Below are 72,089 nucleotides of genomic sequence, written 5' to 3'. Positions count from 1 at the left end.
ATGTATTGTGGCAAGGTAGGTCATTACATAAATCAATGTCAACTAAAATCTGAGATGATTGGCAAAAATGTGACAATAAGTAAGAAAAAATGGGTTGTCAAATCAAGTCCTAGTCAAGAACAGGAACCCACGAAAGATGGGGTTCCTACAACTAACAACTAGTTGATTTTTGCAGGTTGGAGTGAGGGGAACAACACATGGTATCTCGATAGTGGTTGTTCCAAGCACATGACAGGAGACAAAACTAAGTTTCTCTCACTCACAAACTATGAAGGTGGAAGTGTAACATTTGGTGATAATAAGAAAGGTAACATAGTTGCCATGGGTAAGGTTGGTAAGTCACCATTACACTCCATTGAAAATTTATTTTTAGTTGAAGGTCTAAAACATAACTTATTAAGCATTTCTCAATTCTGTGACAAGGGAAATACTGTAAAATTTGATAAAGAAAAATGCTTAATCATCAACATTAAAACTAAGAAGGTTATCTTGGAAGGAACAAGGAAAGGGAACACATACATTGTGGATCTAGACCTTGTTCCTCAAATCAATTTAACTTGTCTTAGTATTATTGAAGATGATTCATTTCTTTGGCACAAGCGTCTAGGACATGATAGCTTTTCATTACTTGAGAAACTTAGATCAAAAGATCTTGTTTTAGGATTACCATCCATAAAATTTCATATTGATCAAGTTTGTGATGCATGTGCACGAGGTAAGCAAGTAAGATCCTCTTTCAAATCTAAAACGATTGTAAGTACCACTAAACCATTAGAATTAATTATATGGACTTATGTGAACCCATGAGAATTCAAAGCAGAAGTGGAAAGAGGTATGTACTTGTGATTGTAGATGACTACTCTAGGTATACTTGGGTTATTTTTCTCACTAGTAAAGATGAAACTTATGATGAGTTCCTTGTCTTTGCTAAAAGAGTTCAAAACTTAAGTGGTCATAAAATAATGCACATTAGATCAGATCATGGTAAAGAATTCGAGAATTATAAATTTGATGACTTAAGCAGAGATAATGGCCTAGATCATAATTTTTTGCCCCTAGAACACCACAACAAAATGGTGTTGTAGAAAGGAAAAATAGAACTTTGGAGGAAATGTCTAGAACCATGTTAATTGCTAGTGAGCTTCCAAGGAACTTTTGGGCTGGAGCTGTTAATACTGCTTGTCACATAATTAATCGTGCCATGATGAGACCTATCATTAATAAGACTCCTTATGAACTTTATTTTGGAAAGAAACCAAATATCACCTATTTTAGAACATTTGGCTGCAAATGTTATGTGCATAATAATGGAAAAGATAATCTTGGAAAATTTGATGCAAGGAGTGATGAATCAATATTTTTAGGATACTCTTCTCATAGTAAAGCTTATAGAGTATATAACAAAAGAACTATGTGTGTTGAAGAAAGCATTCATGTAATCTTTGATGAATCTGACAAATATAATCCAAGCATACAGGTTGATGACTATGAGATTGGGTTGGTACAACCAAGTGAAAAGAATGCAGATTCACAAGAAGAAGAAGAAGTGAAAGAGGAAAGGAACGAGGAATTAGAAAATAATAACATCAATGATGTTCCTGTTTCTCAAGGAGGAGAAAATGTTCCTGTTCCTCAAAATCAAGGAACTGAGTCCACCGAGGCTAATTGTAACACCCCGATAATTTTCTCTTTCTGAAAATACTTTTATAATAACCTTAGAGAATTACCCAGGCATTATCGCCCGTGTGATGACGTTTCGGCTTACTCAGAATTTTACAGCGGAAAACAACTTATTAAAAATCAACTTTATTAAAATTATGAAACCAAATGACAATGTCAAAACTAAACACACCAACTAAACTATTGTCTGAAAACATAAACTCCTAGAAAACAACTTAAATGTTCTAGTAATCAAGAGCCTCTCCATTCCAGATTCCCCAATGATATGCATCTTCGAACCTGTAATGTCAATGTCGTCTCAACTCTGCTCCCCGAAGGATCACCACAGGATCAATAGGCAAAGCCATGATCACAAACACAGACAAGCACACGTAATCAGCAAAGTGAGTACTACATATCAGACATACATAACCCTAAACATGATACTACAAAATATAACTTGCAGGAATAATAATAATAAAACATACAATAATCTGCAGACGACTCTTACTGAACTAGACTCTAAACTTTTATTTCTTCTTTAAATGGAATGTTATGGGCAGTTGTCTATACTGAAATAGGAAATACGGTCATGACTCCGTAATCCAAATGACCTGGATATGAGGAACCTTTAACTAATGAGGAAAGGTGATCAATCCAATCCTAGGAAAACCATGGCACGCTACTGTCCCAACCCTTAGTGTCCAACTCTAGACGTGCACCAGTCTAAAGTCTATAACCTATTCTCGTTTCACTTTACGTTGCATTCTTTTAATACTTGTGTTGACACCAACCAAGCACACAACACATAACCAATAATCATATAATCATCACGAAATCCTTTTTATCTTAGATTAACAAGTGTTCACAACTTATCATCAAGACTCCTTTAACTTCTTTTTTTTCTACTAACTTGCCTGTTGAACCTAGCCAACAGTAAACTGTACCTTTATATAGGTATAACTCATACTTACCAAATAAGATCCACGGTTCTTATAAGATAAATAAATAATACTCAAGAATCTATGTAACACATGATTCAATCTTACTTACATTAATTCACCTACGAATTAATACTAAACTGACTTATCTGCTTGCATCAAACTTCCATACAAACATACTACTCATAAATACTTCTAGTTTACATGTAGCACACAGGCAAATAACATGTAAAACAATTCCAGTAAATCATATATATGAACAACAGAGTCCTATACATGATACTAATAAATAAAACATCCCTAAAGCATGTTTCTAAATCATATAGCACGTAGACTATTACGTACCTTGTATAAACGAATCGTAGGCCACTTTTACGCTCTAAAAGTTCCTACTATGAATTCTCCGCCTAGAAAATAAAATAATAAATAAATACTTGAACTAAAAATTTACAGCAACTTTAAAAACGACCCAAACCCTTTAAATGTTTTTAAAATCGTTTTTAAATCAAACTTCGTTATTTTTAATCCCTAGTATAGTAACAATATTCTAGTGATTAAAAATCATTAAAACCTTAAAATACATATTTTGAATTACAGCATTATAAAATTTTAAACTTCTGAAAATATATTTAATACATATAAAATTATATCTAACAAATCTCATATTTATACTTTAATATATAGTTTCTAGTGATTAAAAACCCTAAAAACTATATCTTTCATAATAAAAAAAAATAATAAATCTGAAATTTATTATTTTTACATATATGACAGCCGAAATATATATTTCATATAAAAAATAATTTAAATCATAAACATGCTAATAATAATAAAATAATATAATAATACTTTAATGGAATCTTAGAGAAGAAGAAAAGAAAAACAACCACAACAAGGAGGAGAGGAAGGGCGCCGGCAGGCTGTGACAGCAGCAAGGGGCGGCGAGTGTCTTGGCTCAATCAAGATTTTGTGACGTTTCTTGTTCAACAAGAAACGTTACTTAGCGAAGAAGAAACATCTTTGAGAGAAAATATGAAATCACGCTACAAGGAAGAAGAGAGAGAAAAGCGGTGAGAGAGGAAGAAAAGAATCACGTGCAAGGGGAGAGAGAAATAAGTGTAGGGTAAAATTTGGGTTTTTAGGATATTTAAATAGGCTAATCCTTTTGGGCTTAGGAAAAGAGATTTCAATAATTAAAACTTTGATGACTAATAAGATGGGCTTATTAGGACTTTAGTCATCAAATAATCCTTTCCCTTTTTATTACTTTTGGGCTTTCGATTCCATTAAGCTTTCTTTTCAAATATGCTTTTAATAATTAAACTCTTATTAAAACATGCTTAATTAAAACATTACAAATTTTATTAAGCTATGAAAAATATTTTTAGTTGACTTTTAAAATAGTCAACCCTTTTTAAAAGTCAAATCATTTTCCAACTCATTTGGATTTAAATATAATTACATAAATACTTTAATATATTTATGAAAATCTTTAAAATTGTGGGGGATTACAGTCTACCCCCTTAAAAGAAGTTTCGTCCCGAAACTTAACACAAAACCCTCGTACTTTCAAAAGTTTGAACTAAATTTCGAAAACTTTTGGAGAAAAGGTAGTGCCTCTCGTGCACTTTCCCATTTTTAAAACACTTGTGTTACTTATGAACACTTTTCTTATGCGGAGACTCTACTTCTTTTGCACTAACATGTGCAAATTGCCCAACATAGGCATACATATGCATGAAAATCTCATAAAAATAGACAAAAGCGCGAAATTTATCGCATTCTACCCCCCTTAAAGAAAACGAGTTACGCCCTCGTAACTCACCTCAAGGAATAGGTCTGGATACTTTTTCTTCATATCCTCTTCGGCTTCCCACGTTGCCTCTTCTGACTCGTGGTTAGACCAAAGAACTTTGACAATATGAACATCCTTGTTCGCGTACTACGCACTTTCCTGTCGAGAATCTTGACAGGTCTTTCCTATATAGTGAGGCTACTATCTATCTGAACTCTTCAGGCTCTAACACATGGCGCTCATCAGGGATATAGCGCTTAAGTTGGGATATATGAAACACATCATGCATCTTTTCAAACTCCATTGGCAATGCCAATCTATAAGCTACTTTCCCAATGCGCTCCAAAATCTCATATGGGCCTACATATTTAGCACTAGCTTGCCCTTTTTCCCAAATCTCATAACGCCTTTAGTGGGTGATACTTTCAGGAATACTTTATCACCTACAGCAACTCATCTTCCGACGTTTTAAATCTGCATAACTCTTCTGCCTATCTTGCGCAGCTTGAATTCGAGCCTGAATAATCTAACATTCTTGACGGTCTCCTCAATGAATTCAGTCCCCAAAATAATTCTCACTAAGTCATTCCAGCAAATGGGACTTCTACACTTCCGTCCATATAAGCCTCAAAAGGTGCCATCTTTATACTCGCATGGTAACTATTGTTGTAAGAAAACTCAATCAAATCTAATTGGTCCTCCCAACTTCCTTGAAAATTAATGCACAAGCTCCAACATATCCTCCATAGTTTGTTAGTCCTCTCAGTCTGACCATCGGTCGCAGGGTGAAAGGCGGTACTCATTTTAATGTTGTCCCAAGGTTTGATTGGACCTTTTTCCAAAACTTGATAGAAATCTAGAGTCACGATCCGAGATAATGTCCTTTGGAACTCCATGCAATTTCACTACATGCTTGATATAGGTTGTAGCGAGTTGCTTCTTTTTCCATGTCTCCTTAATAGGTATGAAAACAGCGGACTTGGTCAGTCTATCCACAATAACCCAAATGGTGTCATTTCCACTCTCGACTTGGGTAAGGCAGTCACAAAGTCCATAGAAATAGAATCCCACTTCCATCCAGGAACCTCTAGATTGAACTTTCCCCATGGGTCTCTTATGGTCTATCTTCACTTTCTGACAGGTTAGACACTTAGACACATACTCAGCTACTCTCGCTTCATGTTCGGCCACCAATAGATCACCTTAAGTCTTTATACACTTGTCACCCCCAGGGTGCACAGAATATGCCCCTCGTCCATAAGACGTCTCTTAAGGTCATTGCACTTCTGTGGTACACACCACCTCCCTTTAAACCTTAGACTCCCATCATCATGAATCTTGAAGTCTACTTCCTTACCTTGCTTCATTTTCTCTTATCTTGTCTAGATGCTCATCCCCGACTTGACCCTCAATAATCTCTCGAAAACTGACACTCCCAAAGAAAGATTACTAAGTCTAGCCTCACTTTCCCCAGGATTTAAAATTTCTAGGTTCAACCTTTTCATATCCTTACACAACTGCTCAGGGACTATCAAAGCATTAAAGCTATGACTCGATTTTCGACTCAAGGCGTCAGCAACCACATTTGCTTTCCCCTCATGATACTGGATATCTAGATCTAATCCTTAATCAACTCTAGCCATCTTCTTTGCCTCATATTCAAGTCTTTTTGGGTAAATATGTACTTCAAACTCTTATGGTCTGTAAATATCTTGCAAGTTGCTCCATAAAGATAATGTCTCCAAATCTTCAATGCAAAAACTATGGCAGCTAACTCTAGATCATGGGTAGGGTAATTAGCCTCATAAGGTTTCAATTGACGCGACGCATAAGCTATTACCTTACCATTCTGTTGCAACACACAACCCAAACCATTTTTCGAAGCATCACTATAGACCTCAAATCCCTCATTCCCATCAGGTAGGGTTAAACAGGTGCAGTGGTTAAACGATCCTTCAAGATCTGAAAGCTTCCTCACACTTCTCATTCCACTCAAACTTGGACTCCTTTTTCATCAAATTAGTCATAGGTCTTGCTATCTTCGAGAAATCTCTCACAAATCTCCTATAATAGCCAGCTAAACCCAAGAAACTCCTAATGTCAGACACACTCTTTGGAGTTGGCCACTCACTCACAGCTTGAATCTTGCAGGATCTACGAGACTCCTTCCTTAGACACAAAATGACCCAAAATGCTACTTTCTCCAAACGAAACTCACACTTAGAGAACTTGGCATATAGTTGGTTCTTCTCAAGGTCTCCAAAATAATCCTCAAATGTTCATCATGCTCGGTTTCATTCCTCGAATTATCAAAATGTCATCAATGAAAACCACTACGAACTTATCAAAAACTCATGAAAGATCTATTCATCAAGTCCATAAATATAGCAGGAGCATTGGTTAACCCAAATGGCATTACAGTGAACTCGTAGTGACCATAACGCGTTCTAAAGGCAGTCTTAGGTACATCCTTATCGCTACCCTCAATTGATGATATCCTGAACGTAAGTCAATCTTCGAGAACACACTCGCTCCATTCAGTTGATCGAATAGGTCATCTATTCTAGGCAAAGGGTACTTGTTTTTGATGGTAACATTGTTCAACTCCCTATAGTCTATACATAACTCATACTCCCATCCTTTTTCTTCACGAACAAACAGGAGCTCCCCAAGGCGATGCACTAGGTCTGATATAACCCTTATCCAAAAGTTCTTGCAATTGCGTCTTTAACTCACTCATCTCAGGAGGTGCCATTCTATAAGGTGCCTTAGATATAGGTGCAGTTCCAGGAACTAAGTCTATGGTAAACTCAACAGCTCTTGCAGGCGGCATACCTGAAATTTCACTCGGAAATACGTCCATAAACTCATTCACTATGGAACATCCTCAAGTTTTAACTCAGCTTCTTCTACTCACATCTTGCACGCTACAGAAAAACAGCTCACACCCCTTTCTCATCAACTTCTGCACTTGCATAGCAGAGATCACTCCAAAGTTTTTAGGTTTCCCAAATCGTCTATATGAGGTCAATTTTCCCGAAGGGTTTCTCAACACTACTTTTTGAACTTCACAATCGATCCTGGCCTTGTAATGACTCAACCAGTTCATCCCAAGAATCACATCTAAATCTCCTAAGTTAAACTCGATTAAATCGGATGGAAAGACACTCCCTCCTATCTTCAAAGGAAGTTCTTGAACAACTTAGTACACTTAACGACTTCCCCGTAGGAATACTAACAGACAAGTCAATTACTCATACTTTACTAATCCCAGACTCTTTAGAACAGAAGGCGAAATAAAAGAATAGGTCGCCCCCGAATCAAATAACGTTTTAACTAGAGAAATTACCAGTTACCACATCCGCAGATCTTTCTGCTTCGCTATGACTCATCACGAACACTTTTCCTGCAGGTTGTTCTGGGTAGGATTTCATTAGCAGTAGGCCTACTATGTTTCCTTGGTTATTCTGACCTCCAGGCTTAGGACCCTGGTTCCCTATCTGATTGACCCGATCGCCTGATTACTATTTCCCTGAGTCTTCAACCCTTTTCCGTGCTTATCGAAGCACTCATACTCTCTGTGACCCTTTTCTGGCAATAATGACATGTCACCATATCTCCCTTACAGTCTCTCCCAGGATGGTTTTTGTCACACAACTTGCAATTGTGAACTCTCTCAGGTCTGCCCTGACTACGTTATCCTGGTTGTTCCTTCCTTGGTAATTCCCATTTTCATTCCGGTTTTTCTTAAAGTTACCTTGGTTTCCCCAGTACTAACCTCTTTTCTCTTTTCACCAACTATCCATTCTTCTTTCCTCCTTGATTGCAACCATAAATATGTGAAGCTCTCCCATACACCAATCTAAGATGTAAAGGTCTCACCCCCTAATCCCAGCTGGATTTCATCAGTCAACCCTGTTCGAACCTCTGAGCCTTAAGCTCCTCAGTAGCTACCACCTCAGGTGCAAACCTAGACAGGTTATGAACTTACTATAGTATTCAGAAATAGTCATACTACCCATTCTAAGGTTATGAACTCTTGACTTTCTGTTTCTCATGAAGGCAGGGTAAAACTTTCCTCTCAGCACAATCACAAAGGCTTCCCAATTGAATCCCTCAGCAGCACTCAATCTAGCCCCTTTTCTCTCCACCACAAATCAGCCTCATCCTTTAGGTATAAAACAGCCTGCCTACTCTCATGTTAGCAGGGCAATTCACTACCTCAAATAATTTTCAAATTCCCTAATCCAGTTTCTAGGAAGGTAGGGTCAGCTTGTCCCTTAAAAAGGTGGTTTCACTTTGGCAGTCTTTCGCATCTCTCCAGCAGTCTCTGGACGTTCGACCTTGTCCTGATTCAGTTTCTCCGCCAAGAGGCGAATAGCATCAGCTAGTTCAGTGTTGTTAGCCATTCTACTTCGGGACCTGAAAGTAATATAACTCTACTCAGGTTCCAGAAAACTTACATAGTCATCTAAGCAAGCAACTTGATTTGATCATTAAAGATCGCATCAACATACAATTTCACTAAGTTTCAAATGAATGTTCTCTAATATTCAATAATTGTTCACGTAATAAATTCATATCACATGAAATGATTGAGCAAGAAAATTAAATCACATAATGAAAATAAAAATAAATAAAAATATTTCCCTTACGTGCCCAAAATAAATTCTTACTCCTTCAATAAAACAAACTATATTTTTATTCTTCCATAGAAGGGAAAAAATGTGAAATAAAAAACACACAATATTATATTTTTCCTAAAATGATAATCTAAAAAACACCTTTGTCTTGTTGGTACATATCCAACATTATTCTTATAACTAAAACCTTATGTATATCTATATGTATATATATAATAAAATATATAAGTATATATACTATGGCACTACATTGCCATCCTTATCCTTGTCTTCCTTATATTGCTGAGGTCTGAAGTTTCATCACTAGCTTCATCCTCTTCTTCATCTCATAGTAATCGATAACATTTCCTCTGAATCTTAGACGCTTCTAATAGGTATGGTGTCTAGTCTTCTTCAGGTTCGATTCAATCCTCATACATGCATCATAAATATCCTCCCTAGTAGTACCTCTAGCACGATCCATCTCTATGATGACTTCATCATCCCTAGCATATTCTTTCCTCAAAATACAACGCATTATCCAATGCAGTTCTTCATACTCCCTATGGTCAATGGGTGGATGACGGTCGTCGCTTCATCGTCAGTCAGAACGATGGGTTTAAATAGTTTCCTAGATTGGCAGCCATATTCGTAGAGCTACAACACAATAAACCAGAAGGTTTAGCACTCTTCCTGACGTGTTCCCACAAATAAAAAGAGGTAAACAACAACAAAGCATGTAAACATACACTTTGCAAGCAAAATTATAAACAGTTAGCAGGGAAGAAAAATTTATGCATCAATACCAGGGAAGTATAATAATTATGCATCATTACAGAAAGAAATGATAATGTGCAGATTTGCAGGGAAGAAAAATAATAATGATGCTGAACTAACTTCCTGATGCAGACATATAATATTTCTATCTTATTGCCCTTCTTATACTACCATTCTCACAATGCAATACTATAAACCTTAAAGGCATGAAAAATAATGCAGACACTTTTATAAATAATATTACTCCAGTGCCTGGAAATAACTTTTCGAAATAAAAAAAAAATTCGGACCACCTAATCACTCGAAAAAAAATCTGCACTCGAAATTTTTTTAGTTTTTTTTATTTTTTTTTTCCGGACTCAGCACTTTTCGAATTTTTTTTTTTCGCCGAACTCGAAATTCGAAGCCCTATTCTTCCGAAATTTTTTTTTTCGGTTTTTATAAAAAGTTTCCGAAATCAAAACGTAGGAGCAATACTAAGGTTTCCTCCAAATAACCAATAAGCTAGGTAACTTAATAAGCTAAAGTCACTTAATAAGCTAGTTAGTTAGTTAGTTAGCGCCTATAAGTCATAAACTAACCTAAAGCTCTGATACCACTTTGTAACACCCCGATAATTCTCTCTTTCTGAAAATACTTTTATAATAACCTTAGAGAATTACCCAGGCATTATCGCCTGTGTGATAACGTTTCGGCTTACTCAGAATTTTGCAGCGGAAACCAACTTATTAAAAATTAACTTTATTAAAACTTATGAAACCAAATGACAATGTCAAAAACTAAACACACCAACTCAAACTATTGTCTGAAAACATAAACTCCTAGAAAAACAACTTAAATGGTTCTAGTAATACAAGAGCCTCTCCATTCCAGATTCCCCAATGATATGCATCTTCGAACCTGTAATGTCAATGCCGTCTCAACTCTGCTCCCCGAAGGATCACCACAGGATCAATAGGCAAAGCCATGATCACAAACACAGACAAGCACGTAATCAGCAAAGCTGAGTAATACATATCAGACATACATAACCCTAAACATGATACTACAAAAATATAACTTGTAGGAATAAATAATAATAAAACATACAATAATCTGCAGACGACTCTTACTGAACTAGACTCTAAACTTTTATTTCTTCTTTAAATGGAATAGTTATGGGACGAATTGTCTATACTGAAATAGGAAATACGGTCATGACTCCGTAATCCAAAATGACCTGCGATATTGAGGAACCTTTAACTAATGTGGAAAGGTGATCAATCCAATCCTAGGAAAACCCACGGCACGCTCACCATGAATCCCAACCCTTAGTGTCCAACTCTAGACGTGCACCAGTCTAAAGTCTCTAACCTATTCTCGTTTCACTTTACGTTGCATTCCTTTTAATACTTGTGTTGACACCAACCAAGCACACAACACATAACCAATAATCATATAATCATCACATAACTCCTTTTTATCTTAGAATTAACAAGTGTTCACAACTTATCATTCAAGACTCCTTTAACTTCTTTTTATTCTTTACTAACTTGCCTGTTGAACCTAGCCAACAGTAAACTGTACCTTTATATAGGTATAACTCATACTTACCAAATTCTAGCACGATCCATCTCTATGATGACTTCATCATCCCTAGCATATTCTTTCCTCAAAATACAACGCATTATCCAATGCAGTTCTTCATACTCCCTATGGTCAATGGGTGGATGACGGTCGTCAGCTTCATCGTCAGTCAGAACGATGGGGTTAAAATAGTTTCCTAGATTGGTAGCCATATTCGTAGAGCTACAACACAATAAACCAGAAGGTTTAGCACTCTTCCTGACGTGTTCCCACAAATAAAAAGAGGTAAACAACAACAAAGCATGTAAACATACACTTTGCAGGCAAGAATCATAAACAGTTAGCAGGGAAGAAAAATAATTATGCATCAATAGCAGGGAAGTATAATAATAATGCATCATTACAGAAAGAAATGATAATGTGCAGATTTGCAGGGAAGAAAAATAATAATGATGCTGAACTAACTTCCTTATGCAGACATATAATATTTCTATCTTATATGTCCTTCTTATACTATCCATTCTCACAATGCAATACTATAGACCTTAAAGGCATGAAATTTAATGCAGACACTTTTATAAATAATATTACTCCAGTGCCTGGAAATAACTTTTCGAAATAAAAAAAAATTTCGGACCACCTAGTTACTCGAAAAAAAATCTGCACTCGAAATTTTTTTATTTTTTTTTCCGGACTCAGCACTTTTCGAATTTTTTTTTTTCGCCGAACTCGAAATTCGAAGCCCTATTCTTCCGAAATTTTTTTTTTCGGTTTTAATAAAAAGTTTCCGAAATCAAAACGTAGGAGCAATACTAAGGTTTCCTCCAAATAACCAATAAGCTAGGTAACTTAATAAACTAAAGTCACTTAATAAGCTAGTTAGTTAGTTAGTTAGGCGCCTATAAGTCATAAACTAACCTAAAGCTCTGATACCACTTTGTAACACCCCGATAATTCTCTCTTTCTGAAAATACTTTTATAATAACCTTAGAGAATTACCCAGGCATTATCGCCTGTGTGATAACGTTTCGGCTTACTCAGAATTTTGTAGCGGAAAACAACTTATTAAAAATTAACTTTATTAAAACTTATGAAACCAAATGACAATGTCAAAAACTAAACACACCAACTCAAACTATTGTCTGAAAACATAAACTCCTAGAAAAACAACTTAAATGGTTCTAGTAATACAAGAGCCTCTCCATTCCAGATTCCCCAATGATATGCATCTTCGAACCTGTAATGTCAATGCCGTCTCAACTCTGCTCCCCCGAAGGATCACCACAGGATCAATAGGCAAAGCCATGATCACAAACACAACAAGCACGTAATCAGCAAAGCTGAGTAATACATATCAGACATACATAACCCTAAACATGATACTACAAAAATATAACTTGCAGGAATAAATAATAATAAAACATACAATAATCTGCAGACGACTCTTACTGAACTAGACTCTAAACTTTTATTTCTTCTTTAAATGGAATAGTTATGGGACGAATTGTCTATACTGAAATAGGAAATACGTCATGACTCCGTAATCCAAATGACCTGCGATATCGAGGAACCTTTAACTAATGAGGAAAGGTGATCAATCCAATCCTAGGAAAACCCACGGCACGCTCACCATGAATCCCAACCCTTAGTGTCCAACTCTAGACGTGCACCAGTCTAAAGTCTCTAACCTATTCTCGTTTCACTTTACTTTGCATTCCTTTTAATACTTGTGTTGACACCAACCAAGCACACAACACATAACCAATAATCATATAATCATCACAGAACTCCTTTTTATTAGAATTAACAAGTGTTCACAACTTATCATTCAAGACTCCTTTAACTTCTTTTTATTCTTTACTAACTTGCTAATTGAACTAGCCAACAGTAAACTGTACCTTTATATAGGTATAACTCATACTTACCAAATTCGAGCACGATCCATCTCTATGATGACTTCATCATCCCTAGCATATTCTTTCCTCAAAATACAACGCATTATCCAATGCAGTTCTTCATACTCCCTATGGTCAATGGGTGAATGACGGTCGTCGGCTTCATCGTCAGTCAGAACGATGGGGTTAAAATAGTTTCCTAGATTGGTAGCCATATTCGTAGAGCTACAACACAATAAACCAGAAGGTTTAACACTCTTCCTGACGTGTTCCCAAAATAAAAAGAGTAAACAACAACAAAGCATGTAAACATACACTTTGCAGGCAAGAATTAAAACAGTTAGCAGGGAAGAAAAATAATTAGCATCAAATAGCAGGGAAGTATAATAATAATGCATCATTACAGAAAGAAATGATAATGTGCAGATTTGCAGGGAAGAAAAATAATAATGATGCGGAACTAACTTCCTGATGCAGACATATAATATTTCTATCTTATATGTCCTTCTTATACTATCCATTCTCACAATGCAATACTATAGACCTTAAAGGCATGAAAAATAATGCAGACACTTTTATAAATAATATTACTCCAGTGCCTGGAAATAACTTTTCGAAATAAAAAAAAAATTCGGACCACCTAGTTACTCGAAAAAAAATCTGCACTCGAAATTTTTTTATTTTTTTTTCCGGACTCAGCACTTTTCGAATTTTTTTTTTTCGCCGAACTCGAAATTCGAAGCCCTATTCTTCCGAAATTTTTTGTTTTCGGTTTTTATAAAAAGTTTCCGAAATCAAAACGTATGAGCAATACTAAGGTTTCCTCCAAATAACCAATAAACTAGGTAACTTAATAAACTAAAGTCACTTAATAAGCTAGTTAGTTAGTTAGGCGCCTATAAGTCATAAACTAACCTAAAGCTCTGATACCACTTTGTAACACCCCGATAATTCTCTCTTTCTGAAAATACTTTTATAATAACCTTAGAGAATTACCCAGACATTATCGCCTGTGTGATAACGTTTCGGCTTTCTCAGAATTTTGCAGCGGAAAACAACTTATTAAAAATTAACTTTATTAAAACTTATGAAACCAAATGACAATGTCAAAAACTAAACACACCAACTCAAACTATTGTCTGAAAACATAAACTCCTAGAAAAACAACTTAAATGGTTCTAGTAATACAAGAGTGTTGTATAATTGGAGTAGCACTCGAATCATACAAGTGTAGAAGGATAGAAAATAACCATAAGTGATTGAATCCACAAAAACTCACGGTTATGGCAGCCTTAAATTTAACAAGGATACAGACACACCACCTTGAAATCTCTAGGAACCTAAGATCACCAACTAGCTTGCCAAAGCTAATCTAGCATAGGAACGAATTCACTTAACTTTCTAATCCAAGAAAGAAAACTGAAAACAACATAAACAAACACATCTTTTTTCAATCATAAAAGTCCTTCTTTTTCTCTTTCATTGCTTTGCTATTTATAGGACTATTACAACCTATTTTCTGATTTTCTAAAATAAATAAAATAAAATAATACAAAAGAAAATAACCTAAATTAACTAACAACTAATCAGTCCATGATCCCATGTAATGGAATGTGGGAAAACACACTAAACTAGCCGTTTGAATGTTGTTGTACTTCCCTCAATTTGCTGCACTTCTCCCTTGGTTTTAGGACGTGGGTGAGTGGCTCCAATCCACTACTTTAACCTTGATGAATCAGCAACAATGTGGAGAAGATATGCCACCAAAATAGGGGTTGCTGCATTGTTGTTTCACACGTACAACATGCTGTTGTAAATGCCACGAAAATAGGAACAACTTCCTATTCTCTTGGAACCATCTCCTTGCTTGATGCATATGCCTTTGAACGTGTAACAACATTACTTAGATTACATCCTAATGACTTGTAATATTCAGCACACACGCTGCCCATTACATGACTCAACTAACACACTTTGTCCTAAAGCCATTAACCGAAATAAAAGACTCTTTGTACAATCGCACAGTGGATGGCACAGTCCTAAAGACACTAAGACTCTTTGTACGTAACTTAAGTTCATCACAACTCAATGATACTTAGTAGTACAAGTTTAGGGAATTAAAATAACAACTTATAAGAAATAAAAGACTCCTAATTAACAAGGACTATAAAATTTTAAACTCTAAATTAACAACCATGAATTTAACTCATCGAATATATATCAAAGAGCCTCTCCATTCCAGATTCCCCAATGATATGCATCTTCGAACCTGTAATGTCAATGCCGTCTCAACTCTGCTCCCCCGAAGGATCACCACAGGATCAATAGGCAAAGCCATGATCACAAACACAGACAAGCACGTAATCAGCAAAGCTGAGTAATACATATCAGACATACATAACCCAAACATGATACTACAAAAATATAACTTGCAGGAATAAATAATGATAAAACATACAATAATCTGCAGACGACTCTTACTGAACTAGACTCTAAACTTTTATTTCTTCTTTAAATGGAATAGTTATGGGACGAATTGTCTATACTGAAATAGGAAATACGGTCATGACTCCGTAATCCAAAATGACCTGCGATATCGAGGAACCTTTAACTAATGAGGAAAGGTGATCAATCCAATCCTAGGAAAACCCACGGCACGCTCACCATGAATCCCAACCCTTAGTGTCCAACTCTAGACGTGCACCAGTCTAAAGTCTCTAACCTATTCTCGTTTCACTTTACGTTGCATTCCTTTTAATACTTGTGTTGACACCAACCAAGCACACAACACATAACCAATAATCATATAATCATCACAGAACTCCTTTTTATCTTAGAATTAACAAGTGTTCACAACTTATCATTCAAGACTCCTTTTAACTTCTTTTATTCTTTACTAACTTGCCTGTTGAACCTAGCCAACAGTAAACTGTACCTTTATATAGGTATAACTCATACTTACCAAATTCTAGCACGATCCATCTCTATGATGACTTCATCATCCCTAGCATATTCTTTCCTCAAAATACAACGCATTATCCAATGCAGTTCTTCATACTCCCTATGGTCAATGGGTGGATGACGGTCGTCGGCTTCATCGTCAGTCAGAACGATGGGGTTAAAATAGTTTCCTAGATTGGTAGCCATATTCGTAGAGCTACAACACAATAAACCAGAAGGTTTAGCACTCTTCCTGACGTGTTCCCACAAATAAAAAGAGGTAAACAACAACAAAGCATGTAAACATACACTTTGCAGGCAAGAATTATAAACAGTTAGCAGGGAAGAAAAATAATTATGCATCAATAGCAGGGAAGTATAATAATAATGCATCATTACAGAAAGAAATGATAATGTGCAGATTTGCAGGGAAGAAAAATAATAATGATGCTGAACTAACTTCCTGATGTAGACATATAATATTTCTATCTTATATGTCTTTCTTATACTATCCATTCTCACATTGCAATACTATAGACCTTAAAGGCATGAAAAATAATGCAGACACTTTTATAAATAATATTACTCCAGTGCCTGGAAATAACTTTTCGAAATAAAAAAAAATTTCGGACCACCTAGTCACTCGAAAAAAAATCTGCACTCGAAATTTTTTTATTTTTTTTATTTTTTTTTCCGGACTCAGCACTTTTCGAATTTTTTTTTTTTTTCGCCGAACTCGAAATTCGAAGCCCTATTCTTCCGAATTTTTTTTTTTCGGTTTTTATAAAAAGTTTCCGAAATTAAAACGTAGGAGCAATACTAAGGTTTCCTCCAAATAACCAATAAGCTAGGTAACTTAATAAGCTAAAGTCACTTAATAAGCTAGTTAGTTAGTTAGTTAGGCGCCTATAAGTCATAAACTAACCTAAAGCTCTGATACCACTTTGTAACACCCCGATAATTCTCTCTTTCTGAAAATACTTTTATAATAACCTTAGAGAATTACCCAGGCATTATCGCCTGTGTGAACGTTTCGGCTTACTCAGAATTTTGCAGCGGAAAACAACTTATTAAAAATTAACTTTATTAAAACTTATGAAACCAAATGACAATGTCAAAAACTAAACACACCAACTCAAACTATTGTCTGAAAACATAAACTCCTAGAAAAACAACTTAAATGGTTCTAGTAATACAAGAGCCTCTCCATTCCAGATTCCCAATGATATGCATCTTCGAACCTGTAATGTCAATGCCGTCTCAACTCTGCTCCCACGAAGGATCACCACAGGATCAATAGACAAAGCCATGATCACAAACACAGACAAGCACGTAATCAGCAAAGCTGAGTAATACATATCAGACATACATAACCCTAAACATGATACTACAAAAATATAACTTGCAGGAATAAATAATAATAAAACATACAATAATCTGCAGACGACTCTTACTGAACTAGACTCTAAACTTTTATTTCTTCTTTAAATGGAATAGTTATGGGACGAATTGTCTATACTGAAATAGGAAATACGGTCATGACTCCGTAATCCAAAATGACCAGCGATATCGAGGAACCTTTAACTAATGAGGAAAGGTGATCAATCCAATCCTAGGAAAACCCACGGCACGCTCACCATGAATCCCAACCCTTAGTGTCCAACTCCAGACGTGCACCAGCCTAAAGTCTCTAACCTATTCTCGTTTCACTTTACGTTGCATTCCTTTTAATACCTGTGTTGACACCAACCAAGCACACAACACATAACCAATAATCATAATCATCACAGAACTCCTTTTTATCTTAGAATTAACAAGTGTTCACAACTTATCATTCAAGACTCCTTTAACTTCTTTTTATTCTTTACTAACTTGCCTGTTGAACCTAGCCAACAGTAAACTGTACCTTTATATAGGTATAACTCATACTTACCAAATAAGATCCACGGTTCTTATAGGATAAATAAATAATACTCAAGAATCTATGTAACACATGATTCAATCTTACTTACATTAATTCACTCACGAATTAATACTTAAACTGGACTTATCTGCTTGCATCAAACTTCCATACAAACATACATACTCATAAATACTTCTAGTTTACATGTAGCACACAGGCAACTAACATGTAAAACAATTCCAGTAAATCATATATATGAACAACAGAGTCCTATACATGATACTAATAAATAAAACATCCCTAAAGCATGTTTCTAAATCATATAGCACGTAGACTATGTACGTACCTTGTATAAACGAATCTGTAAGCCACTTTTACGCTCTAAAAGTCTCCTGCTATGAATTCTCCGCCTAGAAAATAAAATAATGAAATGAATAGCTTGAACTAAAAATTTACAGCAACTTTAAAAACGACCCAAACCCCTTAAACGTGTTTTAAAATCGTTTTTACGCATCAAACTTTTGTTATTTATAATCCCTAGTATAGTACAACTATTCTAGTGATTAAAAATTATTTAAAATCCTTAAAATACATATTTTCTGAAATTACAGCACTTATAAAAATTTATAAATCTTCTGAAAATATTTTTAATACATATAAAATTATATGCTAACCAAATCTCATGATTTTATACTTTAAATATATAGTTTCTAGTGATTAAAAACCCTAAAAACTATATCTTTCATAATAAAAACTGAAAATAATAAATCTGAAATTTATTATTTTTACATATATGACAGCCGAAATATATATTTTGCATATAAAACAATAATTTAAATCATAAACATGCTATTAAATAATAAAATAATATAAAACTAATACTTTAATGGAATCTTAGAGAAGAAGAAAAGAAAAACAACCACAACAAGGAGGAGAGGAAGGGCGCCGGCAGGCTGTGACAGCAGCAAGGGGACGGCGGCAGTGGGTTCTTGGCTCAATCAAGATTTTGTGACGTTTCTTGTTCAACAAGAAACGTTACTTAGCGAAGAAGAAACAATCTTTGAGGGAAAAATATGAAAATCACGTACAAAGGGAAGAAGAGAGAGAAACGCCGGGTGAGAGAGGAAGAAAAAGAAATCACGTGCAAGGGAGGAGAGAGAAAGTAGAGTGTAGGGTAAAATTTTGGGTTTTTAGCATATTTAAATAGAGGCTAATCCTTTTGGGCTTAGGAAAAGAGATTTCAATAATTAAAACTTTGATGACTAATAAGATGGGCTTATTAGGACTTTAGTCATCAAATAATCCTTTCCCTTTTTATTACTTTTGGGCTTTCGATTCCATTAAGCTTTCTTTTCAAATATGCTTTTAATAATTAAAACTCTTATTAAAACATGCTTAATTAAAATATTACAAATTTTATTAAGCTATGAAAAATATTTTTAGTTGACTTTTAAAATAGTCAACCCTTTTTAAAAGTCAAATCATTTTTCAAACTCATTTGGATTTAAATATAACTACATAAATACTTTAATATATTTATGAAAATTCTTTAAAATTGTGGGGGTTTACACTAATAGAGGAACAATTGATCAGAGTTCCTCATCTACTCAAGGAACTCATGAGGAACAACATGTTCCTATAAGAGAGTTTCAACCAAAATCTTGGAGACAACAAAAGTCACATCCATGGAACTCATAATCAGCGACATATCCAAAGGTACGCAAACTAGATCTCAGTTAAGGAACTTTTGTGCATTTCATGCGTTCCTATCAATGATGGAACCAAGAAATCATGAAGAAGCCTTAACTGACTCTGATTGGATTACTGCAATGCAAGCTGAATTAAATGAGTTTGAAAGAAACAAGGTATGGCATCTAGTTCCTTCATCTAAACAACAAAAAGTAATTGGCTTAAAATGGGTGTTTAGAAACAAACTAGATGAATATGGAACCATTGTAAGAACAAAGCTAGACTTGTAGTAAAAGGTTATAATCAACAAGAAGGAATGATTATGAAGAAACCTTTGCTCCTGTAGCTAGATTAGAAGCCATTAGAATTTTAATTGCATTTGCTGCTTACATGGGATTTAAATTATATCAAATGGATGTTAAGTGTGCATTTTTAAATGGCTATCTAAACGAAGATGTATATGTTGAACAACCCCTGCTTTGAAAATAATAATCTCCCAAATCATGTCTACAAGCTTGATAAAGCTCTTTATGGGTTAAAACAAGCACCTAGATCATGGTATGAGAGATTATCAAAGTTCCTTTTAGAAAACAATATTAAAAAGAGGAAAGGTTGATAAAACCTTGTTCCTAAAATCTAAAGGAACTGATTTTGCTTGTTCAAATATATGTTGATGACATCATATTCGGAGCTACTAATGAAACATTGTGCAAAGAATTCTCAAGTCTCATGAGCAATGAATTTGAAATGAGTATGATGGGTGAGTTAAATTTCTTTCTTGGACTACAAATCAAACAAACTGAAAAGGATAAATTGTTCACCAACAAAAATACATAAAGGAACTATTAAAGAAATATGGCCTCGAAAATTCAAAGATAAATCACACTCCTATGGGAACTTCAACTAGATTAGATGAAGACTCCATAGGAACAAGTGTTGATCAAACAAAATATAGAGGAATCTAACTGCTAGTCGTCCAGACATAGCTTTCAGTGTTGGTTTGTGTGCTAGATTTCAAGCAAATCCAAAGGAGTCTCACCTACTGCTGTGAAGAGAATTCTTAGATATCTTAAAGGAACAGATGATCTTGGACTCTACTATCCAAGAAGTGATACATTCGAACTAAAAGGATATGCAGATGCAGATTATGCTGGAGATCTTGTAAATAGGAAAAGCACCTCAGGTATGGCACAATTCCTTGGTCATAGTTTAGTTTCTTGGAGTACCAAGAAACAAAACACAGTTGCTTTATCCACTGCTGAAGCAGAATATGTAGCACTGCTGCATGTTGCTCTCAAATGCTTTGGATAAAACAACAACTTAGTGACTATGGAATAAACTTTGAATGTGTTCCTATTTATTGTGACAATACAAGTGCTATAGTTACTAAAGATCCAGTGCATCATTCTAGAGTAAAGCATATACATATCAGACATCACTTTTTAAGAGAAAATGTTGAAAAAGGTTTGATTAAACTTGAGTTTTGTCAAACTGAGAATCAGATTGCTGATATTCTAACTAAGCCTTTGCAAAGGGTAGATATGAAAAATTAAGGCTTGATGGGTTAATAAAAATTAAGTGATTGTTCCTATGTCATTCCCCCATGTTTGAATCAATTTGAGTGACTTTGTGTGCTAAAAATAATTGTGTTTAATTGCCTAAGACCATTGCAAATTGGAATGTTCAAAACATAAACATGAATTCAAAGAAATTAAACAACTCACAAATGTCACATAATACTCCCCTTACTGTTCCTAAGGTAAGAAACATGCATGATATGAAGGACATTGATATGTAGCATTAGTTGTTCCTATAGCACAAGTTCCTTAGCATTTATTTTCTTTCAAAAATTAAAATTCATAAAAATCCGAAAAATCCGAAAAATCCCAAAATAAGGGAACAGTTTAATTAAATCTTGATTCTTATTTATCATCTTTTCGTTTTCTTTTTATTTTTATTTGCTTTATTTTTTTTCCCGCGTGTAATAATACTATTACATGCAAAACTCCTCTTCAATTCACCATTAAGAAACCGTGTTCCTCCAACCTTTCATCTTCACCATAGCCGAAAATCTATCACACCTCTTAACTCCATAAAAACCTCCAAACTCTCTCAAATCATGGCAAAAACTTCAAGAAACTCTCCTTTTCCAACATCCAAAAACAACACCTTCAAAAATGGAAAATTCTCTTCACCTACCAAAACCCTTGAAACCGACAAATTCAAGAAAACCCCATAAGAACAACAATTAGAATCTCCAGAAGGAGCATGCGTAGAAGAAAATTAATTGGGGAAGATGATGAAGAAGAAACCCCGGAACAACTCAGGGGGAAGAAGAAGAATACGCCTGTTCCTTCCAAAGGAACTGTTTCTTCATCTTCCAAGAAAAGGGTGAACGAAGTGAATCTAGGTATGTTGGGTTTTTGTCGTCGATTTAGAATGGGCAATAAAGTTGAATTTCATGAATTAACTCCATTCTAAAGGAACAGGCATGGAATTCTTGTTTGAATTCGCCTTTAATAATGCCTTGTTCCTCTAGCTATGGAGATTTTGTGCAAATTTTTAAATTAATGGATTGCACAACTGAGGTTAGAGGAAAGAAAATAAGGTTTAATCAAGCCACTTGGCAAAGTTGGGAAGTTCCTTGCAAAGGAACTGATTTGTATTATAAAAAGGAAACTGTTTCTTTTCCGAATTTTCCTCAAGACAAAATTTAGAATATTTTGGAGGAACGCTGCCAAAAAAATTAAACCATAACCTACTCTCTCCCCTTCACAAAGTCTTATTAACTTGGTATGGAGAGCACTCATTCCTCGAACTGAAAAGAGGAATGAAGTGGGTCTCTTGGATATGTGTTAATGTTTTGCTTGACCACCACATACAAATCAACTTCCCTTCCTCTTCATTCAACATCTTAACCCACTGTATTGAAATAATTGTGTATTGGGTAGGTGCCTTGATAACTTCTTACTTCATCACTTTGAAGTAAGACTTACTGGTTGGCCACATAGGAGTCAAACAAGGGAACATCTTGAATGAGAAGCCCTAATGGACTTGGCTTTCTGTCCAAGAAGGGTTCTCATTCAAGGAGAATAGCTCCAGTTCCTCAGAAAAGAAAATCCTAAGGTTACATAGAGGAAAAATAATGATGTTATCTTGGAGAACCTGTTCCTAAGCCGGAGGAACCAAACCTAAGAGGCGCAAACACATTGCACACAAGCCAAATTCTGTTCCTCGAGAGTGAGAAGAGCATCGTCTAAAATTGCTCCACTGTTTCCTGTTCCTTCCAACAAGGACTCCCTTTAGTCCTTTCGGATATGAGGAACAGGAACCCTCCACTCTCAAGGAACCACTCCACCACATCCCCAAACTCTCTGTTCCTTTCACAAAATACCTCCATTTCTCCCTTCATCCTTCTCTGTTCCTTCCAGTTTTGAGCATTGAAGGATGAAATAAAAGGACCAAATCCTTTTGCTTCCACCTCCACAACTCTTCCACCACCACCACCATTTCTTCCTCCATTTATCACCCTTCACCTTCTGTTTCCATTCCGGAACAGATGAGCCTTCCATCAACCCCTCCAGTTCCTTCACAAAATCCACCATCTGCCTCAGTTCCAAGGGTAAGGAACAGGAACTCCGGATGACATTACTGGGTTAATGATGTTGCTTCCTGCCAACATATGATAAAATTTTATAATCATCTTCATTGGACTTTGGATGCAAAACTGAAATGATGAGTCTTATGAAGATCTGAGTGATACGTGGTTGCGCAACAAAAGAAGATGGACTCTATGGCCGTAGCTTTGGAGGAGTGAAGGAACAGTTGGACACAATCATGGGTGGTGATGAAAAAGTTGAGGATGTGGTTGAAGAAGGTTGTAGAGGAACACCATTCCCCTTCCCTTTCTTAGTTTTTTTTTGTTGTTGTTGTTCCTGTTTCTTTTCAAGGAACACACTTTTGTTTATCCTTTTTTCTTTTCTTTCTTTGTTTTGTTATGGAACAAGTGCTATATATAATCAATGACTTTTGCTATATTGTCTGTGTTTCTAAATGATTTGCATAATTTCTTCCTTGGAATGGCTAGTATTATGTGATTGATGTTTGAGCAAGTTTACTCTTTGATTTCTAACTTAACAACCCAATGGTGCTTGTATATTGGTCTTAAGGTGTTAACTCAATTCATCAATCCATAGAGAGTCTATTCTTTTTGAGGATGACAAAGGGGGAAAGGATTTAAGGAACAAACTGTACATAAATAAATTTTTAAAAAATTAGGATAAGGTAAATGAAAAATCAAAATTCAGTTACTACTATAATTGTGTTTTATTTTTCATTTTCTTCTTTATTTTTTCATTTTCATTCACTTATATTATTTGTTATTTCCTTAGTTTGTACCTTTGTTGTCATCATCAAAAAGGGGGAAATTGTTGAACCCTAGTTTTGATATGACAAAGAAACAAAGGCAAACTAAGTAGTGAACTAATGAGTTATTTAAGTGTATGGTGTTTAAGGTATCAATGAAAGGAACTGGGAGAATACGAAGTCAAGAAGAAGTCAAGAGAGGATTTCAAAGGCTAAGTAAAGAAGTTTCTATGTTGATACTGGAGCAAGCATTGGATCAAGAAGAATAAAACCTAGGCGTTTTATTTTCTAGTTCCAATGTAAAGGAACAAAGGAAGAATGGTAAGGAACAGTGGCAGTTATTTGAGAATGAGAGTTTGTTCCTTTCGTAAGGAACAAACTAAGTGGCATACTAAGAATTGTTAAAGGAACTTAATTATAAAGGAACTAGACTTAGGCGTGAAAGTATAACGGTAAATATAATTGAGTAAGTCATGCCTAAATTATAGGAAATTAGTTTATCTAATTCTAAAGTTAATGATAAATCAGTTTTAAAAGAAAATCTGTTTTAGGAAAAGATTTTTTTTTCGGAAAATAAGAAAATAATATCCGGTTTTAAAAGATTGTTAAAAGATATTATTTTCTTAAAGATTAAAAATTCAGTTTTAAGATAAAAAGTTTTTAATAAACTGATTTTCGGATAAACTCAAGGAACTCCTATTCTTTAGGAGTTGTGGCTAAAATATTCCACGTTCAATTGAGATCATGGGATCATGGGACATGATGAGAAACGTGTTCCTTAGGGGAAGGAACATCATGGGTTAATGGACTTAACATGAAATCGAGTTTTACTCCCACGTTCTTTGTGATTATCACTATAAATATTGAAGTCTAAATGAGTTCCAAAATGTGTCTGACTAAGTAATTAAGTGAGTTTAACTAATTAAGTGTCAGTGCCTTCATTCTCTCATAATAGCCATTTGTTCTTTGCCTTCTTACTCTAATTCCACTAAGCTTATTTCGATCAATTGTATTTTGGTTTTTGGGGTAAGGGAACTTTGAGTGAAGTTCTGTAAGAGAGAAGGCTTTGAGTGAAGCTTGTAGTGTGAGAAAACTTCGAGTGAAGTTGAGAGGAACTGCTGTTAAGGGAACAGTGGCTCAGGAACTTGAGTTTAGGAACTCAAGTGTTGGCTCGAGTTAGAATTAGGTTGTAGCAAAGTTGTTTGGTCTAATTAGTGAAAGAGTTGAGTTTAAAATCCCTAATGGTCAGGTTGTTTTTTTCAGTGTTAAAATCCCTTGTGTTCCTCTAGCTTGTTTATTCGTTTAAGTTTTAATTTCCGCAAAAAGTTACGTTTATTTCTACATTTACAATTCACTCCCCCCCCCCCTCTTGTAGTGTTCCTAGGGAAATAACAAAACTCTTTCCTTTATTTATAAAAATTCCTTCCTAAAATCAATTTTGTTTGATTTTAAAGAGATTGTTAAATCTTCCCAAATCAATTAAAATCCCATACTTTCTAACTCAATATAAATCTCATAAAGATTTGATTTTATAAACTTAACAAAATATTGTAAATATTTAAAGTTTTCAGTTTTATTTAAAAGAAATCGATTTTTCTAAAAAACACTTATAAAAAAAATCCAAAAATTACATACTAAAATGTAAAATCCGATTTTATTACCCAAAAATGAATTTTGGATTTTATAAAATTATTTATCAAATATTTGTTTAAATAATTAATTTAATAAGATAATGACACACACACACACACACACACACACACACACACACCACACACAACACACAACACACACACACACCACACACACACACACACACACACACACACACACACACACACTCTAAACTATAATTTCAACCAATTAAATATTTTTGTCCTAAAATAAGGTTTTAGTTCAACACCATTTTTGAAACATCTTTTATACCAACTCAAGGTTAATCTAGTCCTCCTAACCACTATACACTTACCTATCCTTGTACATCCTCCTAATCTATTCATATTTGAAGATTTCAAGAATCTTTCACAAATTCAATCGATCAATTAAACAACACATACGAATAAAAGACATGAAAAGAAATCACAAATGAGATCATTCATATGATTTAATGCACGTAAAACTAATCTATATGCTCCTATCCATACTACCCATTTTAAAAATCCTTTTAAAACATCTTTGAAAATAGGAACTTCTGGCTCAGACAACTAGTTTTATAACACCCCAAAATCCATATACGTTTAAACTACGTCGCATCGACTTTAAGAGTGTTACCGTTGCTGTGAAACGCAAGCTTTATTGAAAAGAAACATTTAACTCAAATCGTTATTATGAAAACTAAACTGCAGCAGAAATAAAGATGTAACTACAACTCGAGAATCATCAACGACCCCTTTTTATTTAAACCATAACTTAGTAAATCATAAGGTTTAAAGACTAAAAAATATCCTCCGTATGCTCAATCTCATGCAGCAACACCAGCACACCTAGTCTGCTCCCCATTGTAGCATCAATGGTTCATCACAGGTCAACAAACAACACAATAACAAACAATCAGCTATGCTGAGTACATAGTAAAACATTGAGATAACATACTAAGCATAAACAAAACAATAAGAATCGTTCTTAGACATGATACTACAATAGTATTACATTCATTACTTTTTATTTAGTTGGCGGCGAACGGGCACCATCATCTTACTAGAATCATACGGGCTACTTAATCCTTAATAGAGAACTTGGTCCATTAGATGAAATGCAAATATGGTTTTATTCCATCCCACATCCATCACCTTAGTATGCATACCCCCAAGATCGTACGGAACCTTTCGCCTACTTGAGTTCCAAAATCATAAGGACATTACTGGCGTCGCAGTAGGCCTATGTAAGAGTGTAGAACAAGTCCCACACTCCCCCCATTGTTCATTACTTGTAGGGAATCCAACTACAAGTTTATTGCCAAAATCCTTTCTTAGTATTGTTCATTCACACCAAATTAAACATATAATCATTTATTGTTCTTTCGTAGATACAATACTCAATTCTTTAATTCTTGTAACATCCTTGTTACAACATAGACCAAAGGATACAAATCCAATGCTTTTCATGCTTATGCTACAATAAAATTACGCATTTAAATAACAACGCAATCCAATTCACAAGTCATATACTCAGGAAATACGTATCGATTTCCGATCCATTTCATGCTACCAAACACTCTCAACAATCACAATCATACAATCGTTCCATATCATGATTCTAGGTTCCAATGAAAGAATTCATAACTTAACATGATACTAGCATATGCAATTGAACTGGTACGTGTACGTACCGTGTGACGAAGAATGTTCGCTGACTATTTAAACGCTTCGCTTATGAAATTGGGACCTAATTGAATAAGGAAATATTTCAATGCTACGTCCTTGATATTATTAACATAGAACAACGTGACTAACTATATAAGACTTAGGGTGCATTTTATTCAACTTATTGACCCTGAACTTATTGGACCTTATCTGAACTGAACTTATTGAACCTGAACTGAACTTATTGGAACTTATTAAACCTGAATTGACCTAATTCAACTTATTGGACTTGATTGAACCTGATTGGAACTTATTGGACCTTATTGGAACTTATTGACCTTATTGAAACTTATTAGACCTTATTGGCCCTGATTGAAACTTATTAGACCTTATTGAATCTGATTGAAACTTATTAGACCTTATTGAACCTGATTGAAACTTATTTGACCTTATTAGACAAAAACATTGACCACGATTAACATAAATATTACCACTAACGTAAATACTACCCCTCAAAATTTTTATGGAGTAATAATTATTATAATTCGTCCTTTAAAAATAATGATTATTAATTATCTCTTATGATAATTAATTTAACAAAAAAATTTACTATTTATATATTTGCCTATACATAACTTTCACCACTAATATATCTAATAGTCTTGTTTTGATTTTATAAAATACTAGTACAAAATCAAAAGTTAATTAACATTTATTGCTAACAAGTTAAAATTGGCACATATAAAAAATTAGTAACGTATTGATTGAAGAGGATGATGTAGAAGATGAAGAAAGATACTCCAGTGATGATAATGAATCAATTGATAACATTTATATATTTCATTGTTATTAGTAACGAAAACATGTTATCTCTAGTTATTTAAAGACGAATTGCAAAATATTGTAATTATAATAATTATTATTATTGTTAACCTTAATTATTTGACCATGATTATAATATTATTGAATAGCAATATGAATAATCAAATAATAGACAATAATACAAGTATAATACTATACGTTGTGGTACTTTAATAAAAAATTCTAATAATAACATAATCAACTAATAGTAATATGAATAACAAAATAATAAACATAATACAAATAAATAATAAAATAATAGACATAATACAAATAAATAATAAGATAATAGACCCTAATACAAGTATAATACTATATAATCATTGTGGTACTTTAATTAAAATTCTAATAATAACATAATCAGCTAATAGTGATATGAAATTATGAATAACAAAATAATGGACAATAATACAAATGTTTATTAAACATTGACTATTTGGACCTTATTGGACCTTATTAGGGTGCGTTCTATTCAACTTATTGGACCTGAACTTATTGGAACTTATCTGAACTGAACTTATTGAACCTGAACTGAACTTATTGGAACTTATTAAACCTGATTGGACCTGATTGCACCTGATTCAACTTATTGGACCTGATTGAACCTGATTGGAACTTATTGGACCTGATTGAACCTGATTGACCTTATTGGACCTTATTGGAACTTATTGACCCTGATTGAAACTTATTAGACCTTATTGGACCTGATTGAAACTTATTAGACCTTATTGAACCTGATTGAAACTTATTTGACCTTATTAGACAAAAACATTGACCATGAATAACATAAATATTACCACTAACGTAAATACTACCCCTCAAAATTTTTTATGGAATAATAATTATTATAATTCGTCCTTTAAAAATAATGATTATTAATTATCTCTTATGATAATTAATTTAACAAAAAAATTACTATTTATATATTTGCCTATACATAACTTTCATCACTAATATATCTAATAGTGTTGTTTTAATTTTATAAAACACTAGTAGAAAATCAAAAAATTAATAATCATTATTATTATTGTTAACCTTAATTATTATTATGTAATTATTATTATTATTATTATTATTGTTAACCTTAATTATTTGACCATGATTATAATTATTGTTAACCTTAATTATTATTATGTAATTATTATTATTATTATTATTATTATTATTATTATTATATGTAATTATTATTATTATTATTGTTAACCTTAATTATTTGACCATGATTATAATATTATTCAATAGCAATATGAATAATCAAATAATAGACAATAATACAAGTATAATACTATACATTGTGGTACTTTAATAAAAAATTCTAATAATAACATAATCAGCTAATAGTAATATGAATAATAAAATAATAGACATAATACAAATAAATAATAAAATAATAGACATAATACAAATAAATAATAAAATAATAGACACTAATACAAGTATAATACTATATAATCATTGTGGTACTTTAATTATAATTCTAATAATAACATAATCCGCTAATAGTGATATGAAATTATGAATAACAAAATAGTGGACAATAATACAAATGTTTATTAAACATTGATTATTTGGACCTTATTGGACCTTATTAGACCTGATCGGAACTTATTGAACCTTATTAGACCTGATTGGAACTTATTGCACCTGATTGGAACTTATTGCACCTGATTGGAACTTATTGGACCTTATTAGACCTTATTGGAACTTATTGCACTTATTAGACCTTATTGCAACTTATCTGAACTTATCTGAACTTATCTGAACTTATCTGAACTTATCTGAACTTATTGGACCTGAAACTTAATTTTTTAAGTTGAACAGAACGCACCCTTAGACCTTATTTGAACTTATTGGACCTTCTTAGACCTGATTGGAACTTATTGCACCTGATTGAAACTTATTGGACCTTATTAGACCTTATTGGAACTTATTGTCCTTATTAGACCTTATTGCAACTTATCTGAACTTATCTGAAATTATTGGACCTGAAACTTAATTTTTTAAGTTGAACACAACGCACCCTTAGTATTTCGAAATATAAAAATAACTAATCTTGTTGTTTATTAATTTTCTTTTCTTTCCTAACTCTATCAAAACTAACACCTTTCAAGAACCAATAACAATGAGCAAAGCTGATTTTAGTTAGCTTAATAGCATATTACCTTTACAAACTGCACTTAAATCATTATATCCAAGTACTACCAAAATCAGATTTGAATAACAAGGTTATTATAACATTACAACTATAACTTATAATGTGATTTCTTTTACTAACTCCCTCCTCCCTCAAAAGAATTCTTTCTCTCCTCCCTTCTCCTCCTTCGCACCACTCCACAACTTCGTACGACTCGCCGACGATTCAGGGAAGAAGAGAGGGGAAGAGGGTCGAAGGAGGAGAAGGGAGGAGAGAAAGAATTCTTTTGAGGGAGGAGGGAGGAAAAGCGGCTGAGGCAATTAGGTTAGGATTTGCTGTTTTTTTTTTTCTCCTTTCCTATATATATGGTGGCCAACCTAAGTCTAATATGTTTTGTTTTATTTTATTTATTTCGAAAATAAAATAAACCAAATCATAATATAATTAGGTATACTAAATAGGTTGCTTAATTACGTTATAATTGTGAGCTTATCCAAATTGTATTATTTTTTGTAAATAATATTAAAATACTTTTCGATTATATGCTTTATATTTTCTTATTTTATAAAGAATAACTTCCAAAAATACAGAGTATTACAATGGGAGTGGTGGCAATATGGAGGAAGGAAGAAGAGGAAGAAGAGCGGATGAAGGAGAATCATGAAGTGTGAAGGACATTTTTTCAATTAATATTTTTTTAAAAAAAATAGTTAGAGATCCTTTCATCATTTTTAACAAATGCCCTTTATTTTTTACCTACTAAACAAGTTAAATCCCTTTTTACTAATTCAAAGAATTTTTTATCAAAGGTTGATAAATTATATAATAATTAAAAAATTGACTTATTTTGGATGAACCGCTAAGAAATTGTATTATTAGAATTATTTTTTTTCTAATCTTCTTTTTCAATAAATACACAATTTTTAGAACACAATATAATTGCAAAGGGAGATTGAACTAATGCCAGATGGTTCCTCTTACACCCCCCCCCCCCCCCCCCCCCCAAATGTCATCTTCTTGTGCTATAGTACGTACGTTGGTTTGCGGTGCTATATGATCAAAAAATCAAATACATCAGAAAACACTGATAAACAATCAAATGAGATTGATTTTTCAATTAATTTAAAAAACTAGTTAATGGTCCAGACGATCCCTCATACTTTGTTTGGGCTATGCTAATAAGGTAAAAGCATTTAGTAGCTGGATTTAGCCTTTTAACTACAAGAAAAAGTGATGTAGCTTAGTGGAAGAATGATGATATTTTGAACTGCAAACTTTTCAATCTTCAAGCACAAATCTATTCCTCCTGGCACCAAAGACGATTCTCTGCACAACATAACAAACCAGAAACGAAAGGATCATTTCTAGCCACTGTAGTACTTATGGCAGAAGCAAATTGTCTACTTACAAAACTACATATTCTTTTATGCGACGTGATAGTGTTGTGCACGTTTCCGATAATGTATAAATGAGGTTATAGGGAATACAGTGAAGGATTAGTAGGGTTATATACCAGTTTTAAGAGCAATTACTAATATTGTCTTAATAGGGTTATTAATAATGCCATGTCATAATGAGTGTAAGCTAATACAAGGGATGTGCTCTTTAAAAACAAAGCAAAAAATTCAATTTCAGGCTTACTGAGAAAATCTGGGAGTAGGCTTTCAACCCCGTTAGAAACCGGATGTACGTTGGTCTTGTTGATCCACTGCCAGCCATGGATCTGACATTGGGAACAAGGTACTCTGCGACCTGTAGACACAGATATGTCATCAGTACTATTTCATTTAGAACACAAGCACCTTCTCCGTCATGTCTATTTTAAGCTTTGTCTGCTAAACCTAGATGACCACATTAACAACCTTCAAAAAGAAAAAAGAGGACCACATTAACAACCTTCAAAAAGAAAAAGAGGACCACATTAACATAGTTCAACAAGGAACACTAGTCAAATCTCAATAGTCATGATACTGTTCATCATCCAGAGGACCCAAATGTGACGCATTCCCCATGTCCAACTCAAAGGGAGTGAAGTTCGATTGCAATCTTTTTGGTTGTGTTTCACTACTAATAGCATTATGATTAGAATAAGCATTTCAAACATCACCTAGAAATAAAAGCACATGTTTTGGAAGGAAATATTCAAGTATTTTCAAGAGGTATGTTAGAAAATAATTCATCAGTCCATGATGAGTGATGACAGTTGATATATATATATATATAAAGATAAAATCTTACTACTTCTGCGGGTTCTGCGAGAACATTTATGAAAAACTTTGCCTGCACAAATAGAATAACCTAATTATAATCCCTTTTCAAGATGGAATCCAAAAAACAGAAAAAAAATATACTGTAAGAACCTGCTTCGTTGTAGCACCCGACATCAGAAGATCAGTTGTGACCATTCCAGGCTGCACATTCAATATTAAGATGGCTGCAAACTATCAACATTGCAATGATCTAAACATAAAAAATCATATCAATCCAGAACTCCATATTATGATGGCTAGCAGACATCATTGACCTGGGGAGTGCAAAATTACCATTGCTTTCTTCATCTTGTTTGTATACATCAAGTTCATTAGAATACTTAGCACAAGGATGACAGTTAGAGCAATAGATAAGAGAGAACATACCGACAAATTATGCACCACCACATTTTTGACATCCTGCATCTGTAATTCAGCCTGGCAGACAAAGGAAGTTCTATTAAAAGAGCTGCATTGCACAAGGACAATCATCTGCAACTTTTAATCTACTTTAATTTGTCCTATATCCTTTTTTAAAAAAAATTATTTGAAGAATGATAATCGTGCACTCACAGTGACAGATAGCCTCTAGGGTGACCAAGGTTAAGAACTGCACTCTGTAATCAGCTCTTAACCCCCGCTCGTTGTAATAGATTGACCTAGGGGAAGGGGGGGGGCTTTAATAAGTTAGAGGGTTATAAGGGAAGAAACTCTACACAGAATAAATTCGGGAGAGAGAAATTATAAAGAAAATATTGGAGGAATTAGTAGTTTAGTTTTGGGACAGAAACAAGCCTCTTGAATGGTTGTTACTATCTCTGTTTTACTGTCAAATTCCATAGTATCAATCAAAGATCAGTTTTCCTTCTTGATCTTCTTCTTTATTCTGTTTTTTTGGAGATATCGGTTCCTTACAAATGTATCAGAGATTGGCCTAGGGGGAAAGAGTTACTTTCGGTAATGCACATTAGTTTGTTACGGATAAGCTTGAGGAATAAGTTATAGGGTTAGAAGCTTACCAGAGATGCATAACCGGCAAAGACCACCGGACACGGCTCACCAGCAATCTCTGCCACAATTGGCGAGCTTTTGCCAACAGAAATACAGTCATTTAGAAGATTCGAAAATTAGGAGTTTTTTTTTTTCCAGATTAGAGATTAGAGGTTTGATTTGGGAATGAAATTGAAGCAATTTCATGCAATTGATTGAGGGTTTTTGTTCGAATTTCGGTTTTAAATCTTCAAGTTTTAATTTTAAGAATTTTTTCTTTTTAAAAAGGTTTTTAGACCGATCTTCTTCCCTTCTCACGCATCTTGCCTGAAAGGGACCAAGGTGACTGCCTTGCGCCTCCCCAAAAAGCGGCCAGAGGCGCGCGCTTGCTTGCGCCCATCATAGGTCGCCTCACCTAGGACTTTCGAGGCGATTTTCTATGCGCCTGAGGTCGCCTAGCGCCTAGGCGCGCTTTTTAAAACCAAGGTTAGAAGGGAAGAAACTCTATAGATAGAATAGATTAGGGAGAGAGATATTACGATGAATTGGAGGATTTGGTAGATTACTTTTGGGAGAGAACCAAGCCTCTTGAATGTTTGTTACTATCTTTGTTTCACTCTGAAATTCCATATTATCAATCAAAGATCAGTTTTTCGTCTTAATCTTCTTCTTTAATGTGTTTTGGGGATAATAGTTCATTAAAAATGGTATAGAGCAGTTTGTTTTCATTTTTAGGGATTAAGTACTGATTTTTCAATCTGCAGGAGCTCTAGTTCTAGAAACAGAGGTGTTCAGGAAGGAATTCTGTAACAAACCCAGCTAGGGAGAGGCCTCCTATAGTGCTCACTTATTCTAGGCGTGGCAGAAGGAATCAAAGGAGTGGGAATGCATAACAAATTCTGTTAATTGTCTGCTGAGGTGTCACTCATGTGTCAGGTGAGTCTGGCTGCTGTAGCTATAAAAGGAGAAAGAGAAGAGAGAGAAAGGCATTCAGAAAATTGTAAGGGAAACATTAGTGGGAGAGATCTGGCCTCTCGAATGCCAAGAACAACTTGTAATTATTTTGCTTTCAATAATCAAAATATCTCTCTCTGGCTGCTGAGCTTGAGTTCTTAGTGAGTGTGAACAATTCTGAAAATTTCTTGAGTGCTTGTGTGAATTGCAGAGTTCCAATTCATTACAAATTGGTATCAGAGCAGGTGATTGATGGCCCCACCAACCGCAGCACAGAATGCCCTGAGGTTGGATCAGTTCGAGCAAGAACTGGTTTCTCAAAAAAATCCATGGCGACAGAAATTGGGGAAGCAGTTCAGAAGGCAGCCATGGAAATGCAAGCCGTACTTACCACCCAAATTTCAGCAAGCATTGATCAGGCATCTACTCGCCTAGAGGGAAGGATTGATTGCTCACGCGAAAATCAGGAGGGGTTGTTCGCACAAATCCACGCTGATCAGGTCAAGTTCCAAAAGGAGGTCAGAACGTCAATTTCTAACCTCAAACCCACTGTTCCAACTCAAATACCATCATCGGAGGAGTTGATTTCGCCGATATATGGTGCGGAAAATGCTAACGACTTCAGCCATATACAAGAGGAAAGGGATAAAGTCGCGTTTTCAGGAGGTGACGGAGGTGGGGGATCCGGGGGAGGACCTGGTGGTGGAGGTCATGGCGGTGGAAGAATGGGTGGTAATGGGGGAGGTAATTGGCGATACCGGAAACTGGATATGCCCTTGTTTGATGGACAAGATCCGGATGGATGGATAGTGAAGGTTGAACGATATTTTCGTTTCTACCACCTTAATGAGGAGGAGAAAATGGAGGCGGCGGTTGTTGGTCTGGAGGGTGAAGCCTTGTCATGGTTTCACTGGGAGCAAAGAAGGAAAAATATTCTGGTGTGGCAGGATCTCCGAGATCTCGTGCTACAGCAGTTCCGACCAGCGAACTCCGGTTCACTGTACGAACAATGGCTGGCCGTCGCGCAAACCGGTTCAGTACTGGAGTACCACCGGGACTTCATAAAAATCACCATTGGAGAGGGTGCCTGAAAGAATTTTGATGGGGCAATTTTTGAACGGTTTAGAGGAAGACGTAAAAGTGGAGGTTAGGATGATGGGCCCCACAAACTTGGATCAAGCTATGGATTGGGCTATACGGGCTGAAGAGAAATTAAGGGTGGTAAAGAAATCCCTGGCAGGCCGAATTACACTACTATGAAAGGGGCTTCTGGGTCCATTCACAAAAGCCCAGTCTCGTTGAGTGCAACTACTAAATATAACTCAACAGGGCCTTCTTATGCCAACAGATGGGCACGGGGACATGGGGGCCCAAATTCACCCACCAGCTCTCAAGGCTCAATTACTCAGTCCTCTAAACCCATTGGTGAAGTACGTAGACTCACCGACAAGGAATGGCAAGAAAAGAAAGAAAAGGGGATCTGCTTCAGATGCGACGACAAATGGTTGATCGGACATCGTTGCCGACGCCGCAAACTGAGCGTCCTTCTCACACAAGGGGATGATGAGGAAGAAGAGGAGTTCGGGGAGGAGCCGCCGGAAATCACCCCACAAGAGGTAAGTCCCATAAATGAAGTTTCCCTTAATTCCGTCATTGGGTTCACAAATCCGAAAACTATGAAGATGTTAGGAAAGATACATGGGGTGGACGTTGTGGTGATGATCAATCCCGGCGCAACACATAATTTTATTTCATTAGAAACAGTAGAGAAATTAGGGCTGAAGGTCTCAAATACAGGGAGTTTTGGGGTGTCTTTGGGTAACGGTGAATCAATACAGGAGGACTTCCTTCCTTTAAAATTGGGAAACTCAGATTTGATTCTCGGAGTACAGTGGCTTGAAAAGCTGGGAACGGTGGTGACAAATTGGAAATTGCAGACTATGCAATTCAAGATTCACAACGCAAATGTAGTTCTCAAGGGTGATCCGTCCCTCACCCGGTCTCGGATTTCATTGAAGGCCATGATCCGCACCATGCGAAAGGAAGGCGGGGGTGTTCTGTTGGAGTTCAGTCAAATGGAGAATAATGAGGCTAGGGTTGCAGTAGAGAAGGTAACAGAGGTTCCAGAGTATTTGAAGGCAGTACTGGAACAGTTTAAGGGGGTTTATGAGGTGCCCAAGGGACTACCTCCAAAGAGGGAGCATGAACATGGAATACTGCTCAAGCAGGGCAGTGACCCAGTGGGAGTGAGACCATACCGGTACCCGCAATATCAGAAGGATGAGATAGAAAAATTAATTAAGGAGATGCTGGAGGCCGGCATTATACGACCATCGAATAGTCCTTTTTCAAGTCCGGTTTTATTGGTGAGAAAAAAAGATGGGTCATGGAGATTCTGTGTGGACTACCGGGCCTTGAATAAGGAAACGGTGCCGGACAAATACTGATACCCGTGATTGATGAGTTGTTGGATGAGCTATATGGGTCTACTGTGTTCACCAAACTTGATCTTAAATCGGGATATCATCAAATTCTGCTCAAACCTGAAGATGTCTATAAAACGGCCTTTCGTACCCATGAAGGACATTACGAATTCTTAGTAATGCCCTTCGGATTGACCAACGCACCGGCGACATTTCAATCACTGATGAATGAAATTTTTCGTCCTTTTTTGCGACGGTTTGTGTTGGTATTTTTTGACGATATACTCGTCTACAGTAGGACGACAGAGGAGCATGAAACCCATCTAGCAATGGTGCTGCAGACACTTGCAGATCATCAGCTAATTGTCAACTACAAGAAGTGCGAGATTGGCCTGCCTGAAGTGGCGTATTTGGGTCATAAGATTTCTGCCAAAGGGGTTTCAGCAGACCAGGAGAAAATACAAGCCATGATTGAGTGGGAGCAGCCCAAGAATTTGCGAGAACTTCGAGGATTTCTTGGGCTAACCGGGTACTACCGCAAATTTATTGCTCATTATGCTCACATTGCGCATCCTCTAACTGCTCAACTGAGGAGAGATAGTTTTGGGTGGTCTGAGGAAGCAACCATGGCTTTCACACGCTTGAAACAAGCCATGACACAAGCACCGGTACTAGCAATGCCCAACTTCCAACTACCGTTCATACTTGAAACGGATGCCTCAGGATTTGGTGTGGGAGCAGTACTCATGCAAGGACAGCGTCCAATTGCGTTTTACAGCAAGTTATTGGGTCCAAGGGCCTTGGCCAAGTCAGTTTACGAAAAAGAATTGATGGCTATGTGTCTTGCAGTACAAAAGTGGAAACATTACCTCTTGGGACGCCACTTTCTCATACGAACGGACCAACAGAGCCTTCGTTTTATTATGCAACAGAGGGAAGTTGGAGCGGAGTATCAACGCTGGGTGAGTAAGTTGATTGGCTTTGACTTTGAAATTCAATACAAACCGGAGCGTCGAATCGAGTTGCGGATGCCTTGTCACGAAAAACTCAGGGTGAAGTGGAATTGGGAACAGTGGTCTGTACTCAAAGGGTGGACTGGGCAACGTTAAAAAAAAGATATAGAGTCAGATGCAACCCCGCAACAGCTTACATCTGAATTGAAGAAGGGGTTACGAAGGCAGGAAGGATATTCTTTGCAAGATGATATTTTGCTGTACAAAGGGCGGGTGGTCATACCAAAATCATCGTCCTTTATTCCGGTACTACTTAAGGAATATCACGACTCGCCAGTTGGAGGTCATTCGGGGGATTTAAAGACTTATCTTAGAATGGCAGCGGATTGGTTTTGGCTGGGGATGCGTAAAGATGTGGCTACATATGTGTTGCAGTGTGCTATTTGCCAACAGTACAAGGCATCGAATCTGCACCCAGCAGGGCTGCTGCAACCTTTGCCCTTGCCTGCCATGGTGTGGGATGAAATCACCATGGATTTCGTTGAAGGGCTTCCTCGTTCAAAGGGGGACGATACCATCCTAGTTGTTGTGGATCGTCTTTCAAAATATGCCAATTTCCTATCCCTCAAACACCCATTTAATGCTCTCTCTGTGGCCGAGTTGTTTATTCGAGAAGTCGTGAAATTACATGGGTTTCCATCGGTTATTGTTTCGGATAGGGACAAGGTGTTCATGAGCCGCTTTTGGAAGGAGTTGTTTCGTTTGCAAGGAACAAATTTGCAAATAGTACTGCATATCACCCCCAATCTGATGGGCAGACCGAGGTTGTGAACAAATGCTTAGAGACCTACTTGCGTTGCTTCACATCTGGGCACCCTCGCATGTGGAAAAATTGGCTACATTGGGCTGAATTTTGGTACATTTCTTCTCCCCACATGGCTACCAAAATGACACCATTTAAGGCTCTTTATGGCCGGGACTCACCACACATTCTGAAGTTGGGAAGGGGGCACACCCCGGTCGACAGTTTGGAAGACATGTTGCTGGAGAGAGAGGCTGTACTAGATGACCTGCGCCTTAATCTTATTAAAGCACAACATAGAATGAAGAAGAATGCGGATAAACACCGGCGGGAAGTTACTTTTGAAGTAGGGGATCAGGTATACTTGAAGATCCAACCTTACCGACAACAGTCCCTAGCTCGTAGGCCATTTGAGAAGTTGGCTGCTCGTTTCTATGGCCCCTTCAAGGTCCTACAAAAAGTGGGCATGGTAGCCTACAGGTTGGAGTTGCCTGAGCATAGCAAGTTGCACCAAGTTTTCCATGTGTCTCAACTTAAGAAGGCAGTGGGAAGTTAACAGGTGAATGCTGACCTGCCATCCCTGATCACTCCTGACTTAGAATGGGTGGCTGAACCTGACGAAGTGCTAGATGTACGCACTGTTGGGCAAGGATCTGAAGCCATCACTGAAGTTCTTATTAAGTGGCAGCAGGTTCCTCATTTTGAAGCTACTTGGGAGGAGTTCCATTCAATCCAACTGCGTTTTCCCGACTTTCACCTTGAAGACAAGGTGAGACTTTGGGCCCGGGGTAATGTAACAAACCCAGCTAGGGAGAGGCCTCCTATAGTGCTCACTTATTCTAGGCGTGGCAGAAGGAATCAAAGGAGTGGGAATGCATAACAAATTCTGTTAATTGTCTGCTCAGGTGTCACTCATGTGTCAGGTGAGTGTGGCTGCTGTAGCTATAAAAGGAGAAAGAGAAGAGAGAGAAAGGCATTCAGAAAATTGTAAGGGAAACATTAGTGGGAGAGATCTGGCCTCTCGAATGCCAAGAACAACTTGTAATTATTTTGCTTTCAATAATCAAAATATCTCTCTCTCTGGCTGCTGAGCTTGAGTTCTTAGTGAGTGTGAACAATTCTGAAAATTTCTTGAGTGCTTGTGTGAATTGCAGAGTTCCAATTCATTACAAATTCTCCGACGAGATCACACGGAAATGTATCGAGAACATTCAAAAAGAAATTTCAAAAGTACTCGATAAAGGTTACGCTCCAATCAAATTGGGATTGAAGCAACTTCGAGAGGTTATTGAGGAGAAACCAAGCAAATTTGGAGGTCATTGAAACGAAAGTGAAAGTGGAGGAACAATCAGATCTAGAGGAAAGTAGATCTGAATGTTTTATGGGAGTTCTCAAAGTTCTGAAACGAGGAGGCTCTGTTGGGAGAGAATCTGGTGGCACAAAAGGCAAAAATCAAAAGTCAAGGAGGGCTATTTATTGGTAGATTGGGTGGTGGATTTAGTGGACTCATGGGTGACCCAACTCGGGGAGTATCCGAAAATTGGTGGTTCCAAAAATTGTGGTTCCAGTGGTGGGTCAACAGGTCTTCTAGCGAGACTAGGGTTGGTGGTGGAATTACCGCTCATGGTGGCTAGGATGGAGAAAGGTTCGCGAAAGACAGTTGAGCAACAAGTGGGTCGGGTGGTGGACTTAGACATGGAATAAACGGATTTTGAATTTGTCGTTCCGCGAAATCCCGTTACGAAACGCCATGATAAAAACCACATACTTCTCGCTGCGTTGTCCATCTTGTAACGCGAACTCACCACGTCAGAACGTTTTTATCCCCATTACATCCGTTCTTTTCAAACTTTGGCCAAAAATATTTTATGAACTAAATATATAGGTGCTGAAACATAATATTCTAATAGATAAATATTGTGTTGTAGTAATGCTTCATAAACTAAACCAACGTAAATAAGGTTAGAACCTATTAATGCGAATTTTTTGAAAAAATATTCACGTTGTGTCGGCTACTATCCGTTCCATTCATCTGTTACAAGCCAATTCTCCGACAGCGGAAACGTTACCGGGATCGCGATCGCGATCGCATCCGCCATTTTTTTCCTTGGACCTGGGTATTTATCAAGTAAAAATACCGGTAATGGTTCAAGCTTCTTCATCGGAGTACAGCGGTCTCAATGGAGTTTCCAGAAAAAGAGGTGTATGCATGGAGATTTAATGGATTACTCGGTGGCTTGGAGAAGAAGATGCTTTTAGTAAGGGCAAATATGAAATTAAGCACGAGGAAGTAAGTTTGTTGGCAACCTTTCCCTTACCAATCAAATTCTCTTATTAGTGAGACAAAACCCACTTTTGAGGCCCAAAATTCTGAACCCTAACCACCCAAGGCTTTTCTTTTTAATTCCCTCAACCCACAACCTTCAACCTTCCAATCTTAACAACTCTAAGCCCCTTTTATTTCATGATTTCATCCCTCATAAAACCAATTACCACACTCAACTCATGACCCAATCCATTCACTCTTTCATTGAACTCAATTACCCCACCCACCCTATAAACCAACCGAGTCCACTATTTAAATTCCCCCTCCGACCTTTCCCACCAAATCTTTCCTACTCTTCCAAACTGGCAAATAACAATTCCCACAAATATCACTCGCTTTACCCAACACCCAACATTCCTTCAAGACAAGTCTTTTCATTTGTATCCCATGGGTAAGCCAAGGCTTCAAATCATAAATGAAGAGTTTGAACACTAGTGGCAGTGAGCATCTTTTGTGAGGAAAACAAAAGTTGTGATCATTGCTTCCAAGGCTGTACCTTTAACACCAATTACTATCCACCTTGAGGACAAGGTGGAAGTTTGTGCGGCCGGTATTGTAATAGATCGGTTTAGGGGAAATGGGGTTTTTTTTGGTCTATAAAGCATGGGTACTCCTCCCAGTCACCGAATCCGAATCTATACAAGGACGGGGACGGGTAGAGGACGGATTCGCCTTCCCCAAAACGAATTGGGATGGGTGGGTACGTGGGTTTGGTTTGGGCATGGATGGGTGGAAACCAGGTACGTGATGGGGAAGGATTTAGAGAAATAGAAATGTACCCAGCTAGTTTTAATGAAATATGAAGGGGCAAAAATCAGATCTAGGGTTTTCTCCTATGCGCCCACAGTTATCGGCCACACCTGCGGTAGCTCTGCTCCTCCTTCATCGAGGCTACTCTTTCGCAATTCGTCCTTCATTGGAGAGATTTCTCCCATGATAGGAAGTCCTGTCTTGGAGTAGAAATGTCGTGTTTTGTTCTTTGATACCTCCCTTTTCCTTGTTTTAAAAATAATTTTGGTACTGCAGTACAACTTAAGACAATTGTACTCCTTTTTTCTCACAAATTCTTTTTGTTTAGGTTCTATACTTACGTGCTCCAGATTTTCTTCACTCTTTCTTTATTTAATTTACGGCTTTCCAACCCTTTCAATAATAAGATTTTTTTTGGAAGGAAGATTAAGACTTATAAATTAAGTACACTCCAGTATATAATAAGAAACATTATTATTTAGTAATTTACTTTTAATTACGATTGAAACTTTTTTTATACTAACCTTCATTTCTAGATAACTTAACATTTCTCATTTCAGGAAATGTCATTATAAATGCAACATAGCTCAAAATGGAAAATTTTCTTTTTTTTTTATTTACAAAGCCATTACTTAATTCCTCAACAACTTTATTAACTTATCATCTACCAACCTAAACAAAACTAATTAATCAACCCACCCAACCCCCCTCCCCCACTCATCTCACCCACCTCTTTCTCTCCTCTACTCAACCCACCCATCTAACTCCTCAACCCAACTTAACCTACCAAACCAACCCACGCCACCACCAGACCACATCACTACCAGCCTTCCCCCTTCACCGATGATACAACCTTCCCATTCACCCACATCGTCCTCGCACTTGCCCCATGAGAAGCCTTCGTACTTCACCACCGGCCTATTCTCTCCCTCCTTCGTGTTCTTCTTCTTCGCCTCGCTCCTCCTTTCCCTAATCCCCTTCTTCTCCGACTCCTTCCCGTTCTTCTCCGACTCCTTCCCGTTCTTCACTGACTCCTTTGCGTTCTTCTTCTTCGCCTCCCTCCTCCTTCCCCAGGTCCCCTTCTTCTCCAACTCCTTCGTGTTCTCCAGCCACACACCTCTCTCAATGTAATTCCTAGGAATGCAAATCTAATTCCCAATCAAATTAACCCTAAAAAAAACCTAGATATGCAATTTATCGGCGCCGGTGGAAGGTGTTGGTTTCTGGGGTGGGGAGGGGAAATGGGGTGTTTTCGATCAAATTAACCCTAAAAAAACTAGATCTACAAGTTTTCAATTGTTTTTGCGGTGAGATATGTGGGAAAATAATGTCTCACCATTTACTAAACATAGTAAAATAGTTTACTATTTATCCCAATTCACATTATGTGAATTATCTACTTTTGTTTGAGGAATGTGTGCTTAACCATTCCTATAATTAGCTATGCTATTTTTATCATTGTCATGCTATTATAAATAGCTTAGTGTTTGTTTAGAATTATAACAACAACATTTACATTGTATATTCTCCATATATTTATTAACATTCCATTTTATCATTGTGGAATTAGTATTGCATCTTTCGCCAGTATAATTTTATCGTCTTTATTAATTTCTCTCAATCTTTGGTTGAATCTATCGCTTCCGCGCACTCTGAACCCCTACAAATTGGTACCAGAGCTTTATATATTCAACTGGGATTTTTTATCATGTCTACAAAATTTGATATTGAGAAGTTTGATGGTAAAATTAGTCTTGCCATATGGCGAATTCAAATGCAAGTCATTCTTACCCAGAATGGTTTAAAGAAGGCTTTAGATGGAAAGTCCAAAAAGTCATCCACTTTGACAGATGAACAATGGGATGATATGGATGAGAAAGCGTTGTCCGTAATTCATGATGTTTGTCTCGTGAGGTGTTACGTGAGGTCATGAGTGAAAAGTCCGCTGCAGATATTTGGGCTAAATTAAAATCTCTTTACATGACCAAAAGCCTTGCAAACAAACTTCGCCTCAAGGAAAGACTCTTTACACTCAAAATGGTAGAAGGTACTCCTATTCAAACTCACCTTGATGAGTTCAATTCTATTATTGTTGATTTGGAGAACTTGGATGTCAAAATTGATGATGAGGATAAAGCCATTTTACTTATTATTTCACTACCACTCTCATATCGACACTTTAAGGAAATAATGTTATATGGAAATTATGTTACATCATTCTTTAAAGATGTTAAGTCTCACCTATTATCAAAAGAAAAATTTGATACCGATATAAATTCGGAACATTCTGGTGAAGGCTTGGTTATTAGAGGGAGAAATTTTGAAAAAGTTAGTACAAGTAAAAACAGGTTTAAATCAAAATCTAGAGATATCAAATCTAAATCTTGCCGTTATTGCAAGAAAAAAGGACACGAAATATTTGATTGCTATAAGTCAAAAAATAAGCAAGAAAAAGAACAAAAGGGTAAACAACCTGAAACTCATGCCGAAGCTGGTGTTGCTGAGTCCGGGTCAGATGGGGATTTATTATTAGCAGCTGACTCCGAACAAAGATCTAGAAATGAATGGATTCTTGATTCTGGTTGTACATTTCACATGTCGCCGAATAAAGACTGCTTTACCACCTATGAACCAGTTGATGGTGGTCTTATTTTGATGGGCAATGATGCTCAATGCAAGGTTGTTGATAAAGGTACGATCAAAGTTAAGACAAATGATGGCGTTACTAGGACTTTGACCGGTGTCAGACATGTTCCCGATTTGAAACGAAATCTCATTTCCTTAGGCACCCTTGAATCACTTTGGGTGTAAATATTAAAGGTGGACTTTCAAAAGTGTCCAAAGGTGCTCTTGTTTTATTAAAGGCAAATCAATCTGGTAGTTTATATGTGCTGCAGGGATTTACTATTACAGGATCTACAGCTACTACCTCATCCAACAATGACGATACGAAGTTGTGGCATTTGAGATTAGGCCACATGAGTGAGAAAGGAATGCATGTCCTTAACAAAAGAGGTTTCCTTGGCGATCATTGTACAAGTAAAGTTGGTTTCTGCGAGCATTGTATTTTTGGCAAGCAGAAAAGAGTTAGCTTTTTAAAAGGCATTCACTGAACCAAAGGTATATTAGATTATATTCATTCGGACCTTTGGGGTCCTTCACAAGTTCCTTCCACAGGAGGACGTCATTATATGTTGACCATTACTGATAATTTCTCAAGGAAACTTTGGGTTTATTTTCTTAAGTATAAAAGTGATGTATTTTCAACTTTCAAGGATTGGAAAACTTAATTGAAAATCAAACTGGTAAGAAAATTAAAAGGCTGAGAACACAGACAATGGTCTTGAATTCTGTTTAAATGAGTTTAATAGGTTCTGCAAGAAAGAAGGTATTGCAAGACATCATACCATTCCAGGTACTCCACAACAAAATGGAGTTGCAGAACGAATGAACAAGACTATTTTGGAGAAGAGTTCGTTGTATGCTCTCTCATTCTGGCTTGAAAAAGGATTTTGGGCTAAAGCGGCAAACACTGCAAGCTATTTGATAAACCGCTCCCCAAATAGATCACTTGATGGTAATATTCCATAAGAAGTTTGGTCAGGTAATCCTGTTGATTATTCTAATCTTAGAATATTTGGTTGTCCTGCTTATTCGCACGTTAGCGATGGGAAATTGGAACCTCGTGCTAAAAAGTGCATATTCTTAGGTTATGGTTCACGGGTTGAAGGTTATCGTTTATATGACCCTGAGTCTCGTAAAACCTTTTATAGTAGGAATATAACCTTCAACGAAAATGAAATTATATCTTCTGGAGAAGAGATTTGTGTTTCTCATACCATTACAGATCATGAGAATATTAGAGAGAAGGTGGAGTTTGAGGTCTCATCCTCAAAATCAAAGGAAGGTGTCCATACTTCCTCAGGTGCATCTGACGATAATACTGTTATAATTGAAAATACGAGTCTGCAATGTCTACCACAAAGACGGGGTTTACCAGAACCGTGGTCAAAGGCTCAAAATCTTCCGGATCAAAGACCAAGAAGACAATCTCAAAGATACATTGGCCAAAGTGCTAATATCGCATATGCTTTGGTTGCTGCACAAGAAATTGATGATTCCAATGAGCCTAAAAATTACGATGAGGCTATATCTCGTGCAGATTCAGCAAAATGGATTACAGCAATGCGATGTTGAAAGTCTTCATAAAAATGAAACTTAGGATCTGGTGAAGTTACCCGAAGGTAAACGAGCTATTAGTTGCAAGTGGCTGTTTAAGAGAAAAGAAGACATCCCTGGCGTTGAGAATGCAAGGTATAAAGCACGATATGTTGTTAGAGGTTTTGATCAAGAAGAAGGTATTGATTTCAATGAAGTATTTTCTCCTGTCGTTCGTCATACCTCAATTCGGGTATTACTTGCTCTAGTTGCTTTGCATGATTTGGAGTTGGAACAGTTAGATGTCAAAACTGCTTTTGTTCATGGTAACCTTGAAGAAGAAATTTATATCCATCATTTGAAAAAATCTCTTTATGGTTTGAAACAGTCCCCGCGACAATGGTACAAAAGGTTTGATTCCTTTATGATGGGACAAGGCTACTCAAGAAGTAGTTATGATAACTGTGTTTATTTTCAGAAGACGTCAAATGGGTCTTTTATATATTTATTACTCTATGTTGATGATATATTGATTGCTGCCTAAGATAAGTTAAGTAGTGAATTTGATATGAAGGACTTAGGTTCTGCCAAGAAAATTCTTGGAATGGCGATAAGCAGGAATCGTCAAACTGGAAAACTCTTTTTAACACAGAAAAATTATATCGTGAAGATGCTTGACAAATTCAATTTGAAAGAGAGTACACCTGTTAATACTCCTATTGCTGCTCATTTCAAATTGTCCTCTGAACAATGTCCACAAAAAGACGAAGACAAAAGGCGCATGATTCATGTTCCTTATTCTAATGCAGTTGGAAGTTTAATGTACGCCATGGTGTGTACTCGACCAGATTTGGCTTATGTAGTAAGTGTTGTTAGTCAGTTCACAATCCAGGCAAACAACATTGGGAAGCTGTAAAATGGATACTTCGATACCTTAAGGGTTCTTGTGATATTGGTTTGATATTTGATAAAGAAAGAGCTGATCCCGGTGGTGTAGTTGGTTATGTGGATGCTGACTATGGTGGTGATTTAGATCGGAGAACATCAATTTCATCTTATATTTTTACACTTTGTGGCTCTGCTATTAGTTGGTATTCTTCACTTCAAGCTATTGCGGCTTTGTCTACAACTGAAGCAGAATATACACTCAAGGTATGAAAGAGGCTATATGGCTCCGAGGTTTGGTGTATGAGCTTGGTTTACAACAAGATATTCTTGTCGTATTTTGCGATAGTCAAAGTGCTGTCCACTTGACCAAGACTAGTAAACATCGTTCTAAAACCAAGCACATTGATATCAAGCACCACTTTATAAAAGATGTTGCAACAGGAGATCTCGTTGTCGAAAAGATTCATACAGCCGATAATCCTACTGATATGTTAACAAAGCCACTCCCAGTAGCTAAGTTCGAACATTGCCTTAACTTAGCTAGAATCACCCAGTGAAATGGCGAGCCAAGGTAGAGATTTGTGCGAAAATAATGTCTCACCATTTACTAAACATAGTAAAATAGTTTACTATTTATCACAATTCACATTATGTGAATTATCTGTTTTTGTGTGAGCAATATGTGCTTAACCATTCCTATAATTAACTATGCTATTTTTATCATTGTCATGCTCTTATAAATAGCTTAGTGTTTGTTTAGAATTATAACAACAACATTTACATTGTATATTCTCCATAAATTTAATAACATTCCATTTTATCATTGTGGAATTACTATTGCATCTTCCAGTATAATTTTATCGTCGTTATTAATTTCTCTCAATCTTTGGTTGAATCTATCGCTTTTGCGCACTCTGAACCCCTACAATATCGAAGGAGAGGATGTTGATTTTCGGGGTGGGGAAGGGAAAATAGGATGGTTTTGAGGGTGGGGGAGGGAAAATGGGGTGTTTTCGGGTGGGCAGGTTTATGCGAGGGCGAGTTGCAGTGGGCAAGGGTGGGGGAAGGGGAAAGATTTTTTCCGATGGTGGTGGCGGTGGCCATTGGTGGTGTTGGTGTTGTGGTGGAGGATATGTGAAAGGTGTTGGGGACTACGTTACTCCAACACCCTCTTGAACCCCACGTGTCGCGTGTCGACTCGACACGACGCGCGCCATGCCTGGAAATGAGCGTCGATACGTGTATCGAAAAAGTGTCGACTATCGGACACTCATTTGGTGAAAGTGAAAAAGAAACGCAGAGAGAAAAGGGGGGAAAAAAATCAGATCTAGGCTTTTTTTGTCAAAATTTTCGAACTCTCTAACCTTAACTAAGAAACTAGTCGCCTACCGTCGTCGACCGCCATCTCCGGCAATTCCTCCTTCTCGTTTCGTGCTTCTTTGCATCTGCTGGAGATTTCTGCCATGAAAGGAGAAGTCCTTGCTATGGAAAGAAGATGATGCGAGAAGGAGATGAAGGGTTTGTACTTTTTTATGGTCTATCTCCTTCTGTCACTTAATGTACTATACTAGATTTTTAGTTTTAAATTTTAAAAAAAAGAAGATGCAGTACATTTGAAGGGTTTTGATAGCTGTATTTTTTTTTAAAAAAAAAGGCAAAAGGTGAGTAGGTGACAGCTTTACTCCTTTTTGTTTTTCACATATTCTTTTTTTTAGGTTAAACTCATGTGTACTTGTTAGCTTTCTTTACTCCTTTTTTTTCTAATCTTTGACTTTTCAACCCTTCTAATAACAATTTAGTTATTAAATCAAATATTTTTTTTTGAATTTCATAATTTTTTAAATATACTAGTTATTACAATTTAACTTTATTTTATCTAACATAAGGTGTCGGGAAATTTTTTCCGACACTTTCAATTATAGACGTGTCTATAATATTGGTCAAGATACTCTCTTGACCGTGTCGGAGTATCGGCAAAATTTTTAAAGTAGGGTGTCGGATCCTCCGATCCCTACTTGGATACGGCACCCGTATCCGTGTCGGAGTAACATAGGTTGGGGATATAAAGTTTTTGGTTTATTAGTGTAGATATTTTATTTAATTAAAGTGTCTAATCCTCCTTTAAGTGTGGTCCCTAACTTTTTCTCTGTAGGTGCATTGGTGTGTATGTCACTTCTTTATGTTACACTTATTTAGAAACGGAGGAAGTATATTTTTTTTTAATATATATGTCAAATCCAAGCCGTACCCGTTTCTGAAAATTTTGACTGTGATGTTTTCCGTCCCCGTACTTTACTACCTAGCTTTTGGTAATGAACAGTAGTTTTTATGGATTATCTTAGGAATAAGTTTAAGGGTTAAAGGGAAGTATAAATAAAATAGTAAAGAGAGAGAAACTACGGAGAAAATATTGGAGTATTTAATAGTTTAGTTTTGGGAGAGAAACAAGCCTCTCGAATGCTTATTACTATCTTTGCTTCAGTGTCAAATTTCATATTATCAATAAAAGATCAATTTTCCTTCTTAATCGATTACACTTATTTCCAAGTGTAAGATCATGGTAAAGTGTGAGACTAAGAGCATGAGCAATGGGGTTGGTTTTGGTTGGTCTAGCAAAAAGTAAAGCTAGCTTTACTTAGTTTTACTATTGGAGCAATTGACCCTTGGAGTTGGTTGCTCTCGAATGCTAGACCAACTATGACTTGGATGGTGTGCATAGCAATCAATAGGGTGATGCCATATCAATATTGCTATATTGATGCTGATTTTTTTTACAAGATTGCTCTTTTGTTTTAAAGTAAATAAAATCAGCTTATAATTTTTTTAAAAAAATTACATAACTATAAAAAAAAATTATTTATAAATTGAGCCTAAATTTGATATATTTTACCATATTTTCTCATAGCCTACTTTTTTTTTCTAATAACTTTCTCCTACCTAAAATTATTCAAAATGTATATAAATTAATTAATATATCACTAACTAAAACATGAATAAAAATTATCTACTCTACATAAGAATAAGAACATTTTCGATAGGAAAGAGAGTATATGAATATATGATGGAGTATACCAAAAGTAAGAGAGAAAATTAGAAAAGCCAAGTAGAACTAGTCTAGCCATTGTGAGAAAAAAAAAAAGATGAGTTGGTGGGAAGTTAGTGGGATGTGAGGTTTAAGGAGGAAATGAGAGAGAATGGAAAAAATACAAAGACCAACAAAAACCCACCCACCCACTGTACATGCTCTAAGAGTCCTCAATCTTTGTTCATGTAATTCTCTACAATGTCAAAGCACTAATTAAGCATGAAAGCCAACCGCACATATATATCCATCCATGAAATTAAGCCAATGAACAAAAGATCTCAAAATCCAACTTCATATTAATGATCTTAATACTCTTGGAACTCCAAGATGGCCACTTAGGATAATCTTAAACTGTCTAGGTCCCTTCAGCTACATTGTAGCTTATATCACACTTACTCTAAGAAGCCAATACATCAAAACCAAAACGAGCCACCCCGGAAAGACATAAGGGAATTCCGAAATTCTTAGGCCAATCTAAAGAAGGTTTTCCTGTCCGTTCCATCAGAAAATATTTCTAGGTCCCAATACACCCAATGCCAAATTGCTGCCAAAGCCATTTAAACCACCCTTGTCGCTAATTCTTCATGATAGCTAGATACCATCACACTCCAACAACCATTCGAGCAATACTTAATTTAAAAAATGGTAATTTTCAAATAGCTCATAAGATAGAAGAAACGTAGCATTACTACCCTTCATGGACATATGCTTTGACAATTCTCTACCCTACATACATGATATCTATGAGACAACCCTTAAACAGGAACATAACGGGCATTAGCCTGTCAAATTCACTGGTGCCACAAAACCTTTGACTAAGTTCACCCAAGCAAACTCCACCATGTTCTCCTGAATGCAAAACACAAGAGATAAAAGCTTACTTTAACACCTTTTCCTTCACAGTTCTCCAAAATTCCTCATGATTCCATGATTATTTTCCAAGCTGTCTACCCTGCTTATCCCACCCCCAACCCATCATTTCTTGCTCTTCCTTCAATTCAAATTGGAAATTCAATACTGTCACTTTCAAATAGACCCTATACCTAATGTTTCTTCTCCGCATCCAAAATGACAATGAGCTTTGCCCATTAAAATCTGAGGCTCAAGTTGAATGGTTGTATCTCCTACCACAAAACAATGTGCAAACAAATAGATATTGTTTTGGAAAGGAGAAAAAAGAGATTTATGCATGATGTGAAATCAAGCTGTTCCTAACTTCTTGCAAAAGTCCTAATCGTGTTACAGCTTTGTTATAGTTTCCTAGTCTTGTTAGGATTCTATTTGGCTTAGAATTATAGTAGAATCAGTAAATTTGGCTTACACAAGTTTTCACTATTCCACTTGGAATGGATTTTTCATATTTTAAGCATATCAGGAGTTTGTTTTGCTTTCCTAATCTAATTTGGTTTAGTTAGACTTTAGACGTGTGTTAGATATAAAGTAAGATTAGGTTTTTTCTAATTCTATCTTTATCTTTTAAGCTTTCCTAGTTAGAGTAGGTTTAGGATGAGTTTATACTATATGTATTTCAAGATACATGAATAAAAGAGGAGAGGTGATTTAATTAATATTTGTGAGTTGAGCATTTGATTAGATCTCTAAGTTGCTGATTCTTAAGAATTCAGAGTTTGAGAAGCGGATCATTAATTAGATTCAGAGTTGAGAAGTGGATCTTTCACAAGATTCAGAGTGACACTTATTCATTCACCTATAAACCACTTACAAACCGTCCATTCCATATACTAGCTTTAAGATCTTTCTAAATACAAAGACCGATTCATATCCTTTATTTTAAGTTAATTTCAAGCTTTAAAACATCAATAAAACCTTAAAGAATCATTCTTTCTTTCAAGATCCTAGAATTTCTGTAATCCTGAAGTTTAAGGCGTTACGCATCATTGCACAGATAAATAAACACAACAAAAGCAAATTATTCAAGGGTAAGCTAGTCCCACCTGCAATGATTTTGTCAGATGCACCACACTGCGCTTGGTTGCTCCATATGCAGCAAATCTAATTGGTGAAATATTAAAATCAACAAAACATAACATGAATACGGTGTCTCACCTGAAGTAAAAAGTTAAATCAAAGCTGATTAAACAATTTTAATCCTACAACTTCGTAGGCCCTGTTCTTTTGGGTTGAACTGAAGTGAAGTAAAACAGTGAGAAGAAAGTAGCTGATATGAACTGAAGTGAAGTGAGCTAAGCTAAACTGAAACTCTACCCAAAAGAACAGGGCCTTAATCTTAATAATTGCAAATATCTAGTTATGAAACTCCAGCTTAAAATCAAGTTTATTGCAACAGGGAATGCGGGAGCTCGGAAATGATGGCTGCTACTACTTCAAAAGTGTAAACTGAAGACATACAGTGTTGATCAGTGATTGATTAATATATAGTTTTTAGCCTATTACTGGTTAGATAATGTAGACATATAGATTTGTCTCCCCGTTTAAGACTCAATGATGAAACATACCGTCATCCTACTTTGTGAAGAGGAGCAATCAAAAGTCTCTGCCAAAACCTTTTTTCAGTCCAAGTATGTTTTAAAGCCCATTTAAAAGAAAATACGATTTAAAGCCCAATTAATTATTCGTGACAATAAATTGAATTTCAAAATAAATCTTTTACTAAATTCTTTTTATAAAATCAGATTTTATAAATAAGTCTGTTATTCAATGATAATTTTTGATAAAAGGTAAGTCAAAAAAGTTATGAGCTGCATGTAAGGGCAATGCACTAGGCATTGCGGTCTTGCGTTTGACGCCTGGTTCCTGCATAGCCTGTGAGGAGCACGAGCTTTATTTTTTAACTGCTGCTTCTGTTTTCTGAATCCTAACTCTAATCGTATGTTGCACTACAAAAACCACGTGTTCTACGCAATTTTCTCACGGACTTTTACATACAATTCATCATATAAGAACACTCAAAAACGTATGAGGAATATTCATTTTCCACTATCAAAAACACATCTAAACACATTCAAACTATATTCAGATACATTCAAACTATACAAAGAGATTCAAACAAGAATCTTCATTTTTCCTTCTCCTTTGAATCTTCATTTAAGAATTCACTTTTTCAAGGCTAAAAATCGTTTTCTATAACGTCCGTGCAGTCAGACCTAGGCGACAAAGATTTAATTCATGAGGGTCAATTCCAATTTTTAGATAAATCACGCTCAATAAGATAATTTGAACAACCAATCTAGGTACCTATTACTCTTGTCATTTTAATTAGAAGAACACCAAAATTAGATCTTGTTTGTTGAAAAAAACAAACCTTTAACATGTCTTTTTATGCAATTAATTGAATTATGTGCATGTATTTGAATATATTTTTGAATAAGTAAGAAAATTCAACCCCAACTCAAATATCTTCTTTTTGATTTTATTGATTTTTCCTGAAAATTTATTTGCGACTCTCTTTAAACCAAAACCTTAATGGAGATTATCTGGATGTAGCTGCTAGCTGCTTCAAGGCCCGGTAAATTAAGGGGTGGAGGAGGGGTGGTTAGGGTTAGGGTATTAGATTAGGGGGGTTAGTTAGGGAGGGTTTGACTTAGGTTAAGGTCAGTCTATTAGGTTTAGGGGGGATTAGGGGTTAATGAATAACAGAAGTCTAACACCGTTAGTCAAAAGGGTAGTTTGATATATTCTTTGAAAAGTGGAGGGTATATGGTGAATTTGGAAACTTGCGAGGGTATACGATGCAAAAAAAAATTGTCAAAGGTATATGGTGAAAAAACCGTAAATTAAAATGTGATAGAGGCATCTAGTAGGCAACTCGCCTCAAATCGAAACTTGGCTTAAGGCAAAAGGAGATCGAGGGGAAACCATCATGCAGCTTCATGCAGGTCTATCATGAACGAAAAAAAGTTTTTTTTGGGGTGTTTATTGGGCTTAGATCATCAAAGATGAGGTTCTATTAAAAAATGCTTTCACCAAGCACAGAAGGATCGCTTTGAGCAAATGTTTCCATGATTCAAAAGTTCTTCAACGATGATATATACCACGGTCCTGTGAACCAGGTTGACAACATTATAGGGAGGTACTGACTTTCGTATAAGCTGTTACTGATGCAAATTCAATGAACTGAGCAGTTGTGGCTTGTGAGCATTTATTGTTGTAGGAAAAAGATTCTAGGCTTCTTGTGTTGCGGTTGATGACATCATCTAAATTTTTGTGGAGCAAGTCAAATAAAAGCAAAACCAAAGACAAAAATTAAAGGAGTCTGGGGGAGAAGGAGAAATAAGGAGAGTGTAATAGACTAGCATAAAGGACAGGGGTACACTAGTTAATATGTTAGCTTGGGGAGTAAGACAAATACACTATAGATAGAAGAGAGAAGAGGGTATCAAGAAAATATTGGAGAGTCCCGTCAAAAAAAAAAAAAAAAGAAAATATTGGAGAGTTCAATTTAGTGGTTAGTTTGGGAGCATTGATACTAGGAACGTGCTTCCACGTTCCAGGTGACACCACCTGGAACGCATAACGTGCTACGTGGTTTAGGAGTCCATCAAGTTTACTCTAGATGCTGCATTCCGCTTTCCTATTTCCGTACCACATTCTGGGATGTTCTGCGTCCATGTAAGAATTTTTGGAGCGTGTCAATGTAATCCCCCATAAATTTATGGATTTATAAATATATAATAGTCTATATATATTTATAGTTAAGTATAATTTAGTTTAAAATAATATATTTCTTTAAATGTTGACTATTTGAAAGTCAAAGGAATTATTTTAAGGATTTAAGGAAGTTAAAATATTTTGTTAAGGCATGTTTTGAAAAACATTTAAAATACTTTTTGGAGCCAAGAAAAAAAGAGTTTAAATGGGCTTGAGAAACCCAAATACTAACTGGACTAGGAAAAGGGACTTTTAGTGATGTTAGGAGTTTTAAATCATCAATCCTATTCATCATTAAACTCTATATAAATCCAATTGTCTTTTCCTAAGCCTAAAAGGATAACATACCTATAAATACATTAGACCCAAATTTTACCCACACACAAACTTTCTCTCTCCTCCATCTCACAAAAACCGGCCCTCCTATTCTTCTCTCTCTTTCTCACGTTTTTCTCTCTTCTTCCTTTCTTCTCTTCCAAAAAACTTCTTCCTTAACAAGAAATCTTCCCTCACTTCAAGTCACCGCCGACCACCACCGTGAGTTACCGCCGCTGTTGCTACAATTCACGCCGGTCCCTTTATCCTCTTCTTTCTTTGTGTTGGTTTGATTGCCTTTCTTCCTCCTCGGGTTTTATTTAAAGATTATGTTTTTATGATTTGTTTTAGTATTAATTATGTTTCGAAGCTTTAATTCTTTGATTTAATGATAAATCTATGATTATATAATTTATGTATAGAAGAAATAAAAATTCAAATTTAATTATTATGTTTAAATTGAATTTCTAATTATCAAAGCATAGATTTTTAGGGTTAAATATTGAAAAATCATAGTAGTATGTTATAAATTATGAAATTGATTGTACTTATAAGTTTAAGCATGTTTAAGTATGTTTAAAAGGAGTTTTTTAATAAATTATATGTTGCTGGAATTTTAAAAAGAATTATTATTAATGGCGTTTTATGGATTTTAATGACTAGTATAGTAGTACTATACTAGGAAGTATAAGTAATTAAAGTTTTAATGATGAAAACAACTTTTAAATATTTTTAAGGGAGGTTTAGAGTATTTTAAAGTTGTTTGTATTTATTTGGAGTATTGATTGCAAATTTTATTGGTTGTTTTAGGCGGAGAGTTCTCTCTAGGCGACTTCTAAAGTTGTTAAAGTGGTCTATCAAATTGTCTACACAAGGTAAGTACATACTTATGTGTTGTTTGATGTAGTATCATGATTTTAGGAAGAAAAGTTATGTAATATTATGTATAGGAACTTTGTGAGTTCATATATGATTGCTATTATGTTGAATTTTACATGTTTTATGTCTGTGTACGAACATGTTAATTATGAGATTTAATTATGAGATTTATATCATGTTTGTATGGAAGATTGATGCAAGCATGTTGATTGGGAACTTTATTTATTAATTCACATGGGGGAATTAATATATTTATTATTATGGATCATGATTTAATCATGTGTTCCCTTTTATTATTATTTTCACTACTCTACGAGGACCGCGGGCCTTATTTGGTAAGTTGATCATTTATACCTTTGAAAGGTAAGTTAGTTGTTGGCTAGGTTCAACAAATAAGAAAGATTAGATCAAAGAATAAATTAATCTTGGGTTGTAAGTTGTATGATCAGTTGTTTAATCCCGATATAAAAATAAAGTTGTGAATGTTTGATTATATATTAGTTGTGTTGCTTGTGTGCTATAACAAGTGATAATTAATAAATCATGTAAAGTGAAATTTACATAGTAATAAACTTTAGACTGGTGCATGTCTGAAGTTGAACAATCAGGAGCAGGGATACATGGTGAGCGGGCCATGGCTTTTTCTAGGTTCGGATTTATCACGGTTCCTATTTTTTATTAAAAGGTTTCTCGATATCATAAGTCATGGTAATACGGAGTCGCACCCGTATATCGTCTTCCAAAGAGAAGGCTGGTTTTTAGTTAGACAACTTGGTCCAATGACTATTCCATTAAAGTAATAAAAAGTGTGGTTAAAGTTTAGTTTAATAATCTGTAGATTTTTATGTTGTTTTTTATTACTGCTTAGTATTTATAAGTATCATGTTATGGATGTTTATTTATTATTATGTAGTACTCAGCTTTGCTAATTACGTGCTTTGTTTGTATGTATTGATCATGGCTTTGCCTTATTGATCCTTTGATGATCCATTCTTGGGGAGCAGATTCTCTAGTGCATTGTCATCTAGAGGTGTGCAGATGATGCATCATAGGAATTCGGGAATGGAAAGCTTGTGTAGCATGTTGATTTATTTATTATTTGATAGTTGATACATTTATGGTTAAGTTGGTTTGGAGTTAACGTTAACATTGTTATTTGGTTTTAAAGTTGCCTTTGTTATTTATTAAATTTCAATTCTAAAGTTAGTTATATGTTTTCCGCTGCTAAATTCTGAATAAGCCAATACGTTATCACACGGGCGATAATGCTTTGAAGAATCTCTAGTCTTATATTTGAAAATTATTTTTGGAAAAGAGAGAATCATCGGGGTGTTACAGTCAAGTCACTCGAAAACTTGGCAATCTATCTTTTATTATCTAGTAATTTTCTCATTTCAATCTATCATCTTCTTTTTCACTCTACTGCACAATTTCACGGTTCATTACAGAGAGGTTAAGGCCAAAGAAACACTTTTGGTAAATTTCATTAATACGAGTATTGTATTTTAGGGGTTTGAGCAAAGCAAGTGGAAGCATTATATGCACAAAAAATGAAAGGTACCTTGGGGTGGGTCTCCCATCAGAACCAGCGCCATCAATATTAAAAATATGGCCACCTCTCGGTTGGTTCAACATCATCTTTATTGCCTGTATAACAATAAAGCATAAGGATGAAGTGGTTCTGTATTCTTCTACAAGAAAGAGATATATCGTATATTACCTCTCGACAACAGATCATCAAACCCAGGGTATTTGTGGTGACCACCTCACTGCAAAGGTGCACAAAAATAATTAAAAGAAATATTGATAATTGAAAGTGTGCAAGTACTGCATGTGTGACTATGAAGAGAAAGATGAAGAGGGGCAGGAAAATTAGCTCACATGAGATCTTCATCTGAAGCTTCTGCCAAGGGCTTATAGCTGTATGCATTAGATCCTGCATTATTAATCTGCATCAGTGGTAATATAAGATTAATCTAAAGGTCACCAATGAGCAATCATGACCTACTAGATCATATAGATATGTAATCAGAGTAAATTTCATCATGAAAAACTGTTCTGTCAAGCATAGGTAGTGGACTACTTACCAACATTCCTCATGCAAATATATACTGGTACATTCTCATCAAGGAATGCAAGAAAAAATTGAAACAACATCGAACTAGAGCTTAGAGGTAAGGTTTGGCACCGCATATTTTAGTGATAAAGAGATACGAGCGTTGAGACACTGAACGTCATATTAGTACCTCCACATGCATTTCTATCAGCCCACACTCAGCAGCAATGGGAGAAAATTCAGCTTCACATATCTGATAGAGCAAGTTTACCGAAGGAAGGAGCATAATGCTTTGTCATAATAGTGAAGCTGATAGAATATTGTTACCTGAACATTTTTAGTCATGCACTTTCTGACTCAGCAGATGGGTTCCTTCTAATTTATACCAAAAGCAGATTTACAGCTCTTAGAGCACTCCCAATGGTGATATAATCCATCACCAAAATCAGAAATTTTGGGTTGAACAAAAAAAGCAAGCATCCAATTGGTGATACAAAACCTATCACCAAGTGACATATCATGTCATTGCTCACCATGTGAAAAAACTCATCACCATGTGGCAAGCTTGAACCGTGCAAATTGAAGACAAAAATTGCATTGTCACACACAGCCAGCCAGTGGCAAGCTGCCACGTGGATGCTGCTGTGTTTTTTTTGGGAAATTTCGTGGAAATTTCCACGGAATTTCCCAGAAAATTCCTATTTCAAAAATGGGAAATTCCTATTTCAAAAAAAAAAAAATACCAAAATTCATATATTTTTCTCCTCTATAAAATGATACCCATATTGATATATTTCAGAACAAAAAAAAACACTTCTCCTCCTCACCTTTCTCTCTCTAAAAATATTTATACATCATTTTTCTCTATAATTTTTTACCTTCTCCTCCTCACCTAAAAAGAGGGAAAAAAAACTCATGTTTTTTTGGTAATTAATTATTATAATTTAAGTAATCATAAGATGATTTATTTTTATTTTTAATATGTAAATTATATTATTTATTGAAGTAGAAAAGAGAAATAGGAGAGAGAAAGTTGAGGTGGGGTAGTGAAAAGTAGGAGAGATAAAGTGGAGTTTGAAGGTTTTTTTGTTCATGAGTGGGGTGGAGGTGATATATTTGATCATGAAATGATCAAAACATGAGTAAGTAGGAAAATTTGGTGATCAAACCCATCACCATTGGGAATGCTCTTAGGAGTCACTAGACACAACATCTTTATAGGTTGTCTGATATCACTCTTGCGAAGCATTAGTGGAGGATATAAGTATACCTGTTAGACGGGAAGGACAAATTTGATTTGGGGTTGGGAAAATTCTGATCTGGTTTGAATTAGCTTTCGGGTCGATTTTGGGTCATATCCATTTTCCCTTTTTTAGGGGATTATTTCAGGTTTAAGAACAGAAATTTGCATTAAAACCCCACATATTTTGGTTCGTCCCTATCGAGTTTTCATTGAGATCAATTTTAGCTAGGTCTAAAACAAGCTCACCATCTAGGAAGGGTCTCTATATGCACAGACAAGACCATACAACAGACTCAACAACCGAAATCTTCAAACCTTATCATTACAAACCAAAAGGGAAATCAAGAGACAAAGATACAACAGACAGATGCAAGTCTCCTTTCTCCTCATGGACACAGGCATTGTGCTCAAATCTTTGAAATTAAGCTATCTACAGCATATACCTGATCCAGTTTCTCTCAGCCTGCTCTCCACTTCCTCATGCTTTGTCTAGAACTCTGCAACTCCTCTCTTAACATATTACATTAACAGAAGACTTTCCCACTTAGAGAAAGAGAGAATATGACAGGTAACTTTAACCTTGATACTAGCTATGATCCATGGAACAAAACCCACACCATAGGATTTCTGTTAACAATCATGACCAGAAGGAACAAAACTTTTAAAATGCATGCCCAAACTGATTTCTATACTTGGTTATTTGAGGCCCTAATTTTCATTCTTTCAGCAGACCACTAGGTCCTGGTGCGCTGGCCTGCAATGGCATCTTTCACTTATAATTTTGTTCGAATCGAAGAGAACAATGCTGTTGATTCTCATTTCTCAAGTACTTCTCTTCCCACTATGTACTTTGCATAGCTAACCATAAATTTAAAGCATTTAATCAAATCTTAATTAGACTAAGAAATGAGCAAGGACTTAAAGTAACACCATTATGAGCTTTTATGTAAAAAGGAATAGAGAGTCAGACACTCAGACTATAAAATTATGCAAAAAGTGTAAGTTAACACAAAAAACTTAAAACATGAAAAGAATAATTAATGAATCATCAATTGCATACCCATATATCGATATATTTATATTTTTCTTGTGCAAATGCAACCAAATTCTTCACATTTTCTCCATCCCTCACATCGCACTTGGTACCCTGTAGATAGAAGTTAATTTGAGAAAATTCAAGAACCAAGAATGCTCAAAGTTGGCAATCACAATGACATGCCACTGAAGAAAGAACAGTTAATACTATTTTATCCAGGACAAAGAGGCCCAAATATTTTTAAAGAAAAAAGGGTTTTGAAGAAGGTACCCACACACGCACATCCCCAAATTCTGCTCTTAAGCTCTGAACTGCTGATTCTACTCGTTCACCTGTATTAATATTACCGTCATATGACTGGTTTTTATAGCCTCATAAAAATAATTCAAATAAAGACTTATGAGGTCAAGCTCATCTCTATTATACACCACAACATTCAGCTGGTAATAACCAAAATAAACTAACACATGGCCCCTCAAGTAGACTGTAAGAAGAGGAGGCAATGGTAATCATATCTAATTTTGAAACATGATCCAATGTCAATGATCATAGTAATGCACCTTCATCCCCAAATATGTGTTTTCCTTCGCAGAGTTCCATTAGTGCTCCATACCGCACTCTCAAGAAATAATGGATGGTAAAAAAACAAATTAGGAAGAAAGGGAGATATTCGAGGGTGGACAAGCATTATGATGGAGAATAGCATGAGACTTTCCTTCTAAAAGAAATTCAGCACCATTATCGACATTCATTAATCCACCAAATGGGACATAAGAAAACTCAAAGGATCTGATTTTTAATAGAAATTTTATCTATAATGCCAAGCTAAAATTTTGTAAAATAGTTACAGCTAGAAATAATTACCCATTAGATTTATTTCGAGACAATGACTTATCATTCTTCAGATTTTTACTATTTGTAACATTGCTGACAAGCTCAAGTAAGGTTATTTATAAACTTATAATAAATAACCTTGGTACCTCTGAGTTTACACAGTTAAGCACAAAAAATAAATTAGAAACCAAGATCCATGTTGAAAATTACATTTGAATACACTAAATTTCACCCTATATATTAGCCTCACTACGGAACAACCAACAAGAATAATGAGCACTTTCAAGATGTTATAGTAGTTTGAAATTAACCGATTTCATACTAAAGGAAGGATAGATTACTAGAAATTATCATATTTGCTGAAACTTGATTTAGTAAAAATAAAGCTTTAGCAGGGAACAGACCTTCAGGTGATAATACAAATTGCCCCCTGTAATTTGTTTCACTCTTAGGACTCATAATCATATTAATATTTGTAGTAACTAGTGAAAATCTATTGGATGAGCAGTAAGCCACTTTCAACAACTGTTACATCTGGAGACTTGCAAACTGAGATCTAGTATAAAAGAAAAGATTTATTCCAAAGAGACATATGCCAACTTCCAGCATAAATCTATTTCCTTCTGCATTTTAATAATTATCAAAAGTTGATCTGATCATCCAACTAAGGTATCAGCTGAAGAAGCACTGTAAGTGTCAAGGTTCGTCTTCATCCCTGTCTAACTTCTGAGGGCATGCTTGGTATAGGGGATAATATACTAAGCGCAGCAATAGAAGGAAACAGAAAAGAAATTAAAAAAAAAAAAAAAGATGGACACTTGGTATTAGAGAAAGGTCTTGCAAAACTAGGGAGCAATGGGGGAGTTATTACTTCATTGTGGGGGGTACTAATTACCCATTTCCTCTAGGGTTATGCATTAGCCCCATATAAGGGTAATAATTCCTCCTTCTATCTTCCCTCCTTGCAATATCACTACATTATTTCTTCTACCACAACCTAAACTCATTCATTCTCTTTGATTCATCTTCAACAACCCCCCCCCCCCTTCAAAAATATATTACCCCAAATCCAAGCAAGCCCCTGAGAGTGAACATATTTTAGTATCACAATAACAAATATCAAAACATTACATCATTCATTTGAACATAAGTCTTCAATTAGGCACTTCAAAGTCATGAAAAAGTCATCAAAACTTCAGAAGAAGTCAATTGCTAATAGAACCTAACTATCCACAACCCACGTTTCAAACCTTCTTGGTCAAAATTCATGAATAAATTCCTTCACTATCCATTACAAGCTATATTAGAGATTAAAATAAACCACAAGTCTTTTACTTATCCAAAGTAATAAATGCTAACACCTACGCGTCCATACAGTCAAATCCAGTTGATTATACTTTAAGTCCAAATAAGCCCTAGTTGAGTAGCAAAATTCATAACAAAAGCAGCAAAAGCTTGTTTTGGTTCTTTCTAAAATAAGGATGGATGCATATAAATAGTTCTCACCTGTCCTTGAACAAATAATGACATTGTCACCGGCTTTCAGAAACTCTTTAGCTAGTGCATAACCTATCCCTGTTTAGCAAACAAAATTTTAGTATCACAATCCTGTAATGAAAATATATGTAAAGCATATGACAAAGAGGGAGATAAAGATCAACTAACCTAAACAACCAATTAGATCACGCCTAGTTTTAAGATATCCTAGTCATATTGAAACCTAATTCTTTTCCAACCTGCTCACTCTGTCTCTGGTGATATATGCTTTAGGAGTCACGACATAATATAATTGCAAGCTAGTCTAGATTATAAATAGTCCTTTACCGATAAGAGGATCAAAAAGGCAATGATCACAAATCAACTTGTGTCTTGTGATTACCATAGGTAAAAGGACTAAGTTATTGATAGAAACAGTAAAATTGGCAAATCAATAGGAGGCTTATGGGATTGGATTTCTCTCGTACACGAAGATTTTGTTTCAATCAATATAATTTGCCATATAGATCAAGGAAGATCCAGAGAACTAAAAATTTCCAGTCACAATTTACTTACCAATGTTTATCGATTCCTAAGTGTGACTGTGGGCCAGCTTTTGAAGGTAAAAAATGGTTCCAAATTGTTATTGGAGAAATCTAGCTTATGGCTTGACGATAGATACTCTAACGATAGATACTCTAGCTTATGGCTTGACGATAGATACGTCTAGTACAAAGAACAATAAGTTCTTAATAAATCTGCAAATAGATGGACTGTGTATGAAGACTTGTGATGAAGATCCTTGTTGGAGGTGGGCTATGAGATTTAGTCAATAAAAAGTTTGATGGACTTAGAGAGTTAGGACACATGCAGATGGTAAAAGGGTTGCCCAAATTAATCACCCCTTTGAAGCATGTTTGCTTGCCAACACTCAAGGAAGCCGTTTATGAAACGAGATATTTCATTAAGTCCATGCAAGCATATGTTTGCGGACCAATCGAGCAACTTTCACTTGTAAACTGATTAATTTCTTCTTTTTATTGACAATTGTAGCACGAAGACATGGATACAATCTCTAAAACTAAGAATACTTTCATAAATTTTTTAAGTGCTTGTAGAGAAAGAAAGTGGTTGTGAAATCAAATCTTTGAGAGCAAACAAAGGCGGTGGTTCACATCTAATGCATTCAACCAATATTGCTAAGAACATGGCATACGTTGATCACCTTAGACCTGGCAATCGGATCGGATTCGGACCGGACCAATTCAGATCGGGCCATTTTCAGATCAAGTTACATTCATACTGGGATCGGACCGTTTCGGATTGGGTCATCGTTCGGACTATTATTTCGGATCGGAATCGAACCGAACCAATTCAGATCGGACCGTTTTCGGATCAAGTTACATTCAGACCGGGATCGGACCGGATCGGATTGGGTCATCGTTCGGACAATTATTTCGGATCGGAATCGGACTATGGTGGAATGAATGGAATACTTATGCCAATGATATTTTTTTATATAAAAAAACGGGTAAGTTTCGAGTATTTCGGATCAAAGCCTAACCGAAACCAATAATTTCGGGTCGGTTTACCTTCGGGTCGGATCAGTTTTAGATCGGGTCGGATCGATTTCGGATCGGGTAAGATTATATCGGATCATTCGGATTTTAGATGAGTTTCGGATCAAGATTGTTTCGGATCAAGATTATTTCGGATCGGGATTCGGACCGGATCGGGACCGTTCGGATTCGGATCAAGGTTCAGACCGTCTCGTTCGGACCCAGATCGGACCACGGATCGGATATTTCGGACCGGATTTTCGGATCAGAACCAACTTTGCCAGGTCTAGATCACCTACAGTTCCTAGATCACGACAGCAAAATCGGGTGGCCAGATGGAAGAAAAATTCGTTCTAAATATGATTAGATCTATGTTAAAAACCAAGACGATGACCAAGAAGATTTGACCTGCATTGGTTGCATGTGGAGTTCAACTGCCCCACCGTTCTACTACGAATTTGAATAATGCGACTTCTGAGGAAGGAAGCTTGGAGAAGGCCGGGGTATTCGATTTTCGAGTCTTTAGATCCATTGCTTATGCATATATTCCTAAACAAGTTCACTTCAAACTTGATGATAAAAGTGAAAGGCTACTTTTCTTTATCGGATATGATGAGAAGTCCAAGGGTTAGTTGTTTATCATAAAATTTCCTTACTTGTTGTGAAAAAGAAAAATCAATAATTATGTATATGAGATCCCTCTAGCTACTTCACCTCCATTTCTCCGCATATATTCACTTTCATTGGGTTTGAATAGAGATTTACATAGTTCTAAGGATGGGTCAAAGAGATATCAGAGTCTTCCAAATCTTTATGACTTGTCCAAAAGTTTAGAACCTAATACTTACCAGTTTTCATTGTTCACTGATATTGATGAGTTTTGATGAAGTTAAGGAAAGGTAGGAATAAATTCAAGCAATAAATGAAGAAATTCATGCCATTTCGGAGATAAAACACAGGAATTAGCAAGATTTCCTAGAGGGAAGAAGGTAATGCGGGTCAAGTGGATATCAAAATCAAGTATTTAGCTAAGGGTGATGTAAAAGAATGCAAAGGGTTGTTGCTTAAAGTTACAAACAAAGCAAGGCATCGATTGCAGACAAGTACGTGCACCGATTGCCTTATAAGTCGTTAAATTCACTAGCAACCTGAGGGTTATGTTGTTAGAGGATATGACAATAAAGTACTTTACCTGAAATGGGCGATATGTGGGTTGAAATAAGCACAATGAAACAGAATAATTATCTAGATAAGCACTTCTTTTTGTCTTCTTTCATCTCCACTCTCATCTTCTTGCTCCTCTACTTAACCACCAATTTTCCACCTTTCCTTTCATCAACTTCTTACCCTTCTCTTATGGAACATGGCATTCTGGGTGTGCCAAAATGAAAATAGCCCTTCTTCCTACCTCTCCTAAATATTAACATTAATCACTTAAAACCTCTCATCTCTTCATTATCTTGACTTTCGTTTAACTCGCTTTTTTCTCAGTGATTCAATTAACATATCTTTATAATACCTGCATTAGTAACATGAGCATATATATAAATTTATAACGGTCGCCCGTTCATCTTTGGTTACATTAAAGGTGAGTTTACTTCACCCTTAAAGAAATAGGTTTCATCTCCCATCAGGTTCAATCAGGTGTGAACATAAGGTGTAATCAAGCCTCCGTGAATCAGGTTTAATAAGTTGAATCCAAGTGGAGAAAATGCACCCTTAATCAACAAATTTGATTCCAAAATATCCCGAATTAAAGATCTAGTTACCTTAAAATCTGTGCTAACCCATAAAAAATATTATCCTACAAGCTCTTATCAAACAAATAATATCCTTTAATCATACTACAACTTAAATTGAAATATAATCTCACAAGAGAATTCTGCAATTGTACAATTTCACCAAATTCAGTATACAATCATCCAATTTTAGGCAGTAATATCGAAAACATGTGAAAATACTCAATCCGCCAGTATAATTAACAACCCACAAATCAAAAAGAAAAGAAGAAAAAACCTTTGGAAGATCCGGTGATCAAAACATTGAAGGGAGGAAGCATAGGCATAGGCTGTGTTTGTGTTTGTGTCTGTCCATTGGCAGAAGAAGCTTGAGGTCTTAGCAAAGTAAGGGCGGTCCCACTTATATTACTAACAAAATGGGCACTGATCAGATTTTGGCGGGAAGAAACTGTCAAGCAACTTGACTGAAATGTTGAGATTTTGGAAGAATTTTTGAACAATTGTTGAGGAGGAAGTAGAGAACGAAAGGGTGGAGTAGAGGTGATTGCCATGCTTCGTGGTTGTAGATAAAGTACCACCTCCGCCTAATTCTCACCTTTGCCTAAAATCCATTGGCCTCGAGTGTACTATCAAATTATGCACGTGATGTCCTCTCATTTTTATTTTATTTTCAAACATAAATTTTAGCTTTTTAGGTATAAACTAGTTTTTATCTTTGGAATTGGGAAATATGCTTTGGATTATTTATCAATGTGCATTTGAAATCTTCAAAAAATAGATAGTATCTTATTTTTAAATGATTTTTTCCCTCACCAAAGACCAACATGAGTATAGTAGTATAGTTGGTGAGTGAGCATATCAAATAAGAGGTCATGGGTTCGAGTCTTGAAACAAACATTTTTATTGCTTAATGTCTCATTTGATGGTGTGTGTAATCCCCGTTAATTCCAATGATGAAACATATCGCGGTATTAGTTGGCGCAATCCAACGGAAGAGCAATCTAAAGAACCACTCTAAAATTGTGTAACACCGCGATAATTATCTCTTTTCCAATATACCCTTTTCAATATAAAACTTAGAGAATCATCAAAGCATTATCGCCTGTGTGATAATGTATCGGCTTCTTCTGAATTTTGCAGCGGAAAGCATATAACTCAACTTTAGAATTGAAATATAATAAATAATCGAAATAACTTTAAAACCAAACAACATTGTTAACTTTAACTTCAAACCAAACTTATATGTAAATATATCTACTATAAAACAATTAATAGTTCAATATGTTACGCAACCTCTCCATTCTCAAATTACCATGATGCAACATTTGCACATCTTTAGATGTCAATGCACTAAAGAATTTGCTCACCAAGAATGGATTATCATAGGATCAAAAAAGGCAAACAAAGCACATAATTAGCAAAGCTGAGTACTACATAATAATAAATAAACATTACTAACATGATACCAATAAATATAAGCAGTGATAAATAACAACATTACAATCTCCAAATAACTTTTATTTAACTAAACATTAACAATCTTTTTATTACTTTAATGGAATATTTATTGGACCGAGTTGTCTCATCTAAAACCAATCTTCCCTTTGAAAGACGAAATACGGGCGCGACTCCATATTTCATAATAACCTAAGATATCGATGAGCCTTTTAATATAAATAGGAACGGTGATCAATCCAATTCTCAGAAAAAGTCATGGCACGACCACCATGAACCTCAATCCCTGATTGTCCAACGTCATACGTGCACCGGTATAAAGTTTATTACTATCCAAGTTTCAGTTTACATGATTTACCAATTATTACTTGTTATGGCACACAAGCAATACAGATAACATACAATCAAACATTCACAACTTTATTCCTTTTTTATCTTAGGATTAAATAAGTGATCATACAACTTACAACCCAAGATTAATTCCTTATTTATTTCAATCCTCCTTATTTGTTGAACCTAGCCAACAACCAACTTACTTTTCAAAGGTAGAAATTATCAACTTACCAAATAAGGCCCATTGTCCTCATAGAGTAGTGAAATTAATAATATAAGGAAACACATGATTCAATCATGATCCAACTGATAAATATATTAATTCCCCATGTGAATTAATAAATAAAGTTCTTAACCAACATGATTGCATCAATATTCCATACAAACATGATATTAATCTCATAATTAAATCATATACTTAGTATGTTCGCACGCAAACATAAAACATGTAGAATCTAAATATTATAATAGCGAACATATATGAACTCACATAGTTCCTATACACGATACTACATAACCTTCTTTCTTTAAATCAATAGGTATGTACATACCTTGTGTAGACAAATTGATAGGCCACTTTTAACACTTTAGAAGTAGCCTACAGAGAAGTCTCCAAAACAACCAATAGAATTTATAATCAATACTTCAAATAAATTCCAGCAACTTTAAAATACTAAAATTTCCCTTTAAATATATTTAAAAGTTGCTTTCATCGTTAAAACTTCAATTATTTATATTCCCTAACATAGTACTACTATACTAGTCATTAAAATCCATAAAACTCCATTAATATCAACCTTTCTAAAATTTCATCAACTTATAATTATTTAGAACTCCCTTTAGACATACTTAAATATGCTTAGAATCATAAGTTAAATTAATTTCATAGTTTATAACATGCTACTATGATTTTCCAAACTTTAATACCCTAAAAATCCATGCTTTGATAATTAAAAATCCAAATTTAAACATAATAATCAAATTTGAATTTTTATTCTTTCAATACATAATTTATATAATCATAGATTCATCATTAAAATAGTAAATTACAGCTTTTAATCATAATTAGTACTAGAACAAAACATAAAAGTGAAAGTATTGGGTCAGACCGTCTGACCCAATATGTTTCGTCGGACGAAGCCGCGAGAACGGCGCCGCTGCTCCTTCTTCATCTTCTTCCTCTGCCGCCGCCGCCGCCGCGCCGCTGGACAGCACTTGAAAACATTCTAGAGGTAAAAACATTGGCTTTCAAGCAAAAAGAGTAATGAACACTGAGTATAACTATCTTTAAGAGGCCATGGAGATATTGTCAACAACAAGGGAGAAGAAAACCTTAGCGTTAGAAAGAGATCGAGCCATTGAATGTATATAGTTTTGTTATACTTTTTTATTGATCTAACAAAGAAGAAAGAAATCAGCTAAGAGGAATGAAGAAGAAGGAGAAAGTGAGAGGAAAGCAGAGGTTAGTGTTTATTTTTTTCAATATTAGTTAGTTGTTAAATGAAAGAATAATAAAACTAAGAATCTAAGTTACTTTCATTTAGAGGTAACTTACTTTCATTTAGAGGTAACTTACTTTCATTTGGAGGTAACTTACTTTCATTTAGAGGTAAGTTACTTTCATTTAGAGGTAAGTTACTTTCATATAGACCAAGTTACTTTTCATTTAGACTAACTGAAAAAAAATGAAGACTAACTGAAAGGACTAACTGAAAAAAAATGAAGACTAACTGAAAAAAAATGAAGACTAACTGAAAAAAGATTAAGACTAACTGAAAAAAAATTGAAGACTACCTGAAAAAAAATGAAGACTAACTGAAAAAAAATTGAAACCAACTGAAAAAAAAAAAGAAGACTAATTGAAAAAAAATGAAGACTACCTGAAAAAAATGAAGACTACCTGGAAAAAAAATGAAGACTACATGAAAAAAAGTAAAGACCAACTGAAACCCAAGTGCGTCTAACTGAAGCACAAGTGCTTCTAACTGAAGTGGTCCGACGAGAATAGTGTGTCGGACGAGTCCGACACAATACGAACTCAACATAAAAACATAATCTTTAATCAAAACTTGAGAAAGAAGAAAGAAAAATCACGTGAAGAGGGAGGATTGAAGCTAGCGGTTTTTCTTGAGGAGGGAGGAGAGAGAATATTTTTTGTGGGTAAAATATTTGGGCTTAATGATATTTATAGGCAAGCTTTCCTTTTGGACTTAGAAAAGGTAATTGGATCCTAAGTAGGATAGAATAATGAATAGGATTGGCGAATAAACTCCTAACATTACTAGAAGTTCCTTTTCCTAGTCCAATTAGTATTTGGGTTCCTCAAGTCGATTTAAAATCCTTTTTCAAATCCAATTAGTATTTTAAATATTTTTCAAAGCATGCCTTAACAAAACATTTTAACTTTCTTAAATCTTTAAAATAATTCCTTTGACTTTCAAAATAGTCAACCTTTTAAATAAATAAATTATTTCAAACTAAATTATATTTAAATATAAATAAATAAATAAATAAATATATATATATATATATATATATATATATATATATATATATATATATATATATATATATATCAATATATATTTATAAAATCCATAAAATTATGAGAGATTACGAATTGTGTTTCGAAATGATATTCTAAAGCGCAATTAATTATTCATGATAATTAACTGTATTTGAGCCCAATTCTTTGAAAAGTCCAATTAAGTGATAATTAATTGATTTATTTTAATAAATAAATATTTTCAGAAATATATTTTTATAAGTTAAAATCAGATTTTATCCCGTAAAATTAAATTTTTGAAATTAAAGGATAAAAGAAAATATTTTAAACGCGTTTTAAATAAAGCTGGCAAAGGCACGTCAGGAGTCAGGCTGGTGTGCCTAGCGCACCAACCTGCGCCTGGCGCAGGGAATGCACCCGCCGCACGTCTGTGTGTCAGGCGTAGCTCTGTCCACCTGTGCCATGTGCACTAATCTGCACCTGACACGTGGATTTCTGACTCATTCAGAGTCATGCGTCAAGCGCCGTTCTCAGCTTGAGATGCGAAATTTCTTATCTTTTCAAAACGCGTGTCACGTGTACGCTTTTTACTGGTCATGCTGCATCATGCACTTGACACGTTAGCTGCGCCAAGCGCAGTGTCCATCTGCCTATAAATACTTCTGATTGCCCGAATCAAACACGACTTTTCATTATTATTTTACGAACACAAGAATCCTTACAAATACACTTCGACTCTCAAAATACTCAAACACTCAAATACTTTCAATCAATCTTCTATTCTTAATCACATTTCGTTCTTGGTTCCACGATTGCTCCGCCCAAAGATTGTTGTGCTCTTCAATCTAAACCGCATAGGTATACTCCTAAGGATCCTTAAATAAATTCTCTATTTTTATATTGAAGTTACTAACCGTTTCTTTCATAATGTAGATCTTCAATATAAAAATTGTGCCTTTGTATATTCTAATCCATTTTCTATACTTTATTTTAAATTATCATTATTATTCTTGCCTTTGTATATTATATGCTTGCCTGATCATTCTATTCACATTATATGATTGTCCTACATGATTTTTGTCACTCAAACGTTATTTTTGCTAATCAAGACCTAAAGAACTGTTCTAACATTAATCAGATTAATGTGGACAATTTGTTAGGTTCCATGTAATATATATTGCATAATAATTTGTTACTAAAAAATAGTCTTTTTATGTTTTCCTGAACCAAACTAGACTAACACCAGTAGAATAAATGCTTATTGCTGCGGTCATTAAGTGGCATATTGCGGCAGTTTTGGCTGCGCAGTGATTAAGGGTACAGCAATAGGTAATTAATATATTGCTGAATATTGTTGCAGTTTCCGGGTAAAACCGCAACAATATAAGTATTTTATATTAAAAAAGTACAACATATTGCTGCGGTTTTGGCTAGAAACCACAGCAATAGGTCATGGTACAAGTAAATTTTTTTTTTTTTTTTGCATTTTGTAATTAAATTTGAAAGAGTAAAACCATACTCAACCCCCAAATGTAAAGCAAATGAGCCTAATACTGATAATAATACTATAAAGCAAAAATACTCAACCACAAATTTCCAAGAGGCAAATAATACTGTAAAGTGTAAATTATACTCAACCCCCAAATGTATTGTAAATGAGCCTGATATTGATAAATATAACTAAATGATTAATTATAAAAAAAAATTACAGATCTAACAAAAAATAATAAAAAACAACAATTATAACTAAATAATTAATTACAAAAAGAATATAATAAAAATATATTAAAAAAATAACAAACTGAAAATAAATAAATCCTAAAACATAAAATTTACAAATCTAAAAAACGAAAAAAAAGGGAAAAAAACAGATCTGGCCGAAAATGTCACGCAAAGTTCGCCTTTTCCCTCTCGCAAGTGAATGACGGCGCTTCAAATTATATGATTTATCGCCTGTCCGATTTCGAAGTACGAAAGAATGGCCGACGTAGGACGAAGGGAT

At 35.4% G+C, this 72,089-nt stretch overlaps 1 protein-coding gene across 2 annotated transcripts; it reads right to left on the bottom strand.

The window, feature by feature from the left end:
• Nucleotides 1-31,534: 31,534 nt before the first annotated feature.
• LOC104884604 (chlorophyll(ide) b reductase NOL, chloroplastic) lies at nucleotides 31,535-66,410 on the bottom strand. 2 transcript variants are annotated; one of them, XM_010669291.4, is made up of 13 exons: nucleotides 66,071-66,410; nucleotides 62,526-62,594; nucleotides 60,468-60,517; nucleotides 60,210-60,296; nucleotides 57,732-57,799; nucleotides 57,571-57,619; nucleotides 57,412-57,497; nucleotides 51,983-52,040; nucleotides 33,086-33,136; nucleotides 32,810-32,860; nucleotides 32,688-32,729; nucleotides 32,091-32,201; nucleotides 31,535-31,775 (listed from the first exon to the last, which is right to left on the bottom strand). In XM_010669291.4, exons 1-13 carry the CDS (start codon nucleotides 66,342-66,344, stop codon nucleotides 31,728-31,730), a joined length of 1,044 nt encoding a protein of 347 aa, XP_010667593.1. In that variant the 5' UTR covers nucleotides 66,345-66,410; the 3' UTR covers nucleotides 31,535-31,727. The 2 variants fall into 2 exon arrangements, with proteins under 2 accessions (XP_010667593.1, XP_010667592.1); XM_010669290.4 differs by having other exon boundaries at nucleotides 60,456-60,517; nucleotides 66,071-66,408.
• Between the last annotated feature and the right edge of the window lie 5,679 nt (nucleotides 66,411-72,089).

The sequence above is a fragment of the Beta vulgaris genome, chromosome 4 (genome assembly GCF_026745355.1).
Source record: "Beta vulgaris subsp. vulgaris cultivar EL10 chromosome 4, EL10.2, whole genome shotgun sequence".
Classification (NCBI taxonomy): domain Eukaryota; kingdom Viridiplantae; phylum Streptophyta; class Magnoliopsida; order Caryophyllales; family Amaranthaceae; genus Beta; species Beta vulgaris.
Note: the sequence above shows the minus strand (reverse complement) of the source record. Positions and strands in the feature narration are given on the sequence as shown.

Excerpts from the sequence above, each read along its gene's own strand:
- LOC104884604 (XM_010669290.4), bottom strand. The coding sequence starts at position 66,344 with ATGGCAATCACCTCTACTCCACCCTTTCGTTCTCTACTTCCTCCTCAA. Across the intron at positions 60,297-60,455 it reads TTGGGGATGTGCGTGTGTGG|GGTACCAAGTGCGATGTGAG; the intron begins GTACCTTCTTCA and ends TTCTATCTACAG. Across the intron at positions 57,800-60,209 it reads ATAAATATATCGATATATGG|ATTAATAATGCAGGATCTAA; the intron begins GTATGCAATTGA and ends CCACTGATGCAG.